We start from the raw sequence: 67,434 nt of genomic DNA, 5'->3' as shown, positions 1-67,434 counted from the left end.
TGTCTTCTATTAGGACCACCTGGTTGGTCCAAATGAAGCGACTCACCTGCTCTTCTTGCACTTCAGATGCTTCTTTCCACAGCAAGAAATCTTCTGCTAGGGCCACCGCTTGGAGGGAGGTCTCTGGGTTGTCTTCCCTAACCCAGTCTTGCATCTCTGGTGGCAGAATTGCCAGGAACTGTTCCAGGATCACCAGCTCTACAATCCGCTCCTTCGTGTGACTCTCGGGCTTCATCCATTGATGTCCGAGATCCTGGAGGTGTCCAAATGCTTCTCGAGGCCCCGCTGTCTCCTCGTAGCGAAACTGCCTGAATCGCTGGCACGGTCCCTCCAACCTGATCTTGTCGTTCCCCAGGACTTCCTCTCCAGCTTTCAGAGGACAATCCAAGCTTTGGATGGCATGAGGTTTCCTACTAAAGTCTGTCAGGACTTCAGATGCAACTATTCCGCTATACTCTGGGTTGGCACGAGACATGGCTTCTAACAGTGTGGTAGAAGAGTTATGGTCAGCCCACTCTTTGGATCCAGGCCACGGAGTTTGGCTTTCTTTGGAATGAGATCCTTTCTGGATATTATGCCATGGAACCTCTGAACCCAACTCCTCTAATGACTCTCCTTCAATCTGTAGGGGATCCACATTGGATGGAATTTTTCCAACCCAGTCCTCATGGAGAACATTTCTTCCGCCTTCCTCCATTTTCTCCCCTGGAGCTTGCTCGGAGCTTGTGGGTGCCTGCATTTTTATTCCTGGCGAGAAAATTGGTCCTGGAAACAGGATAATGGGAGAGGAATTAAGGACAAAATTCAAGGAGGGTCATATCAACGTAGCCATGCCTCTTTATTTTCTAATCACTTGTAGAATGTGATGGCCTTCCCATACTTGTTGGGATTGCAGCTACATGGGGCTGCCCTTGAAGACTTCCTGGAAGCTTCAGCTGGCCCAGAACGCAATGCTATAGACGGTAATGGATAGTATGCCCATGAAACACCTCTGTTTCCTGAATTGCACCAATTGCTAATTTGCTTCTGGGTACAATTCAAGGTGATGATCATTACTTACAAAGCCCTCATGGCTTAAGTCCTGCTTAATTGAGAGATTGCCTGTTTCCCACAGTGTCTGTCCGGCCAATTTGATTTGGCAGGCTTTGCGCTCTGTGAATTCCTTTGATGTCTTTCAAAAGGTTGTCGAGTCTATTTTTGAAAACCTCCAATGATGGAGTTCCTAGAACGTCTGGAGGAGGCCAGCTGTTACATTGATTACCATATTTTTCAGAATATAAGACGAACCTTCCCCCCTCCCAAAAGATGGTGAAAATTCAGGTGCGTCTTATACACTGAATGTAGCCCCACCCACCCACTGTCCCCCACCCTTTGGCCTCTGCCTCCCAGCAATTTAACTCCTTGCAGCAAACGGGGAAAATGGGGCTTGCAGGGGCTGCAATAGGCTATAGCAATCCCTGCAGCGTGAAACAGCTGATGTGGAGGCACACTTACACTGAAAGTGAAACTTGCTGTTGGCGCCACTAGGCAATATGCTGGGAGGCAGAGGCAGCTTTTTTTTTTCTTGTGCTAATCAGGCTGTTTGCTGCAAGAAGGTAAGTCAATAACTATAAACGCCTATAGGATGTTCAAATTATTAGACTTGTTTTTTAAAGACTGCTTTATTATTGTTCTAGACAGCTTAACAAAATGAAGAAGCTTTTAAAAATTGAATGCTTGATCTGAAGAGGCCCAGTGCTATTGTATCTTCTTTTAAAAAGCACAGAATAACTATACTTCCAGAAAGCACATCAATTTTAACATCATCTGTACAAATGTAACACTACAAACAGTGTATATTGTCTGTACTGTTTGCTGTTTGTTGCAACAAGGCAAATTGCTGGGAGGCAGAAGCAGATTTTTTTCCCCTTGATTTCCTCCCCAAAAGCTAGGTGTGTCTTATACTTCGGAGTATCTTATACTCCGAAAAATACGGTAATTGTTCTCACTGACAGGAAGTTTCCTGTCAGTGACAAATTCATTGTGTGTCCAATCATACTTGGCCAATAAAGAATTCTATTCTATTCTCCTTTATTCTAGGTTGGATCTGTCTTCGATAAGCTTTCATCTACCAGTGTCCATCAGGGCTGGAGAAATTCTGGCTTTCTAGGTGTTGCTGTACAACTTCAATAGTCCGAACCAGCACAGCCCATCGTAAAAGCTTGTGGGAGCAACACAAGGAGACAGGGGAGGGAATGGTCAGATAAGAGACAGCATAGATAAAGAGATAAGAGCTGTGGTAGCGCAGTGGCTAGAGTGCAGTACTGCAGGCTACTTCTACTGATTGCCGTCTGGCTGCAATTTGGCAGTTCGAATCTCACCAGGCTCAAGGTTGACTCAGCCTTCCATCCTTCCTAGGTGTGTAAAATGAGGACCCACATTGTTGGGAGGCAATAGGCTGACTCCTGTAAACTGCTTAGAGAGGGCTGGAAAGCACTGTGAAGCGGTATATAAGTGTTATTGCTATTGCTATAGGCTGCAGCTGGTGAGTGGACAGGGCAAGAGGCTCAGAAGAGACCCTCCCAAATTTCTTTACAATGAGGGGAAGAGGCTGAGGGGAAGAACGGTATTTTCAGACTTGCAGGATTCTGTCAATATAGCCTTACTATAACATGGAATTAGCTCATCTGGTCATGATTCAGTTTACCCAGTGAGGCCATGGACCCATGGAGAGAAATATTGAAAGTTATATAGGTAGTCCTCAACTACCTGTACATCTAAGAAAATATATGCTATATACACCTAAGAAAGAGAGGAGCAGCAGCTGCCTTTTGCATCTCTGCTGCGGAGAGGGGGGCAGCAACCTCTTGGAAAAATTATCTCATGATGTAATATGAATAGTTGACCTTTGATTTCTAAAAGTCAACTTGCAGAGAAAAAAAACAGAACAAAGCAAAGATAAGAAAACAGCAGTTCCTCTACTTTTATCGCAGGTAGCCTGAAAGCAACACAACCAGCTTGGTCAGTTTCTCACAGGGTAAGATTAGTAACTTGACCTGCCTGTCTCTGCTTGTTCCAAAACTTTGATTTGAGTGTAGAAAAAGGTACTAATCCAGCCTTCTGCACTGCAGAACTGGATGCCTGAATAGAATAGAATATAATAAAGAACAGAATAAAGAATAGAATAGAATAGAATAGAATAGAAATAGAACAGAACAGAACAGAACGCTTTATTGGCCAAGTGTGATTGGACACACAAGGAATTTGTCTTTGGTGTATATGCTCTCAGTGTATATAAAGAAAAATAAAATAGAATACATTCATCAAGAATCATAAGATACAACACTTAGTGATAGTCATGGGTTACTAATAAGCAATCAAATTATACTAGGAAACAAATAAAACAATATAAATTTTAATGATACAAGCAACACGGTTATAGTCATAAGTGGAAAGAGATAGGTACTAGGAAAGAGATAGGTACTAGGAAGGAAGGGAGTAATAATAGTAAATACAGTCTTAGTAGGTAATATGACAGCGTTGTGGGAATTATTTGTTTAGCAGAGTGATAGCATTCGGGGAAAAAACTGTCGTTGTGTCTAGTTGTTTTGGTGTGCAGTGCCCTATAGCAGTGTTTTTCAACCTTGGCAACTTGAAGATGTCTGGACTTCAACTCCCAGAATTCCCCAGCCAGCGAATGCTGGCTGGGGAATTCTGGGAGTTGAAGTCCAGACATCTTCAAGTTGCCAAGGTTGAAAAACACTGCCCTATAGCATCGTTATGAGGGTAGAAGTTAAAACAATTTATGTCCAGGATGTGAGGGATCTGTAGTTATTTTCACCTCTTTTTGACTCACATGTTCAGTGCAGTATACACGTCTTCGATGGAAGGCAGGTTAGTAGCAAGGAAGAAAGCAGAGGAAGAAAGTGCGTCTTTCCTTGAATATTAGCTAAAAGAAAGAAGGGGAAGGAGCTACGGTGGTTTTCAATTTCTTTTTATCTTTGCCCTAAAACAAAACTTCTGCCCGTTAAGCTGCAGAACAACAAGATTCTGGTTTCATTTCCCACATCTCCAAAGTCTACTTACAGGTTTGCAACTCTGTAAAATCCCAGCATCTAAAATACCGTGCATGCAAATTAAACAAATGAATTTTTGGTGATTATTCCCCCCCCCATTGTTATCAAAAGATTAACACACATTTGCATGCACCGTGATGGCATTGCATATATTATTGTGTGGCAAGCGCTAATATATATTTACCCTAGGCATAATAACATACCTGGGTGGGAGATTTGATTGGTAATTGAATGGGGGAAAATGCTACTGCCTTGAATTGGACTGGATAATAGGGAAGGGGGAAAAGCCTACAGGGAAAAGTAAGGTCAAACTGTTGTAAATTATTGCCAAGAAAACAACATGGACGGTTCACTTGGTCACCTGCAACTGAACTGGACTGGACAGTGTTTGGACTCTTTATCCTTCCAAAGACCAGCTCTTTTTAAAAATATATTCTTTTGTTCATATTCTTAACAAGCTTGCAAGTTTAGAGATTGAAATGGCACAAAGTGACCCAGTGGGGTTCAGGATCGACCAGGGCAGGGAATCTGAACCCGCATTTCCCAAGGAGTAAATCTCCCTGACTCTAATACTATGCCACCTGCAGTAGTGCAGCCAACTACTTCCTCGCTTAAAAAGAAAAAAAAAAGAAAGAAAGTCCATTGAGTTCAGCGAGGCTTACCAAACAAGGTATATAGTAGGATCGCGGGACGCTTACCTGGAAATAAGTCCAAGAGAACTCCAGGCAGGCTGCCTTCTCAAGAGCCCAAAGGCCGCGCGATCCCGGGGAATTGCTTCGCCCCCGCAGGGCTGGCGTCGTTGCAGAGATGCGGGGGAGCCCGGGCTCGCGTCCAAAGAAAATAAACAGCCGTCTCACGTTCCCAACAATCCCCCGTTGGAAAGGGAGGGTCAAGGGGGAGCGTTCTGCTTGCTCTCGGCGCGTCCCTTTCGCTCTAGACGCGCCGCTGGGAAGAGAGAGAGATGTTAGGTTGCCTGGAGGACGGGCTGAGCAGTTCTGGCCGTGGGAAAGGGGTGGCTTCGGGAGATAGGCGCCTCTGTCTGGCCTTTCGCCAGCTCTATCCCGGCCTGCTGCAAGCCGCCTCTTCCTTGCCCTGCTTTCCGGGCCCGTCCCACTTTCCCTCGCTCACCTGTGCGGCGGCAGAAAACCTTTCCCGCGGCGTTTTGCACGGCCGCGCCACCATTTCACTTTCACTAGGGCGGTGTGCACGGGGAAGGCAGCGCTCGCGTGTTGTGCTCTCCACCTGTGGTCTTGTGCTCTCTCTCTCTCTCTCTCACACACACACACACACACACTCTTACACACAGAATCACTCTCACACACACCCTCCCTCTTTCTCTCTCCCGCCCTCCTCCCACCTCTCTCACACACAATCTCTTACACACACACAGAATCTCACACACACCCCTTGTTCTCTCTCCCTCCCTCTCACACACACTCACACACCCTCGTTCTCCCTCCCTCCCTCTCACACTCACACACACTCCCTCATTCTCTCTCACACACACAAACACAATCTCTCTTCTATACACACACAGAATATCTCACACCCTCCCTCGTTCTCTCTCTCTCTCTCACACACACACACACACACACCTTCCCTCCCTCCCTCATTCTCTTTCCCAAGCTCCCACCTGTGATGTTTTGGCATTCTATTCCCTTGACCTGAAGGGCAAGCCCCTTCCCTTGTTTTTCCATTTGACAAGGACCACAAAGTTCATAACCTTTCCGGAATGCAGATTTCATCTGTGTGAATCCCCTCCCTGTTTACATCTCTCCACCACCCTCTATTTAGTTCCCCTTTTCCCTTGTTTGCTTTTAGCAGTGAGTGAGCAGTTTCACCTAACCCACAAGGTCCTGCTTTCTTCATCCCAATTTGCATCGAAATAAACAGTTTCTTTATTATCTATGCTACTTTGAAAGCTCTTGTAATCAAACTGTCGGATGGCATGTTTCTATCAGGTAGCTTTTCTTTGTAAGGCCACAGACATTCCCTGCTCTTCTAACTTTACTCTTTCTTGTCCCAAAGGTGCTTTTTCAGAGGCAACTGGACTTTCTTGGGGTTTTTTTTTGAAGTCATTTTGATTCTCCTCCAAGAAGCTTCTTCAGCTCTGACTGGACAGTGGGGAATGGAAGGGTTTATATTCTAATGAAATCCTTCCATTCCCCACTGTCCTGTCAGAGCTGAAGAAGCTTCTTGGATGAGACGCAAAACGTCTTCCCCCTCCCAACCCCCCCCCCCAAGAAAGTCCAGTTGCCTTTGAAAAAGCACCTTTGGGACAACCATGACCTGGATGATTGAGAATCTCCAGAGACTTTTATTCTTTCTTCTTATTCTAAGCCACATTATTTTCTAAGTACATGTTCTTAAAAATGTTAAATTAGGTCTAATGCAAAACCAGCATTTTATTTTCCACATTCCTATTCCTATGCTACAAAACCTATGCATTGAATGTGTCGATTTCCATCTATCAGTTGCCGCCCATCGGTTACCATCCATCAGTCCTGGCACAGTGGTTAGAATGCAGTACCGCAGGGTACTTCTGCTGACTGCCGGCTGCCAGCAGTTCGAGTCTCACCAGGCTCAAGGTTGACTCAGCCTTCCATCCTTCCAGGTGGGTAAAATGAGGACCCAGATTGTTTGAGGGAGGAATATGCTGACTCTGTAAACCGCTTAGAGAGGGCTGTAAAGCACTGTTGAAGTGGTATGTAAGTCTAAGTGCTATTGCTATCAATTACCCTCATTGCAAAAGTCCACATTGCTTGCACACTCTACCCTGATATCCTAAGTTTTTTGGGGAAAACACGAGATGCGTAGGAAAGCCAACACCAGCAGCATAAATAACTGGGCGCAAACAACTGTGCATATAACAATAATATACACCTGCATAAGATACCGCTGCGTCATAGAAGGTGCAAAGGACATTCCCCAAATTTTAAGGCAAAGATGGGGATGTTATACAATAATACAATAATACAATAGTAGAGTTGGAAGGGACCTTGGAGGTCTTCTAGTCCAACCCCCTGCCTAGGCAGGAAACCCTACACCGTTTCAGACAGATGGCTATCCAACATCTTCTTAACGACTTCCAGTGTTGGGGCATTCACAACTTCTGGAGGCAAGCTGTTCCACTGATTAATTGTTCTGTCAGGAAATTTCTCCTCAGTTCTAAGTTGCTTCTCTCCTTGATTAGTTTCCACCCATTGCTTCTTGTTCTACCCTCAGGTGCCTTTGAAAATAGTTTGACTCTCTCTTCTTTGTGGCAACCCCTGAGATATTGGAAGACTGCTATCATGTCTTCCCTAGTCCTTCTTTCTATTAAACTAGACATACCCAGTTCCTGCAACCGTTCTTCATATGTTTTAGTCTCCAGTCCCCTAATCATCTTTGTTGCTCTTCTCTGCACTCTTTCTAGAGTCTCCACATCTTTTCTACATCGTGGTGACCAAAACTGAATGCAGTATTCCAAGTGTGGCCTTACCAAGGCATTATAAAGCGGCATCAACACTTCACATGATCTTGATTCTATCCCTCTGTTGATGCAGCCTAGGACTCCGTTGGCTTTTTTGGCAGCTGCTGCACACTGCTGGCTCATATTTAAATGCTTGTCCACTAGGACTCCAAGATCACTTTCACAGTTACTACTACTGAGCAAGGTACCACCTATACTGTACCTGTGCATTCCATTTTTATGGAATGTTGATTCAGCAGTCCCAGATTTGCGAGCCTATCCGTCTCTGGTTATCATACACACCTTCCTAACGGTGCTTTAAGGAAGTTTACACTCTTCTCCTCCAAGCCCCTCTCAAGCTTTCCCACTTGCTGGGCTTTCATCCCCATCCCTGCAAAATCAATCGCTCAGATCACCACGCCTTTCATCGCCCCCCCCCCGCCCCCTCGAATTCCTGATTTCCCCCGTGGGCGCTCTATCCTCCGCTTCCTCCCCATCCTTGTCTCTCCCCTTGCTGAAATGGTTAAAGAAGCGGATCCGCCATTCCTAGAGAGGAGGGAACAGGAAATGCCAGCCAGGGCCCCGTTAGAAGGGGAGGGGGCGCGGACTCTTCCTGTCCCGCCCCCTTTCCATTCTCCCAGCGGACAGCTCAGTCCGCGACGGGCGGCGATTGCAGGTGGACGAGCCTTTGTTGCTCGTCTGCCCGCCCGCCCGGCGAAGGACGGTCAGCCCGGGAGAACCGAGAGGAAGACCAACCGGGCGGGCGGACGAGAGAACGAAGTCCGCGGCGGGAGCGGGGAAGGTCAGCGTCTTTGGGCCGGCTTTGCAAAGCGGAGAGAGGCGAGGCAGGGCTCCGGGGGAGAGTGGGGGGGACGGACTCCGGGGACGCGCGTCCATGTTGTTTTCGGGTTGCCTCTTCCCAGTTTTTCTCCCCGGGGAGCTCCAGGTCTTGCTCTGCCTCTGGAGGAAAAAGCGGGGTCCACCCAAAAAGGGGTGCTGCAGGGGAGGCGGGATCGGGCAGGCGAGAGTCAACCCTCCCCTCCCTCCTTTGCCTTCCCGGGGGAGGGGGGCTTCAAGGAGTCGTCCTTATTGTTTCCTAAGCGCTGGACAGAGGTTTTCCACGAGCTTGGATTTACTGGTGGTCTCCCATCCAGGCCTGGGCTAATCGAGTTTTGCTTGACAGATGATCAGCCAGGATTGAGGGGTCTTTCTTGCTCTCTGAGCTTGCTTGTTTTCTTGCAGGCGTTTCATGACCCAAACTAGGTAACATCATCAGTGCTAGTAAGGAATTGAGTTTGCTGTCAGTTTATATTCTGGTGGGTTGCCCTTTCAGTGTTGGTGGGTTTGGTGGTCTTATAGATTCTTTAGTTGGGTTGTTTGGCACCCTGACAAATCAGTCATCAATAGACTGATAGTAGAATAGAATATAGTTCTTTAGTGGCCAAGTGTGATTGGACACATAAGGAATTTGTCTTTGGTGCATAGGCTCTCAGTGTACATAAAAGAAAAGATACATTAGTCAAGAATCATACGATACAACACTTAATGATAGTCATAGGGTACAAATAAGCAATCAAATCATACTAGGAAACAATCAATATAGATAGTAAGGATCTACAAGCAACAAAGTTACAGTCATGCAGTCATAAGTGGGAGGAGATGGGTGATAGGAACGATGAGGAGACTAATTGTAATAGTAATGCAGCCTTAGTGAATAGTTTGACAGTGGTGAGGGAATTACTTGTTTAGCAGAGTGATGGCGTTCACGAGTCCTACTTGGAAAGGGAGCGGCTAATAAATCCAAAAAAAAAAAAAAAAAAAAAAAAGGAAAAAAAATTGCAGGGGGATGCAGTACCCCGCCCTGCATGGCCCGTTTTTGGTCCCAGGATGCTTCAGGGAGACCTGCTAGGCCCAAAATAGGGTGTGCATGCGTGGGGGGAGAGTGGGAGAAGCGCATACACATGCGTAAGGGGGGGCGGGGGACATTGCATTATGAGTGTGGGCATGCGAGCGTGTGGTGTCGCGCATGTGCACGCCATTTCAGCATGTGATGACAAAAAGGTTAGCCATCACTGATCTATATGATCTGATCTCTGATCTCTATATAATCTGATCACTGATCTCCCCAACACTGGAAGTCTTTAAGAAGATGTTGGATAGCCATTTGTCTGAAACGGTATAGGGTTTCCTGCCTAGGCAGGGGATTGGACTAGAAGACCTCCAAGGTCCCTTCTAACTCTACTATTGTATTGCATTGTACATACTATGCAAAAGAGACAAGCAACTAGCCCAAAATAGAACAAAAAAGATCCAAACACCTCTCCACCCGCAAGCAGCACCCAGATCAGCGTTAGATTAACTCCAAGATTAACATCAGACCAACAATCAAGTAAACAATATCCCTGTCAAGAAGCTGCCAAAGAGCCATCAGTAAACTGCCCAACCAAAGAATCTCTAAGACCACCAATAGGGAAAGCCACCAGAACTTAAACTGACAGCAAACCGCACTCCCTACTAGCACTGATGATGTTACCTAGCTTGGGTTATGAAACGTCTGCAAGAAAACAAGCAAGCTCCGAGAGCAACAAAGATCCTTGAGCTACATATATTCTCCTTGATTGGCAGCCATGGTTGGCTCAGTGTCACATCAGGATACCTGGCCACCTGTTAAAAGGATTGGAAAGCGGAGGGGGGGCGGGGAAGAATGTTGATCAATAATGGCTGCATGTGGGTCATAAATTGAGGACTGTGGCTTATTCAATCTTGCATGGGAGCGACATTTGCAACCCTGATCCTGGGAAATGTTTGCAGGGGGAATGTATCAATTCAGATACTGCATTGTATGCAAGCAGAGGATTTGCTTGGCCTGGGAAATGGGAACTGCTGCTCTACCATAACACTATCAGGATAATAGAATAACAGTTTGAAGGGACCTTGGAGATCTTCTAGTCTAACCCCCTGCTCAAGCAGGAAACCCTATGCCATTTCAGACAAATGGTTGTCCAATCTCTTCTTAAAAACCTCCAGTGTTGGAGTATTCACAAAGCCGTTCCATTGCTTTGTTTTCACTGTTACAAAATTTATCCTTAGTTCTAGGTTGGTTCTTTCCTTGATTAGTTTCCATCCATTGTTTCTTGTCCTGTCCTCAGGTGCTTTGGAGAATAACTTGACTCCCTCTTCTTTGTGGCAGCCCCTGAGATATTGGAACACTGCTATCATGTTGCTCCTAGTTTATCTTTTCATTAAACTAGAGTGTAGGGTAGTTTAAACTAGACTCAGTGGCTAGTAACCGTGATATTTGCAAACAATTTGCTACGTTAATTTCTAAAGAAAACAAGAATGAAAATGTTGTTCTGCTTAGCCAATTCCCTTTGAAGTATCTGGTTGGCCAACAGGAATGCTGGTCTGGATTGGCCTTTGATCTGAAGTCATCTTGGACTCCCCCCCCCCCCCCCCCGTTCTTCCATACTATGTTTAGAATAGAATAGAATTCTTTATTAGCCAAGTGTGATTGGACACATAAGGAATTTGTCCCCAGTGCATAAGGTCCGATGTACATACAAGAAACAAGTGATTAGTCATGATCATAATCATCATAAAATACATCCATCAGAAATCATAATGTACAAGACAGTGATAGTCATAGGATACTAAGTAAGCAATCAACATAAAGCATACTAGGAAAATAAATGAAAAAAATATAAATCGTAAGATAACAAGCAACAAAGCTATAGTCATAAGAGGATAAGGAAATAGGTAATAGGAAAGATGGAGAAGTTTAATAGTAACACAGCCCTCCTAGGTGGTTTGACGGTGTTGTAGGAGTTCTTTAGCCGAGTCATGGCAAGGCGGGGGGGAACTGTTCTTGTGTCTAGTTGTTTTGGCGTGCAATCCCCTACAGCGTCACCTTGAGGGAAAAAGTTGAAAACAGTTTATATCCAGGATGCGAGGGGTCTCTAGGCATTTTCACATATTTATTCCAGATTCCCAGTCATTGCAAGTTGCTTGTCAATCAATCCTTGCAGCCTCTGCAGCATGTAATGTCCAAGAATGCATGTCTGCTTAGAAACAGCTTCTAAATATTGTCTGATTTCTTATTCCTTTTTTATTTTTTTATCTGGGAAAATGGAATTGCAATTTCTCTTCTACATGAATTCAAGATGTCTTAAGGTCACAGTGACAAGACTTAGTCTAACGTAAAAGCGGAATTCTGCGTCATAGGATAGTCTGTATTCTGAATATAGAAACCACAAACAATATCCCTAAGTTTCTTGGGGATAAAAACTATATAACAGACAGGAAGTAGCAGGAGAAGCTAGGCAAAATCGCATCAGATAATAATAATAATAATAATAATAATAATAATAATAATAATAATAATAATAATAATAATAATAATAATAAATATTTATTTCTTAGCCGCACCCTCTCCCGAAGGACTCGGGGCGGCGTACAGTAGAACATATGAAATAAATATATAGACAAGACATACATACATATTACCAAAACATATAACAAGACAAGACAAGATACCTGTACAATTAGCACAGGAACACCCCAGGGCTGTGTGCTCTCTCCACTTCTCTCTCTATACCAATGACTGCCTCTCAAACGATCCATCTGTTAAACTACTGAAGTTTGCAGATGGTACAAGAGTGATTGGTGAATGAAACTGCATACAGATGGGAAACTGAACACACTCAAAACCATAGAAATGGTGGTAGACTTTAGGAGAAACCCTCCCATACTACCACCTCTTACAATACTATACAACACAGTATCAACAGTAGAGACCTTCAAATTTCTAGGTTCTATCATATCTCAAGACCTAAAATGGACACCTGACATCAAAAACATCATCAAAAAAGCACAACAAAGAATGTTCTTCCCGCGCCAACTCAGGAAGCTCAAACTGCCCAAGGAGCTGCTGATTCAATTCTATTGAGGAATTATAGACTCTGTCATCTGCACCTCTATAACTGTCTGTCTGGTTCTGCATCCCAACAAAACAGACACAGACTTTAGAGAATAATTAGAACTGCAGAAAAAACAATTACTACCTGTACACTGCACAAGTCAAAAAGAGGGCTATGAAAATATTTACACACCCCTCACATCCTGGACATAAATTGTTTCAACTCCTACCCTCAAAACGACGCTATAGAGCACTGCACACCAAGACAACTAGACACAAGAACAGTTTTTTCCCCAAACGCCATCACTCTGCTAAACAAATAATTCCCTCAACACTATCAAACTATTCACTAAGGCTGCATTGCTATTACTATTAGTCCTCTCATCCCAACTTCCCCCACCTGTGACTGCAGGACTGTAACTTTGTTGTTTGTATCCTTATGATTTATATTGATATTGCTTCCTGCTTGCTTATTTATACCCTATGACTATCATTAAGTGTTGTACCTTATGATTCTTGACAAATGTATCTTTTCTTTTATGTACACTGAGAGCTTATGCACCAAAGACAAAATCCTTGTGTGTCCAATCACACTTGGCCAATAAAGAATTCTATTCTATTCTATCTGCCTGTCTGTATGCACTACTATATAAAGATACTAGCAGCAGACTATTATGAAAAGGCTGCATCAGCAGAGGGATAGAATCAAGATCACGTGAAGTGTTAATACCACTTTATGATGCCTTGGTAAGGCCACACTTGGAATACTGCATTCAGTTCTGGTTGTCACGATGTAAAAAAGATGTGGAGACTTTAGAAAGAGTGCAGTGAAGAGCAACAAAGATGATTAGGGGACTGGAGACTAAAACATACGAAGAACGGTTGCAGGAACTGGGTATGTCTAGTTTAATGAAAAGAAGGACTAGGGGAGACATGATAGCATTGTTCCAATATCTCAGAGGCTGCCACAAAGAAGAGGGAGTCAAACTGTTCTCCAAGGCACCTGAGGGTAGAACAAGAAGCAATGGGTGGAAAGAAGCAACTTAGAACTGAGGAGAAACTTCCTGACAGTTAGAACAATTAATCAGTGGAACAGCTTGCCTCCAGAAGTTGTGAATGCCCCAACACTGGAAATCTTTAAGAAGATGTTGGATAGCCATCTGTCTGAAACGGTATAGGGTTTCCTGCCTAGGCAGGGGGTTGGACTAGAAGACCTCCAAGGTTCCTTCCAATTCTACTATTGCATTATTGTATTATTGTAAAATGAATATGTTGTCTTTTCTACATTAGAAATATATGATACTATTTAAATGGAAATCACTCTATTTAATAGATAGCAATAAATGGATAACAAAATCCCAATTAATGGATTAATGGGTAGCAATTAATGGATTAATGGATAGCATTTAATGTAATGATGGCAAATGGTGAACATGTGTCCCCAGGGCACTGAAACTAAATAAAAATGCTAACATCAGCCTACTACGATAATGAATATGTTGTCTTTTCTATATTAAAAATATGCAGTATTATTTAAATAGAAATAACTGCATTTAATAGATAGCAATAAATGGATAGCAAACTCCAATTAATGGATGGCTAAATAGATGCCATTTGATTAATGTCTGACACTTGCTGACTGACTCATATTTATGACAGTTGCTGTGTCCCGGGGTCACATGATCCCCTTTTGTGACCTTCAGACAAGCAAAGTCAATGGGGAAGCCAGATTTGCTTAACAACTCAGTTATTAACTTAGGGATTCACTTAACAACGGTGGCAAGAAAGATCGAAAAACCGGGCAAAGTTCACTTAACCAATGTCTCATTTAGCAGCGTAAAATTTGGGCTCAATTGTGAACGTAAGCCAAGGACTCCCTGTATAGGAAGGGGAAAGCGTGCATCAAATATGCAAGATAGCGAGCATAGCATCTGAGCCCTGCCCCCTTTTTATTCTGCATCCAATGGCAATGCTCGCACAAAAGGAGGCAGGGCTTGTGTCTCAATGCGCTCCTGCCGTTCTGACTCCCGCCTCCTCTCTCAATGTCACAGCAATAGAGAATTCCTGCAGGGACCAACTGGGAAATGTAGGAAAAGGCAACGCTGTACGGTTGGAAGGGCAGCTCAAGTGTTCCTAGGGCGGTGAAGAAAAGCAGAAGGTAAGTTGCTGAATGCTGATGATCTTTAGAAACTTAAGTTAATGTTTACATATAAGGGTAGCCTGTCAGCCAAAGGTCTTCTGTGTTGCAATCGTGGCAATACTTCAAACCAGTGTTTCTCAACCTTGGTGAGCTTAAGGTGTGGACTTCAACTCCCAGAATTCCCCCGCCAGGAGTTGAAGTCCACACATCTTAAAAGTCGCCAAGGTTGAGAAGCACTGGTTTAAAGTATTGCCATGATTGCAACACATATATTGTTTAAACCCTGGTTTAAACGGGCCATTTTTTTTGGGGGGGAAAGGGTCATGCAGAGGCTTTGGGAGGGCTGTAGAGTGCTCCTGGGGGCTGGGGGGGGGGGAAACTGGCCCGTTTTTTTTGCTCTTTTTTGCCCTCCCCAGCCCCCAGGAGCACTCTGGAAGCCTCCCAAACCCTCTGCACGTCCATTTTTGCAAAGGCAGGTTGCAAAGGTTTTCGGGAGGCCAAAAATGCTGTATTCAATGTACAAGACGCACCCAGATTTTCACCCTCTTTTTTGAGGGAAAAAGGTGCGTCTTATATACTGAAAAATACGGCAATAGCATTAGTGCATCTTAGGCATTACTTCTTTCTTAAGGAAGGATGAAATGCCTTCAAATTTGATTTTGGAATGGAAAAGCAGAAGCACTAGAAATACAGCTAGTCCTCAACTTACAACTGTTCACTTAATGACTGCTCAAAGTCACAACAGCCCAGAAAACAGTGACTTATGACCATTTTTCACACTTGTGACCATTGCAACACCCCCCCCCCCATGGTCACGTGATTTACATTCAAATGCTTGACAACTGGTTCATATTTATGACGGTTTGTAGTGTCCCTGGGTCATGTGATCGCCTTTTGCGACCTCCTGACAAGCAAACTCAGTGGGGAAGCCAGATTCGCTTAACAACCATGTTACTAATTTAACAACTATAGAGATTCATTTAACAAATGTGGCAAGATATGGACAAAACTAACTTAGCAAACATAAATTCTGGGCTCAGTTTTGGTCGTATGTCGAGGACTACCTGTAAAAGCAGAAATTTTTTGGGGGGGGGAATGATCTGAAAAATATTAAGGAGAGAAATTTGCTTCTGGTTCCTGCCATGTGATCATGATGAAGCTCCTGATTCCGCCTACCAGGGCTGGGCAGAAATTGATACATGCCTCTTCATGGTATTCTTATTTGTTTTTCCCCTAGGCATCGGGTAGTGGAGAAAGAGAGAGTCGCTTCTGCTAAGACGGACGGAGTTTTCTCTCTGATTCGGTAAAGATCCAACTCCCCATGGAGGCCATCCCGGAAGAGGATGAAAATGCAAGCTTGCTGGGTAAGAGAATTTGGGGGCAGCTGGACCAAGACACTTCGCTCAGTGGTGGGTTCCGTCCAGTATGCCCCGGTACGGGCGTACCGGTGGCAGCTGGGAGCAACGGTGTTTTGATGGGCCTTCCCGCATTCCTTACCTGTTTTTAAGTCAACCAGGCCATTTGTGCACACGCTTACAGCACCTGCGTGACCTCCGCCGAGCAGCTGGAGCGTCGCAGGGTGGTGGATGTGCTTGCTTGCTCAGCCCGTCACAGTGTACTGGTTGTACACATGCCCAAGGTGGATGCCCAGTCCCGTCACAGTGTACTGGTTGCGACGGGATCCGGAACCCACCACTGACTTTGCTTCCAGAAACAAATAATAAGAGGGAATAAGAGCAGCAGTGTTTGTTAGCTGGAGATAATGGCACAACTTCAACAGCAGAAAGAAACTTTAAGCCTGCAAAAGATATTCGTAGAAATTCAGAAATTACCAAACACATTTCAGAGGATGGAGAAGAAGTTGGAAGACTTAGAGCATCTAACAATAAAATATGATGAAGAAGTTGGAGATGTTTATCAAGTGGAAAAAGTGGTGGTTAGAATCCTAAAAACCAAAGAGGAAGATGACCATAAAGAAATTAAATCTGCTGATATTTATGGTGATTGGTTTGTGTCTGGTGATGGAAAGAGTGGAATACTGAAAGAGGAATTAAATGGGCAGGAACTCTACCCCAGATGGCAAGACATAGAAGAAGAAAAAAATAAAAGAATTTATGGATTTAAAGAGAGAAATCTTATTAGCAATAGTTTTGATAGCACCACCGACAATCCAAGATAAGCTAATTAAGGAAACAGAAGAAGGGCATCGAAATTACAAGAGGGAATTTCTTGCTCTTTCCATGTCCAGGCCACTTCTGGCCTGGGAACAATATCTTACTTCAATACAGCTAGTCTTTCACTTACGAAAGTTCATTTAGTGGCTGTCCGAAATTACAATGGCACTGAAAAAAGTGGCAGCCCCATGGTCATGTGATCACAATGCAGACACCCGGCAATTGATTCATATTTATGACGGTTGTGGCGTCCCGGAGTCATGTGATCCCCTTTTGCGACCTTCTGATCAAATTTGCAGATGAATGGTTTGTTTTTTGCCCATTTTTGTCGTCCCCCCCTCCCCCCCCCCAAGCTTCCAGGAGCATTCTACAAGTCTAAAGGCTATGCATGCCTTTTGGCAAAAAAACAGGGCCATTTTTTGCTCGTTTTTGCCCTCCCCCCAGCCTACAGGAGCACTTTGCAGGCCTCTCAAACTCTCTGCATGCCCTGTTTTTCACATAAAACGGGGTGTGCAGAGGGTTTGGGAGGTCTGCAGGGTGCAAAAACGTTTTTTAAAAATTACCTCTTCGAGATCTTGGTGCATCTTATACTCCGAAAAATACAGTAACATGCCCAACATATTCTAACTTGTGCTTTTTTATGGTTTTGATGATTGGCTTCCTGCCATAGCTGCCTTCCTTTGCCTACTGGCAGGGCCGATCCTGCCATTCAGAGACAGCCAGTCTTTGCCTTGCTTCCTGGTGTAAGTTCAGAGCAAAGCAAGGCACGGAAAGGAATATTCGCAACTAGATTATTGAGGCTGTGTTGGTGTGCACGGGTGTATTAAAAAAAGTTAAAAGTAGTTGTGACTCCACAACTGAATCCCTGTCCCTTTCTTATACACGGGTTTTTAAAAAAAGGTAGGTAGGGCTATGACCTTGACAGATTTTAGTATTACTTTTTAACTTCCCTGCGGATGCTTGTGGTGGTCAGGAAAATAAGCCCACTGTAGAAAGGATGTAAGCTGTGGGAAGCTCCCAGGATGTATTCAAGCAACGAATATACAGTTATTAGCCTCAATATATTATCACAATTGAGCCACAAATTTCTGTTGTTAAATAGGACAGTTTTTAAGTGAGTTTCGCCCCATTTTACGACTTTTCTTGCCACAGTAGTTACGTGAATCACTAGGGTTGTTAAGTGAATCTGACTTCCCCATTGCGTTTGCGTGTCAGAAGGTCGCACAAGAGGATCACATGACCTGGGACACTTCAACCGTCCTAAACATGAGCCAGTTGCCAAGCATCTGAATTTTGATGACGTGACCACAGGGAATGCTGCAATGGTCATAAGTGTGAAAACGGTAATAGGTCACTGTTTTCAGTGCCGTAGCTTTGAATGGTCACTAAAAGAATGGTTGCAAGTCAAGGACTTACCTGTACCCCGGTGAGTCACCAACCCTTTCAAGGGTGTTATTGGGCATGCTTGCGGGAGAATTCTGGGAGTTGAAATCCTCCTATCTGAAAGTTGCTAAGATTGAGAATTGCTTAGCTCAGGGATGTCCAAACTTGGCAACTTTAAGACTTGTGGGAATTCTGGGAGTTGAAGTCCACAAGTCTTAAAGTTGCCAAGTTTGGACACCCCTGGCTTAGCTAATGCTTGCTGGGTCAGCTGCTTCGCATAACACCCTGGATCCTTCACTGACTTGGTGAAGTTTGGGAAATAGCCACTGAGCTGTAGTGGCCCACCAGTGGCCAGTGGAGCTGGCAGCAGATTCGGACAGTGAGGACGTTGGGGAGGAACATGGGCCAGTCCGGGAGTCTGGGGAAGGTTCAGACGAGTGCTCTGCATCAGAGGCAGAGCCGTATGCCAGTTATCAGCTGCCTTCAGAGGCAGACATCAGTGAGGCAGACGAACAGCTGGAGCCTGTTCCCAGTGTGCACATACGCAGAGTTGCCAGATGAAGGGAACAGCTAAGGAACAAGGGTTGACTTGGGAGTAAGGCCACAGGTGGACCATGAATGGCCCCTCCCAGAGGAAATAAAAAAGAGGAGCGAAAGGGGAGGGGAGTTTGCACTCTCCAAGACTCCTTGACAAGTTTTACAGATACTGGCCTTTCAGCTCTCCAAGCCAGGTAAGGTCTGCAACGGTGGTGGGTTGCCAATTTTTTTTACTACTGGTTCGGGTGCGCATGTGCAGAAGCGTCCGGGCCATTGGGCGGAGCTTCCCACTGCCGCTACTACTGGTTCGCCCGATCCGGGACGAACCGGGAGCAATCCACCTCTAGTCTGCGACAGTAAATACTCCCTTGAAAGATTTTGCTGGATGTGAAGGAGCAGAATTCACAATAAATTAATAAAAGGGGGTTTGGTCGGGACAAGGAGTTTGCTTCATGCTCTCGGGAACATCAGCAGACAAGCCAACGGCATGTGGTACCTTTCATATTACTGTAATCCATTGGCTGCTTTTTTTTAAAATTCCTACAGGTAACGGGGAAGTGACAGAGCCCAAAGTGGCAACCTGTTGGATGGTGAGGCCGGACTATATGGAATTCAACCGGGATTTGCTGGAGGAAAACATGTACGAGTTTCCTGGGATATCTATGGTCGAGGAGGGGAGCCATTCAGAAGCTGCGGTTGAAGCGGCTTCCTTTTGTGCAAAAGGCCCCGGCTGTACCAGCACCCTCCCAGACTCCTTTAACGACCAGAAATCCACGGTTAGAGAGAAACCCTACAAGTGCTCCTTCTGCGGGGAAAGTTTCAAGCAGCGTTCCTACCTGGTCAAGCACGAGAGGACCCACACAGGGGAAAAACCCTACAAGTGCTCGGTGTGTGGGAAAAGCTTCAGCCAGAGTTCCCACATCATTACGCACGAGAGGACTCACACGGGAGAGAAACCCTACCAGTGCTCGGACTGCGGCAAGAGCTTCAACCGCAAAGCCAACCTCCTGGCGCACGAGAGGACCCACACGGGGGAGAAACCCTATGCCTGTTCAGATTGCGGCAAGTGCTTCAGCCAAAGCTCGTGGCTGATGGCTCATAAAATCATCCACACCGGGGAGAAGCCGTTTAAGTGTTTGATCTGCGGGAAGCGCTTCAATAACCGCTCGAGTCTCATTAAACACAAGCGGTCACACTCGGAAGAGAAACCCTACATTTGCTCGGACTGCGGGAAGTCCTTCAAGGAGAGCTCTAAGCTTATTAAACACCAAAGGATTCACACGGGCGAGAAGCCGTACCGTTGCCCGTTGTGCGGCAAAGGTTTCTGCTTCAAGTCCAGCCTGAGCCAACACGAGCGGACGCACACGGGGGAGAAGCCCTACACCTGCTGCGTGTGCGGGAAAACCTTCCGGCAGAAGTCGCATCTCATCAGGCACGAGAAGATGCACATGGGAGACAAGTCCTACTCCTGTTGAGGCTGCCGAAGAACCATCGGCTGGGGCTCCAGATAGCCACAGGATACACGTTCTCCCTGCAGGGAGAGGTACAGTTGAAATTCAGCCAGCCCCTGTGGTCTCAGAAGTAAAAAAGCAAAAAAAAAAAAAGGCAAATGAGGAATTGGAAGGACAGTGATCTGGGACTTGAGAAACAAATTCATTTAAGCCTGCTTTGTAAATCATTTTTTGCAATTTTCTTTTTTGTAATAAAAGAAAACCAAAGTAGATCTCCCAACTTAGTCTGTCCGTCCTTGTTTCAAGCTTCTCAAGCTGAGTTGCACTTTGAGGTAAGATGGGCAGCCTATAAAATTTATATATAAATAAATTATAGAGTCGACCTCCTTAGAATTTATTCTGTTCTGTTCTATTCTATTATTCTACTCTACTCTACTCTACTCTACTCTACTCTACTCTACTCTACTCTACTCTACTCTACTCTAATCTACTAGAATAGAATAGAATAGAATAGAGTAGAAGGTACTCTAAGGTAAGATGGGCAGCCTATAAATTTTATATATAAATTTTAGAGTTGACCTCATAGAATAGCATATATAATATAATATAATATAGAATAAGGAATATAATATAGAATATAATATAATATAGAATAAGGAATATAATATAGAATATAATAAAATATAGAATATAATATAGAATATAATAAAATATAGAATATAATATAGAATATAATAGAATAGACTATAGAATAGACTATAGAATATAATATAGAATATAATATAATATAGAATATAATATAATATAGAATAAGGAATATAATATAGAATAGAATATAGAATAGAATAAAATATAGAATAGAATATAGAATAGAATAGAATATAGAATACAATATAGAATACAATATAGAATACAATATAGAATACAATATAGAATACAATATAGAATAGAATAGAATTCTTTATTGGCCAAGTATGATTGGACACACAAGGAATTTGTCTTTGGTGCATATGCTCTCAGTGTACATAAGGAGAATAAAGTACATTTATCAAGAATAAAAAGATACAACAGTGATAGTCAAGATTACTAATAAGCTATCAAATCGTACTAGGAAACAATATAAATCTTAAGGATACAAGCAACAAAGTTACAGTCATGCAGTCATAAGTGGGAGGAGATGGGCGATAGGAATGATGAGAAGACTAATAGTAATAGTAATGCAGCCTTAGCGAATAGTTTTACAGGGTTGAGGGAATTATTTGTTTAGCATTGTTCCAGTGTGCAGTGCTCTATAATGTCATTTTGAGGGTAGGAGTTGAAACAATTTATGTCCTGATGCGAGGGGTCTGTAAATATTTTCACAGCCCTCTTTTTGACTCATGCAGTGTACAGGTCCTCAATGGAAGGCAGGTTGGTAGCAACTTTTTTCTGCAGTTCTGATTCTCCTCTGAAGTCTCTGTCTGTCTTGTTGGGTTGCAGAACCAAACCAGACAGTTATAGGGGTGCAGATGACAGACAGTCCTGATTAGCTGCTTCCTCCTTCCAAGGAGGCCTCTTGCAGAAATTGGGGGGGGGGGGGAAAGAAGCTGACCCAATGAAGAGAAAAGGAAAACAGGTAAAGGGGAACTGGTGTCCTAAATAACAACCACACTGCAGTGTGTTTTGTGACAGTGGGACTGGCATTGGAGGCAGTTCTTATATCAACTCTTATCACATTGAAGGTGATTCAAATTAGTCATTAAAACACGAGTAATTGTACTATAAAGCCCCCTGCTGTAACTCAAGAAAGGCTGCAGGGAGGATCAAAAATATTTTCCAATAGAATCATATATAATTCTTGCACTATTAACATACACAATCCCAGTTTAGAATACTCCCGTAGTAATAAATACGAGTTTTGGTAAAAGTTTTAATAAAGGTATTTGGGGTGAAATGGAATCGAAACTTTCAACATTTCTTTCATGCTACGATAAATTATTTTTCTATTATTGTTCAGCTTTGCAGCACATAGGGAAGGAGTCAATTTATTTAATGCATTTGCAGCATTTTACAGAAAAGGAGCTACTAATCTTGGCAACCAAGAATGGAGTAAGATACTAGTAATAAAATGTCTTATGTCAAGTCATTCCAAGAAGATTGTTTTTAAGTTTGAAGTTACAGGTAGTCCTCAACTTACAACCATAATTGAGCCCAAAATTTCTTTTTCTAAGTGTAACATTTGTGAAGTGAATTTGCCCCATTTTTAGACCATTCTTGCCACAGTTGTTAACTGAATCACTGCAATTGGTAAATTAGTAACATGGTTGTTAAGTGAAACTGGTTTCCCTATTGTCTCTGCTTGGCAGAAGGTCGCAAAAGGTCACATGGCCCCTGGACCCTTGAACCGTCATAAATGTGAGTCAATTGCCAAGCACCTGAATTTTGATCATGTGACCATGGGGATGCTGTAACAGTCATAAGTGTGAAAAATGGTCATAGGTCACATAACACAACTGCCAAGTAACCTTATTCTTCCATCCTCCATTTCAAGAAGTCTGATCATCAGTTCCTCCTTCAGCTTTGCAGGCTGCAAGATGGGAATGGGAAACTTACTCCAAATACAGGTAGTCCTCGACTTACAACAGTTCATTAAGTGATTGTTCAAAGTTACAACGGCACTGAAAAAAGTGACTTATATGATCATTTCCCACATGAGAGTTGGTAGCATTGCCATGGTCACATGATCAAAATTCAGATTCTTAGCAACTGACTCATATTTAAGATGGTTTCAGTGTTCCGGGATCATGTGATCACCTTGTCAACTTGTAAAGCATTTCCATGACTACTATCAAGTTGACATAGAAAAAGGTAGGAAAGGGAGGAGAATTCCATGCATACCTTTGGCCAGAGTCAGGTATCATATTCCTATAGCTGGCGTGTGAAATGCGCATGTTCATAGCCTGCCACAGCACCTTGTTGGTGGATGTGATTTATGACACAGACAGAAGGGAGGGGATACAGGGGTAAAGTTCAAACGCAATTAAGCGGGAATCAGTTTCGGCTCCACAGAAGAACATGCCAAAACGTTGATCCTAACAAATGAATGGATTTCTTTTGAACTTTGTCTCAAGGCTCGTAAATTAATTAGGCCATCTTTTGGAAACTTCACACACCTTTTGTGACCTGACAAGCAAAGTCAATGGGGGAGTAAGATTCATGTACCAAATGAGTTGCTAACTTAACAACTACAGTGATTCACTTAACTGTAGCAAGAAAGTTTTAAAATGGGGGGAGGGGGGCAATCTAATAAATCAATTTTAATGTTTTAAGGCAGGGGTGTCAAACTCCAGTGTGTGGGTTGCCTTGGAAACAGTGAAGGATCAGTCCGCAGTGAAAACGGAGGCAGAGGACTACAGGATGCTGTCATGGCCGAAAAGAGGGCCCTGAGGGCACGCGGGCCCCACTCAAGAAGAGGGAGTCAAACTATTTTCCAAGGCACTTGAGGGAAGAACAAGAAGCAATGGGTGGAAACTAATCAAGGAGAGAAGCAACTTAGAACTGAGGAGAAATTTCCTGACAGTTAGAGCAATGAATCAGTGGAACAGAAAATGCCTCCAGAAGTTGTGAATGCCCCAACACTGGAAGTCTTTAAGAAGATGTTGGATAGCTATTTGTCTCAAACGGTATAGGGTTTCCTGCCTAGGCAGGGGGTTGGACTAGAAGACCTTCAAGGTCCCTTCCAACTCTACTATTGTAATGTATTGTATTATCTCCATGTGCTTCAGAGCAGCCCAGAGGAATGCTGGGCTGAACGGTGCTTAGTCTAATTTGCGAGGACTGTTCGCATGTTCATTGCTGGACCTTAAAGAAGCAGTCGCTGACCTTCAATAAGCTGAGGGAAAATTTCTAGCAAATGCTGTGCTTATCAGGGGAAAATAAATACGTGATTAAATCACATAAGTCTTTATTGTTCAAATAAAGGTAGTCAACTTACAAACAGTTCATTTAGTGACCGTCCAAAGTTACAATGGCACTGAAAAAAAAAGACTTAATGACCATTTTTCACACTTACGATCAAAATTCAGAGGCTTGGCAACGGACTCATATTTATGACGGTTGCCGTTTCCTGAAGTCACGTGACCACCTTTTGCGACCTTCTGACAAGCAAAGTCACCGGGGAATTAGGAGTCACTTAACCACGTTACTAACTTAACTGCAGCAATTTGCTTAACAGATGTGGCAGGAAAGGTGGTAAAACGAGGCAGAACTCACAAGTGTCCCACTTAGCAACAGAGATTATGGACTCCATTGTGGTTGTAAGCCGAGGACTACCTGTAGAGTAGCAGTGCCTTTCTCAGATAACAGTTTTGGGTCCAAGTCTTGGGAATGTAAGTAGAAAAGACGGACAGGAGGCTGCTGCAGTTTAGTCTTTGCTGCTGAGCCTGGTGATTTTCCTGCAGAGGTTTCTGTCAGGCCTGCCTCCGTTCATAACCCAAGGAAGAAAACCCCCAACTCCATCGAGATAGAGAAGAGGTACTTTAGCCAAGTTCGAAACGAAAGCAGCGAAAGCAAGGCAAGATCTGATTCAAACCGTGCAGAAGTTCTCCGGAGTGTCTCTCTTTCCAGCAATCCCTTCTCTTTTGCTTCTATTCCATTCTGCCCTTCCTTGTTGTTCTTTGCTATTGCTATTCCTCTAGTCAGTTTCACTTGGTCTAGTTGTTCTGAGTTAGGCTTCCCCCCCAAAAGGCACGAGGCAGAGTCCTGATCCAGACAAAACCCCTTTTATTAAACGAATGTGAATTCCTCTCATTCACATTCAGCCAAGGCCTGGCAAACAAATCTTTCAAAGGAATATTTATGACTACAGACCTCATCTAGCTTGGAAAGCTGCCATGTAAATATTTTCCAAATGGGGTGCGGTGCAAGGAAAAACTGGGCACAGAGTCTCTGAGATTCACGGACAGATCTTCCCAATCCTGAAATGACCGACCGACCGAATTGTTTCCTGCAAAACCTCTTTCGCTCCTCTTTTATTTCCTACGGGAGGGGCCAATCACCTTCCACCTGTGACTTTACTCACAAGTCTATCCTGATTTCTGAGTTGTTTTTCTCTTCTGGCAGCTTCTGCGCATGCACACACTGGGAACAGGCTCCAGCTGTTCCTCTGCCTCACTGCTGTCTAGCTCCATAGGCACCTGATTACTGCCAGACGGCCTGGGCCCCATCTCTGCCTTTGATACAGAACCCTCATCTGAGCCTTCCCCAGTCTCCAGGACTGGCCCCTGCTTCTCCCCAACCTCCTCACTGTCTGACTTTGCTGGCAGGCCCAAATACTAGTGTAGAAATTTAGCACCCACCTCTCTCCTAGAATAAAATATTATAGGAGATATTAAAAAGGCAGAATATTATATCTCCCTGGATGAGAAAAGGAGAAACATGCTCTTGGGAAGAGCTTGGGAAGAGTTTATTAATAGCCCCAGAAAGACTGGCCCATCCTATCTACAAGACAAAACCTCTTCAGCTTCAGGGTGATAGGATTAGCTCGCACTCCAGATCCAAACCAGGACAAAGCCATTAAGCCATAACAGGAATTGCCCAACACCCTTTCATTACATCATCACCCAGCAAGATTCAACCAAGCCTGGGACAAAGTCTACAAAGTTAGCTAAGACCTCCGTATAGCCCCCTGGGAGTCTGACAGCCATTTCTTGCAAGAGAGGGGATAAATATATCTCACTCTCCACTCCATGTGTTTAGCTGCACCAGGACCATGTGCTTAATGGTTCCGCTCCATTAAAACCATCCTTCCAAGCAGCCTCCCATGTTTCCAGTGTCTTTCTCCCCACTCGGAATAGGACACAGATGGACATTTCTTCCTACACCATAATATCGCTTCGGCCTTCCGCGCAACACTTTGTGGGATAATTGTCCCTGAGAAGAGGACGAATCACAATGGAGAGTTGATAAGCATTGCATACAGATGACAGAAATCAAGACATATCGGATGACTGCCGTGAATACAATAAAAGGGAGACTAAAGACATTGGCAGCTTAAAAGATCACAGACTGGAAGTTTCCCCCAACCCTTTTCCCTCCCCCAGAGTCCAGCCCTGAGAGTTCAATCAACCCCCAGTATGATGTTGGGTGAAGCTCATCTTTAGGTATTTCGCCCATCTGGAGTCCTAGAGCGGTTCGCCTTGAAAAGGATGTAAACAACTCCACACGGCAGGGCAAGAATTATTGAGAGCAAACCTCCCTTTCGGTTCACATGGGACTTCACCTCAACTAGCTCACTTCCCCAACCCAAATGCCATGCCCCCCCCCTCTTACTATGGCAGCTGATAGCAAGCGTGCGTCAAAATCAAACCCCATGCTGGAGATTTGGCTGATAGTTTCATTCCACATAACATAGCTATAGTATTATTTTTTAAATCTTTTTAACTCCCCCCTTACTAATATTATGATTATCATTGTTCGGTTGCTTTACATACACTGAGAGCTTCTGCACAAATTCCTCAAGTGTTTAACCAACAAAGTATTCAATTCAATTCACTATCTAATAAAACGAAATTCAATGGTGAAAAGAGTAAGGTTCTACATTTAGGCAACAAAAACGAAATGTACAGGTACAGTATAGGTGGTACCTTGCTCAATAGTAGTAACTGTGAGAGGGATCTTGGAGTTCTAGTGGACAACCATTTAAATACGAGACAGCGGTGTGCAGCAGCTGCCAAAAAAGCCAACACAGTTCTAGGCTGCATCAACAGAGGGATAGAATCAAGATCACGTGAAGTGTTAATACCACTTTATAATGCCTTGGTAAGGCCACACTTGGAATACTGCATTCAGTTCTGGTCGCCACGATGTAAAAAAGATGTGGAGACTCTAGAAAGAGTGCAGAGAAGAGCAACAAAGATGATTAGGGGACTGGAGACTAAAACATATGAAGAACAGTTGCAGGAACTGGGTATGTCTAGTTTAATAGAAAGAAGGACTAGGGGAGACATGATAACAGTGTTCCAATATCTCAAAGAAGAGGGAGTCAAACTATTCTCCAAGGCACCTGAGGGTAGAACAAGAAGCAATGGGTGGAAGCTATTCAAGGAGAGAAGTGACCTAGAACTAAGGAGAAATTTCCTGATAGTGAGAACAATTAATCAGTGGAACAGCTTGCCTCCAGAAATTGTGAATGCCTCAACAGTCTTTAAGATGTTGGATAGCAATTTGTCTGAAATGGTATAGGGTTTCCTGCCTAGGCAGGGGGTTGGACTAGAAGACCTCCAAGGTCCCTTCCAACTCTGCTATTGTATTGTATTGTATTGTATTGTATAATTCAATTCAATTCTCCAAACTAGGTAACATCTTCGTTATTGCTGCCACCTAGTGACCAAGAATAGAATTGCAGTGTCCCAATATCTCAGGGGTTGCCACAAAGACAGGTTACTCTCCAAAGTACCTGAGGTCAGGACAAGAAGTAATGGGTGGAAACTAGAGAAATTTCTTGACAGTGAGAAGACTTAACCAGTGGAAGGGCTTGCCTCCAGAAGTTGTGGGTGACCCATCACTAGATGTTCGTAAGAAGAGATTGGACAACCATTTGTCTGGAATGGTATAGGGCCATGATGGCGAACCTGTAGCATGTAGAGCCAATTTGGTGGCATGCCAGCTGTCAGCTCGTGTTTTTGCACTCTTCGGGAGGGCTGGGGGAGGCTGTTTTTGCCCTCCCCAGGCATCAGGAAAGGCTCCGGAAGCTGGGGAGGGTGAAAAACGGCCCCAATAGCCAACCCGAAGTTTGGGAACGAACTTCTAGTTGGCCCATTTTTTGCCCTCTCCAGCCTCCGGAGACTTTTCTGAAGCCTGGGGAGGGCAAAAAACAGCCCCAACAGGCCAACAGAAAGTTTGGAAGCCTCCAGAGCATGGGGAGGGGTCACACACACACATGTGCAGTTTTTTTGGGGGGAAATTGAGTGGGCATGCACGTACGATAGCACGCAGTGTTGGGAAGTCGCAAGAAAAAGGTTTGCCATCACTGGTATAGGATCTTCCTGCCTGAGCAGAGTTGGACTAGAAGACCCCCAAGGTACTTTCCAATTTTGTTGTTCTGCATTGCCCATTTGGAGAAAAACTGGAAATTAATCTTGGTATAATTCAAGGGAAAGACGGGGTCAACTCAAATCTTGCCACGCCTAATTTTCTGGGGTGTTGTGGACTGCCAAGCAGGGAGGCAGAAGAGGTTAGGGCTTGTTTTAATGTTTGGTGCTCTGTTTTCAGTGCACATATCACATTAACACGTGAAGTGTTAATACCACTTTATAATGCCTTGGTAAGGCCACACTTGGAATACTGCATTCAGTTCTGGTCGCCATGATGTAGAAAAGATGTGGAGACTCTAGATAGAGTGCAGAGAAGAGCAACAAAGATGATTAGGGGACTGGAGACTAAAACATATGAAGAACGGTTGCAGGAACTGGGTATGTTTAGCTTAAGAGAAAGGACTAGGGGAGACATGATAGCAGTGTTCCAATATCTCAGGGGTTGCCACAAAGAAGAGGGAGTCAAACTATTCTCCAAGGCACCTGAGGGTAGAACAAGAAACAATGGGTGGAAACTAATCAAGGAGAGAAGCAACTTAGAACTGAGGAGAAATTTCCTGACAGTTAGAACAATTAATCAGCGGAACAGCTTGCCTCCAGAAGTTGTGAATGCCCTAACACTGGAAGTCTTTAAGAAGATGTTGGATAGCCATTTGCCTGAAACGGTATAGGGTTTCCTGCCTAGGCAGGGGGTTGGACGAGAAGACCTCCAGGGTCCCTTCCAACTCTGCTATTGTATTGTATTATTGTATATAAAGGTCTGTAGTCCAGTTTTAAACTAAGTTCGGTTTCTGATTTTTAGGAAACCATGCCTTCCAAATCCAGTAATTATGACCAAACTTATAGGAAGATTGCCCTGGAATCCAATTGTTACAGGCAGCCTTCCTCCATGTGTCCCTAAGGGCTTTCTTATAGATAGTAAAACAGTGAATTAGAAATCTCTTTTTGTTTCCTAATCAATGACAGCCGAGACACTATCTTTTTCCACCAGTAATTCTAGAAGCATCTTTTCTTCTTGCTCATTTCTCAAACTCCGCAACTGTTGGACTTCAACTCCCAAAAACACAGTGGCTGGGGAATTCTGGGAGTTGGAAGTCCATACAGCTGAAAGTTGCCAAGTTGAAAAACACCGGCTCCGAATGTTGTGTGAACTAGTCAAGTTTGGCTTCTCAAGATATGCTGATATACAGGTAGTCCTGAATATACAAGTTTTTAGTGATTGTCTGAAGTTACGGCACTGAATAATGTGACATATCCATTTTTCACACTTACGACTGTTGCAGCATTCCCCAGGATCACATGATCAAAACTAAAGACGCTTGGCAACTGACTCATATTTATGACGGTTGCAATGTCCCGGGATCATCTTTTGCATCTTCCGAACAAGCAAAGTCAATGGGGAAGTCAGATTCACTTAACCATGTTACTAACTCAAGTTAAGAATTCACTTAACAACCGTGGCAGGAAAGGTGACAAGAAGGGGCAAAACTCACTTTAAGAACTGTTTTGTTTAGCAACAGAAATTTGGGGCTTAATCACAATATGTTGAAGAACAGTAAAAGACTATCTGTACATTAAAAAAAAAACCTGCAAAAATATATACCGCGTTACCCCCGAAAATAAGACAGGGTCTAATTTGGACCCCCAAAATAAGTGCTTGGCCTTTTTTTCAGTGAGGTCTTATTATTTTTCAGCTGCAGGAGGCAGTGAGGGTGGTCACCTCATGGCTGCTGCTGTGTTGTGATGCTGGCCCTGCTGCTCTTTTTGTGGCAGCCATTGGTGTGACAGGAGGGGCATAGTGGCTAGGGTTGTGGGAACAGCCATTAGGTAAGGGCATGTGGAGTGCATGAGGCATGTTCCCCCTCCATTTCCAGCCTCGCCTCCTCACCTCCTGTTGTTTGTGCATCACGCAAGCAGAGGAAATGGCGGGGACCGGCTGCGCATGTGTTTAAATTTTTTTTGGGGGGGGGGGGGCTTATTTTAGCACATGCGCTCAGAAGCCCAATTAGGCTTATTATCCAGGGAGGTCTTATTTTCAGGGAAGTTGGTGACTAGGTTAATTTAAGGGTAGTCCAACTTTGCCCATTGCATTAAACCAGTCACCATACTTTGTTAAAGAGACTTTTTTAAAATAGAGGCTAATGGAGAAATCATAATGAAATGATGGTTTTAGGGTTTTTAAAATATCTGTGTCCAAGGGAGGCTGTGTGGTGCAGTTTGAAATTTTAAAATGGTACACACTCCTGAAAACCTCAGGGCTCCAAAAAGTCACCAAAGCTGCAAGAACGGAGTATTTGAAATTTGCACGTTGCTTTTCCCCAAGTCTTTTACTTAGATGACAAGATGACAACTGGTTGGAGATACCATTTATTGTATCATGGGAAAAATATCCATACAAGACAGACATTCTATGCATGCTTAATCTGTGGGTGTGTAGGGAAATCTTTCAAAAAATTACATCTCATTAAACATAAAATCCAGCCATACAGGTGAGAAACCATATATGTTTTCAACCTGCGAAAAAAGTTCTAGTCAAAGATCTCATCTTATTAACCATGAAAGGAGTGGGGGAGAAAATCCATTTGCTTGTTCAGTCTGGAGTAAGAAAACTGAGTCGTAAAACATCCCTCATCAGTCACGAAATAATGCATACAGGAGGAAAACCATATCAATGCTCCGTGTGCTTTTCTCAGAGGGCTGGCCTTTATTTCACAGGAAGATCCCTCACAGAGGACTAACACCATATTTGTGGTCCATGTGCACAAAATGTTTCAGTAACCAAGCATGCATGCTTAGACACGAGCAAATTCATCTGGGAAAGGTACCTTTGTCCCACCTGTGGCAAGTAGTTTACCTTGTCCTCCAGTCTTCTCTAGCACAGAAGAATTCATACCACGGAAATGCCCTATAAACCAATGCTCTATTTACAGAAAAGGCTTCGGTCATAAAAACTTCTGAGGCATAAGGGAAACCATACAGGAGAAAAACCATATGCGTGCTCGGTCCGTGGGAAGGGATTTAGCTGGAAAGGTCACCTGGCTATCCACAGGAGAGGCCACAAGGGAGAAAAATTACACACATGCTCAATGTGTGGGAAATGCTTAAACCAAAGATTCAATCTTCTTAGTCCCAAAACATCTCACATCCAAGGGAAAACTTACAGGAGAGACACCCTATAAATGCTCCGTGTGTGGAAAATGGAGGAGTGAGAGAACTAACTTGATTTCACAGGAAAGCATATCCACACACAAGAAAAATATATTAACCATGCGTGTTCTGTGGGAAAAGCTTCAAGCAAAGGTTCAACCTCACTAACCATGAATGAGACCAGGCTGGAAAAACTCCGCATATATGCTCAGTCTCTGGGAGAAGCTGCAGCGATAAAGCCAACCTTCTCTGACATGTGAGAAACCCACATGGGGACGATGCCATATTCGGGCTCTGTCTGCAGGAAAAGGTTTGCCAATGAATCCCCCCACGAAAGAATTCACGCTGGAGAAAAACGCTACACCTGTTCAGTCTGTGGGAAGAACTTCAAGCACAGAACAAGTTACACCGAAAAATCCACACCCAGGAAAAGCTGTACATGTGCTCTGTCTGCGTAGGAAGTTCAGCCTTAAAAAACTTTTGGAAGAATCCATTTAGGAAGAGATTTTGTCTCTGACAGCTTTTTTTTGCAAATGTCACATGTATTTCACGTGGCAACCTGTCTTAGTGCATAATTAGTAAGCACTCTGTAGGTTTCATCAATATTATTCCGCAGTTCACATTTGTCCATTTGCAGTGAGTCAGCTAACAGTTCTGTCATGAGTTTTGGTAGATCCTCATCTTTTGCCTCTGCTGTTTTGAAATCTTAAATAAAAAGAGGATCTTTCCAATTCTAAATGGACTATTGCCTCCTCCAGTTCTCTGGTGACTGCTGTCAGTCCTTCTTCCATTGCAATTTCTTTTCATTTTGTTCTGTCCTTGCTTCAACCAGTTTTATTTTCTGCTCATTTTTGGCTATTGTTTCCTGTATCTTCCCCATTCTATCATCCAGCTTCTTTATATCTTCTTTCACATCCCCGAGATCACCTTTTATTTCCTCGTGGTTGTTGGTTATTGATTCTTGCGTTTTTATCATAAATTCCTGGATCATGTTGAATGAGGCTTGTAGGTTTTGTAGGGTTGGTGCAGATCCTGGTTTTTCCCTGGTCATGTATATTCATACAGGTATTGCGGGAAAAGGTTCAAGCCAAAATCGAGCTTTATATCCCAAGAAAGAAGCCGCGTGGGGGAGAAATCACACATGCTCCCTCTGGGAGAAACGTTTTGGGCAAAGATAAAACCTCATGAATCACGAGCAAATCCACATGGTAGAAAACCCAGAGGTGTCTCGCTTGTGGGAAACGTTTCTGGACCAAACCATACCTGAGGAGACATAAAAAAAAATCCATGTGAGATGAAAGGGTCTCTATCTATATATATATTTGTCTACCCTCCACGAACAACTGAAAGGAATGACACAAGGAGGCAAATGTCAAAAGCAGAATCAGGTTGCAAATTGCACACTATTCCAATGTGCGTTGTGACTTTGTATGCCTTACAATAGTGCTTTTCAATCTTGACTGCTTTAAGGATCTTGGAGTCCTAGTGGGCAACCATTTAAATATGAGCCAGCAGTGTGCAGCAGCTGCCAAAAAAGCCAACACAGTTCTAGGCTGCATCAACAGAGGGATAGAATCAAGATCACTTGAAGTGTTAATACCACTTTATAATGCCTTGGGAAGGCCACACTTGGAATACTGCATTCAGTTCTGGTCGCCACGATGTAGAAAAGATGTGGAGACTCTGGAGAGAGTGCAGAGAAGAGCAACAAAGAGGATTAGGGGGCTGGAGACTAAAACATATGAAGAACGGTTGCAGGAACTGGGTATGTTTAGCTTAAGAGAAAGAAGGACTAGGGGAGACATGATAGCAGTGTTCCAATATCTCAGGGGTTGCCCCAAAGAAGAGGGAGTCAAACTATCCCACCCCCCCCAAGAGGCTATTGGACTTTCACTGTTTAACTGTTCTAACTGTTCTCCTCAGTTCTAGCTTGCTTCTCTCCTTGATTAGTTTCCACCCATTGCTTCTTACCCTCAGATGCTTTGGAGAATAGTTTGACTCCCTCTTCTTTGTGGTAACCCCTGAGATATTGGAAGACTGCTGTCATGTCTCCCCTAGTCCTTCTTTCTCTTAAACTAAACATACCCAGTTCCTGCAACTGTTCTTCATATGTTTTAGTCTCCAGTGCCCTAATTTGGGATGCTTGGGAACTGACTCACATTGGTGATGGTTGCAGTGCCCCGTAGTCACGTGAACTACTTTTGCGACCTTTCGGCAAGCAAAGTCAGTGGGGGAAACCAGCTCCGCTTAACAACCGTGTTACTAATTTAAGAACTGCAGTGGTTCACTTAACAAAGGTGGTGAGAAAAGTTGTAAGATGGGGCAAAACATACTTAACAAATTTCTCACTTGACAATAAAACATCTTGGGCTCAATTGGGGTCATACGTTGAGGGCTACCTGTATTATGTGAAGAAGCGCTTCCGTTTCTCTTGCAATGTTCAAGTCTTGTAATCAATCACCTTCCCTGGGATTTCAGTCACGTACAGCTCTCACTTGCCTTCTGTCCGAACTTTTTAGAGTCTCAAGTCTTCTCACTTCTCTATTTCTACACCCTTAAAGACAAAACAAAAATGAAAAAAAAAACACAATTTGGATTTCAAAGTTATTTAGAGTATATACCACAAAGCAGGGCAAGATAAATATTGGTAGTCCTCAACTTACAAGAGTTCATTTAGTGACCATTCACAGTTACAAGGGCACCGAAAAAAACTTACTTATGACCGTTTTTTCACACTTACGACCACTGAAACATCTCCACGGTCACCTCATCAAAATTGAGGTGCTTGACAAAATGACTCATGTTTATGACGGCGTCCCAAGATCATGTAATCCACCTTTTGTGATCTTCTGACTGACAAGACAATGGGGAAGCCAGATGCACTTAACCATGTTACTAACTTAACTCTACCTGTTGTCATAAAATGAGGCAAACTCACTTAACCAACATCTCACTTAGCAACAGAAATTTTGGGCTCAACTGTGGTCATACGTCAAGGACTACCTGTTATGGAAACTAGTTTTCTCCTGAACCAATTTAAATTATAGTTCAGGGGTCCCCAACCTGTGGACTGACTACCAGGCCATGGCCTATTTGCAACTGGGCCGTGTGAGCGGTGGGCCAGTGCGCATGCCGCTAGACTCAAGGAAGCACTGGGTGCCAGTGCTCGCAGCCCTACTCACACGAGCAGTGGGCACTCGCAGCCCCACTTGTGCAAGTAGCGGGGTGCATCGTTTGCTCAGACAAATAAATCTGGATGGGCATGCACCAGAGGTGGCATTCAGCTGGTTCGGACTGGTTCTGGTGTACCGGTAGTGGAAATTTTGAGTAGTTCGGAGAACCAGCAAATATCATCTCTGGCTAGCCCTGCCCACGCCCGCCCTGTCACTTCTCATCTCGCCTCACTGGCATAGCACACGCTGTGCGGCTCCTTGCTTGCGTTGACCAGTCTTTGTGGCTTGGTTGCCTTCCTACGCGGTGCCTGCAGACCAACTGAGAAGCCCTGATCTGCCTGCCTGGGTAAGTGCTGTGGCCCAGCAGGATCCGGTTGAGCTGCTGATGGACTCGGATAGCGAGGAACTGTTGGTAGTATATTCCTAGTGTTGGGCAGGCAATATCTCTCTCTCTACCATGACAAATGGTCGTTGTTGCTTTAAATGGTGGAGTGTACTTATCAGCTGTAATTAACTTTACAATAAGAGGGAGTCAGGAGAGCTCTCTCTCTCTCTGCTTGTCCTATGATTGATGACTTGATGACTGGAACGTGAACTGCGACTGTAAGCAATTGTTTGTTCTTTGAATTGTGTTTGAACTAATATCTACTATCTACTATCACTGCTTGTGAAGCAACTTTAGTAGTAAAGCTACTTAATTTTACTAGCAGTGTCTGTGACTCTATTCGTGTGTTTTCTACTAGCAATGTTTTTCTCTCCGGCTGCATATTCCGTTGCACTACTCTGTCTCCCAACGGAGATATCCTCTAACAGGAACCATATGAGTCTGCCCTGGACAATGTGGAGGACCCTGTGTAAGGTTCAGACTCAGAGCAGGGACGAGAGAGGCTGGTTGGCCACCAGGAGGCGCCTGAGGCATGGAGCAGTGGGGAGGATCAAAGGCAGTTTGTCCCTGATTGAGAAGGGCTGAGAAACAGCAACTCCGTAGGCAGACTCACAGAACATGATTAAGCACAGGTGGTTGTGGATTTCTCCTTTTCTCATCCAGAGAGATTATGGATGAGGTGTTGGGAGGGGACATTTGCAGGAAACAACCGTTCGAATTAGTAGTTAAGAAAATCTATCTGTGTATTCTAGCCGTGTCTGTTCATTTGGACTATCTGCATTGCTTCATTTGAATTATCTGGGTTGCTCTATTGAATGTGAGTTGTCTGGGCCCTCAGCCAAAGGATTCGTTATCTCAGTAATTAAACAGTGGCAAACAGCCAAGCCTGTGTTCTGGTTTATTCCCAGGTGGGGTGTCTGTGTGTGTCAGAACAGTAAGTAAGCCTGCGAGTTGCGGCCTAGCTAGCTTCTCCTGTCCCTGCCTTCCTTCCGTACTCCCTTCCACACAGCCCCCGCCATGCTTGATTGCCTTCTTTGCGGGGAAGGGAAGCAGCTGAGCTGCCGCTGCCTTTCATTGGGGTGCATGGAGCGAGAGGGAGCTCCTCCAGCCCCCTCTTTTCTTTTCCCTTTTCTCTTCTTCTCTTTGTGGGCAGAAGAGTTTTCCCCACTCACCACTGCCCAGAGATGCCCTCGCTTTCCCCAAATTCCCCAAGCATTTCTTTGCCTACCCGATGTGCAGCTCCGTCATGTTTCTCGCCATCGTGCGCAGGGAAAGCAAAGTTTGTGTGGGGCTAAAAAAAAAGTTCAATCAATCAATTCCAACTTCTCGCAAAAGAAAAAGATCTCGCGAAGTTGGAATTGATTGAATTTTTTTAAAGCCCCACAAAAACTTGTTTCCCTGCACATGATGGCGAGAAACACAACAGAGCTGGACATCAGGTAGGCAAAGAAATGCTTGGGAGAAGTGAGGGTGGTGGTAGGTGGGGAAAGCTCCATGGAGTGGGTCTGCAATGGTGAAACGAAACGGAGTGGCCGGCGCGAGATAGAGAGGAACAAAACAACCCCATCACGCCGTGCCCCCTCCTGCCGCCAAGCACGCCCAGCTGTGCATGGACTTTCCTTCGCCTGCACCATTTCCCATGTTGTCTGGGAGGCAGGCCGCTCGTTCGTGCCGCTTCCCAGAAGTTCCTGCACTTCCCGCTTCCTGTGCTGTCTGGGAAGTAGGAGCCGCTTCCCATGCTTACCGGAGCTTCTTGTTTGCCTCTGAATGCCGGCTGAATGCTCGCCTCCCAGCCCGATGGCTTCTTCTCCTTGTAGCACTGAGCGACTTGGCTTTTGAAATCCAGCACAGCATCTCCGGCTGCCGAACTACGGCACTCTTGAAATCCACTCTCAATCCTGCTCACATTGCTTTAACTTCTCTGTGCAAAAGGTGTGAGCTTTAGATGAGAAATGCTCTTTCCTTTTTTCCTAAGAAAAACCTCTTTACTTTTCGCTACTGCCTCAATTTTAAAACATTTCCATTCCTTTGCTATGTAAATCCTTTTTTCTTTTGTAATCTCAAATTTTTCACAATACTTATAACCTAATGGTTTTTTTAAAACTTCCAGTCCCTCATAATTTCTCCTTAAGGTTGATGTAGTGCTGCAATGTCCAGCAGTCAGGGAGATTATTTTCAATTTGCGAGTTATTGTTTCTTTCAATATGTGCTGCTTTCTCCAAGTGGTTGTGCTTGTGATTCTTTTGGATTTTCCAAGGACAATTCTATATCTGTTTCCAATCTTGTTTTCTTTTGGGAAAGAATGGCCAAACTCTTGTTGCCTTTTCATCCTGTTAGGCTACTGCAAAAAAAATTAAAACAATGTTGTAGTTTGGGCAGCTGGAAGTCCTCTTTTCTGATGAGAGCAACTTTTGCCAAAAGCACCAAAAACTGGTTCAATGACCGTGGGATTACTGTGCTTGATTGGCCTCTCCATTCGTCCTCCATACTCCGGGTCCTTGGTTTCCAAATGAGATGCAAAAGTTGCTCTCATCAGAAAAGAGGTCTTTGGACCACTGTGCTTCATTAAGACCAGGGTCATCGCAGCAGTCTACCAGGAGATTTTGGAGCACTTCATGCTTCCTTCCACAGACGAGCTTTATGGGGATGCTGACTTCATTTTCCAGCTGCCCACACTGCCAAAAGCACCAAAACCTGGTTCAATGACTGTGGGATTACTGTGCTTGATTGCCCAGAAAACTTGCCTAACCTGAACCCCATAGAGAATCTATGGGGCATTGCCAAGAGAAAGATGAGAGGCATGAGACCAAACAATGCAGAAGAGCTGAAGGCCGCTATTGAAGCATCCTGGTCTTCCATAACACCTCAGCAGTGCCACAGGCTGATAGCTTCCATGCCACGCCGCACTGAGGCAGTAATTGCTGCAAAAGGGGCCCAAACCAAGTACTGAGTACATATGCATGCCTATACTTTTCAGAAGTCCGATATTGTTCTATGTACAATCCTTGTTTTATTGATTGCATCTAATATTCTAATTTTCTGAGATGGTGGATTTGGGGTTTTCATGAGCTGTACGCCATAATCATCACAATTATAACAAATCACAGCTTGAACTATCTTGCTTTGCATGTAATGAGTCTTATCTCATATATTAGTTTCACCTTTTAAGTTGCATTACTGATGGCGGTCGCCTCCTGAAGCTCCGAAACGCCAAGGAGCTCGGCGATGGGGGAAAGAGGCTGTATCTGGCCCTCGTTCCATCTGAGGGCCGGGAGTCAGACAGCATGACCACCCTGGCCCATTTTGGACCCATTTGGGTCCGCCAGGGTGGGTCGGGAGGTTGGAGGGAAGGCTCAAGAGAAGATGGTGTGTGGAGGGGGGAGAGAATCCGGAAGCGGAAATGGCGGCGCTGCGGCAGCAGCGTTGGAGAGCGTTGGAGAGAGTGAGAGGAAAGAGGACTGTGGAGGTTGCGAATGTGAGGCTGCGAATGTGAGGCTGTGAAGCTGAGAGGCCTCGGGAGAGAGGCTATAGCTGCGGTGACGCCGGGAAGGGAAGAGAATTGTTGTCGCTTGTAAGGGCCCGCCTTGATGACGGGTTTATAGACCCCGAGAGGTGGAAGAAACGGAAGCTTAGGGGTTTTTTAAATAAATGTTTTTTATCCTTTTTAGGGGGTTCCAGGGAGGGTTTTAGGGTGGGGGGGGGAATCTGTCCAGGAGGGGGGCCAGTGCCAGGCGAACAGGTGAGTCTAGGAGGGAAGTGAGTGTGGTGGAGGGGGGGAGGGGAAAGAACATTCCAATAGAGGGTTGTCTTATTACATCGGTCGCGGGGAGGAGGGGATGCGAGGACAGGAGAAGACCACAACGTCGGTTGGGAGACCGTGGTTGTTGGTTACACCCGGTCGTTTGTACCAACCCCCGCAATCTAGGTGGTCAGGAACTACAGAGCCAGGGCCTGAGGCTGATGCTCTGCAATGCAAGGTCCGTGACCAACAAGGCCCCCCTCATTAATGAGTTGATCTCAGAGGAGGAGCTGGACCTTGCAGGGATAACGGAGACCTGGTTGGGCCACGAGGGTGGTTTACCCCTCGTGGAAATTTGCCCACCGGGTTTCCGTGCATTCCATCAGCCTCGGGCTCTGGGTAAGGGTGGTGGGGTGGCGATAGTTATACGGGAATGTCTAGAGCCGAGGGAGTTCACTGTACCTCAGATACCCGGATGTGAGTCCCTTGGTGTGAAATGGGGCCCAGGGAGGCAGTGGGGTTTGCTGATTGTATACTTGGCTCCTCGCTATGCGTCAGCAGCCCTGCCCGAGCTCCTCGAGCTGATCTCAGAGACGGCAGTTGAGACCCCCAAGCTTGTGGTTATGGGGGATTTCAACTTGCCGTCGACGGGGGAAGCATCCGAGGTAGCTCGGGAGTTCATGGCTTCCATGACAGCCATGGACCTGACCCAATTAATTCAGGACCCCACACACGAAGGTGGCCACATTCTGGACCTTGTTTTCATATCTGAACAGTGGACGAGTGATCTGGGAAGAGGGGATGTAACCATTACCCCCCTGTCATGGTCAGATCACTCATGTCTCCGGCTGGACTTCCCTGGCGCTACCCCCCACCGCGAGGAGGCGGAACCAAACTGTCCAAGTTGGTACCGCCCCAGGCGCCTGATGGAACCGGATAGGTTCCAGACGGAGCTTGGGCCATTCCCTGTAGCCCTGACCCGCTCTCGCTCCGAGAACCTAGTGGCCGCCTGGAATAGGGCGGCCGCTGGGGCCCTGGACCAAGTTGCGCCTTTGCGGCCTCTCCTGCGGCGACAACCCACCCGGGCTCCTTGGTTTACCGAGGACCTGAGGGTGATGAAGCGCCATAGGAGACGCCTAGAGGGCAGGTGGAGGTCCACACGCTCCGAATCTGACCGAACACAGGTAAGAGCCTATTCACGGACTTACCTTGTGGCATTAAGAGTGGCCAAACGCAGACATTGCGCCACTCTTATTGCGTCCGCCGATAACCGCCCTGCCGCCCTGTTTCGGGTGACCCGCTCTCTCTTATCACAGAGGACGCGGGAAGCCCCTTTACAGGGCAGAGCAGAGGAGTTTGGGGAATATCTGCAGGACAAAATCGCTCAGATCTGGAGCGGATGGGCCCCCTTCAGTGGACCAGATGAGCCGCCAACAGTGAGTCTTGTGAGACCATTCCGGGAGGAGTTTGATTCTGTTGCCCCCGAGGATTTGGATAGGTTGCGTGGACGGCTGCGACCGACCACATGTTTAATGGACCCGTGTCCCTCCTGGTTGGTACTGGCATCCTGGGAAGTGACACGAGGCTGGCTACTGGGCTTGGTGAACGCCTCTTTGAGCGAGGGGTCCTTACCTGCCGCCTTGAAAGAGGCGGTGGTGAGGCCCTTACTCAAGAGGCCTTCCCTTGACCCGATGGAGCTAGCTAATTATCGTCCAGTCTCCAACCTTCCCTTTTTGATGAAGGTTGTAGAGAATGTGGTGGCACAGCAGTTTCCACGACACCTTGAGGAATCCGAATATCTAGACCCACGCCAGTCCGGCTTCCGGCCCGGACACAGCACGGAGACGGCCTTGGTCGCGTTGGTCGATGATCTCTGGAGGGCCAGAGATAGGGGTTGTTCCTCTATCCTGGTCCTATTAGATCTCTCGGCGGCTTTTGATACCATCGACCATGGTATCCTACTGCGCCGGCTGGGCGGGATGGGAGTTGGAGGCACCGTTCTGCGATGGTTCGGCTCCTACCTCTCTGACCAGATGCAATGTTTGTTGGCAGGGGGGCAGAGGTCGACCCTGAGGTCACTCACTTGTGGGGTGCCTCAGGGGTCGGTCCTCTCGCCCCTTCTGTTCAATGCATATGTGAAGCCGCTGGGGGAGGTCATCCGTGGTTTTGGGGTGGAGTATCATCTGTACGCTGATGATACGCAGCTGTACATTTCCACCCCAGACCACCCCAACGAGGCTGTCGAGGTGATGACCCGGTGTTTGGAAGCCGTCGGGGTCTGGATGGGGGACAACAGACTCAAGCTCAACCCCTCCAAGACTGAGTGGCTGTGGCTACCGGCACCCTGATTCAGTCAGTTGATTCCATCACTGACCATAGGGGGCGAGCAATTGCCCCCTGTGGAACGGGCGCGCAATTTGGGCGTCCTCCTAGATGCCCGGCTGTCAATGGATGACCATGTGGCAGCCGTGGCAAGGGGGGCGTTCCACCAGGTTTGCCTGGTGCACCAATTGCGCCCCCTACTGGACCGGGATGCCCTATGCACGGTCACTCATGCACTGGTGACGTCTCGGCTGGACTACTGCAACGCCCTCTACATGGGGCTTCCCTTGGGACGCGCCCGAAGACTGCAGCTAGTCCAGAACGCAGCCGCGCGGGCTATCATGGGGAGTACTAGGTACTCCCACGTAACACCGCTCCTGCGCGAGCTGCACTGGCTGCCTGTGGTCTTTCGGGTGCGTTTCAAGGTGTTAATTACCATCTTTAAAGCGCTCCATGGCTCAGGACCTAGGTACTTGCGGGATCGCATCCTACCACACACTTCCTTGCGACCGATTCGCTCTCACAGGGAAGGACTCCTCCGGGTGCCGTCCACTAAGCAATGCCAACGGGCGGCGCCTAGGAGTAGAGCCTTCTCTGTGATGGGCCCAACCCTCTGGAATGACCTCCCCCCTGATATCAGAACCACCACCGACTTCCGCTCCTTTCGACAAAAACTGAAGACTCACCTGTTCCGTTTAGCCGGCCTGGCCAATTTATAGTTTTATTCTACCTCCTGGCAGATATTTTAATTGGGTATTTTTAGGGTTACTTAAATATTGCTTTTAACTACTTTGCTTCAGATATGTACAGTTTCTTATTGCCTCCTCTTTTGTGTTTGTATTTTCTATTTATTGATGTGTTTTTTATTTGACTGTACACCGCCCCGAGTCCCTTTGGGGAGAGGGGGCGGTATAAAAATCTAAATAAAAGTAAAAGTAAAGTAAATAAATGAACTTTTGCACGATATTCTAATTTTTCGAGTTTCACCTGTAGAATAGAATAGAATTCTTTTTTATTGGCCAAGTGTGATTGGATACACAAGGAATTTGTCTTTGGTCCATATGCTCTCAGTGTACATAAAGAAAAATAAAATAGAATACATTTATAAAGAATCATAAGATACAGCACTTAGTGATAGTCCCAGGTTACTAATAAGCCATCAAATTATATTAGGAAACAAATAAAATGATATAGATTGTAAAGATGTAAGCAACATGGTTATAGTCATAAGTGGGAAGAGATAGGTACTAGGAAGGAAGAGAAGAATAGTAATACAGTAGGTAATATTACAGTGTTGTGGGAATTAGTTGTTTAGCAGAGTGATGGCATTCAGGAAAAAAATATAGGTAGGTCTTGACTTACATCCACAACTGAGCCCAAAATTTCTGTTGCTAAATGAGACAAATTGTTAAGTGAGTTTTGCCCCACTTTACAATCTTGCTTCCCTTAGTTGTTAAGTGAACCACTGCAGTTGTCAAGTTAGCTTCCTTATTGACTTTGCTTGTCACAAAGATCGTATCACCCCATGATACTGCAATTGTCATAAAGGGGGAGCCAGTTGCCAAGCCTACAAATTTTGCTCAGTTGACCACAGGGATGCTGCAATAGTGTCACTTTTTTTCAGTGCCATTATAGCTGAACGGTCACTAAACAAATTGTTCTAAGTCAAGGACTACCTGTACTCTGAATTCCTGAAAGCACAGTTAGTATTGGGAAATGCAATAACTGCAGTCCTGGTAGATCAGAAAAATGTCAGATTGAAGTCAACTACCTTATTTAAAATGAAGCCAATTTAAATGTCATTTAGTTCCTGCTTTTGGGGGGATTTTTTTTTATTCATTTCCTGCTGTTGATTTCCTGGTTTCTCTGTAGTTGGCCATGAAGGCCAATTACAAACAATACATTATAAATCAACAGGACAGGCTGCAACACTCAATTCATGGAAGGCACTGAATATAGGTAGCCCTTCAACTTACAATAAGTTCATTTAGCGACCGTTCAAAGTTGCAAAGGTACTGAAAAAAGTGACATGACCGTTTTTTTCACACAATCATTGCGGTATCCGTATGGTCACATGATCAAAATTCAGCCGCTTGGCAACTGACTCATATTTATGACCTTGCAGGGTCATGTGATCTTTTGCGATCTTCTGACAAGCAAAGTCAATGGGGAAGCCAGATTCACTTAACAACAGCGTTACTATCTTAACAACCGCAGTGGTTTACTTAACAAATGTGGCAAGAACGGTCGTAAAATGGGGCAAAATTCACCTAACGTCACTCTTAGCAACATAAATACTGGGCTCAACTGTGGTCATAAGTCAGGGCTATCTGTGGTAGGAATTTGAGGAGACCCTAATGAACCAACCTATAGCTAAATCAGAGGAGTAACTTCAGCATTCTTTTCAGTACAAAGTAGGGTTCAACACCCCTACACATGGGACTAGTTTACTTTCCCAGCCAGCATTCTAGATAGAACCTGGACTTCTGGGAGGTGAAGTCCACACACTAGATGGTTTTTTTTTTGCCATTTTTTTTGACCTAGCTACTTGCGGGATTGCATCCTCCCACACACATCCCTGCGGCCAATTCGCTCTCACAGGGAGGGACTTCTGGTGCCGTCCACTAGGCAATGCCAACGGGCGGCGCCAAGGAGCAGGGCCTTCTCTGTGATGGGCCCAACCCTCTGGAATGACCTCCCCCCCGACATTAGAACCACCACCGACTTCCGCTCCTTCCGTCAAAAATTGAAGACTCACCTGTTCCGATTGGCTGGCCTGGCACAATCATAACTGTTACCTCCTGGCAGACATATTTCTTAACTGGTATTTTAGGGGAATTGTTTTTTAAATTTAATTTTATGGGATATTTTTAGGGGTTTTTAAAATTATATTTATATACTTTACTCAGTCGTACAGTTCTTTTTAACCTTCTTTTTAACCTCCTCCATATCTATCTACCTATTTAACAATTTTAACTGTTCAATTATTTAGTTATTTATATGATGTATTTCTTGTATGGACTGTACACCGCCCCGAGTCCCTTTCAGGAGAGGGGGCGGTCTATAAGCGCTCAGTAAATAAATAAATAAATAAATAAATAAATAATAATGAGTTATGTGCCATAAAGTCGTTTTAGACTCCTAGCTATCACCTAAGCTGCATTTTCTCCAGAATGATTAAATGCGCTCAGCGGTTCTGCAAAATAATCTATTACCCTTGCTGCTGCTTCTCTTTTTAACAGAATCTAACAGAATAATAACAAGAGTGGGAAGGGACTTTAGAGGTCTTCTAATCCCCTGCCCAAGCAGGAGACCCTATACCAGTGACAACTAATCTTTTTTTCCTTGGATGCCGAAAGTGCATGTGCGACAGTGCACACGTGTGTGCCCACACCCGTAATGCGACCCCCTTCCTCCGTGCATGTGCGCGCGACCCCCTCACGCCCTGTTTTGGGCCTGGCGAGCCTCCCTGAAGCCTTCTGGAACCCAAAATGAGGCATGGGCTCCCCCTGCCCATGGCCGCGCATCTCCCATATGTGCGACAGGCAGGAGGTGGCACACATGTGCGGTGGACCCGAGCTGGGCGGTGGCTCGTGAGCCCACAGAGGGCTGTGTGTGCCACCTGTGGCACGCATAGCATAGGTTCGGCATCATGGCTCTAGTTTATACTGTTAAGTAAGCACGCTCCCCGTTAGGAGAGCGAGTGTGCAGAGAAGCGTAATGAGAGTGGTATGGAAGAACATGCACAAATCCGCATACAGGGACACCGAATAGTATAAAATATAGTAGTTTACTATGTGGAAATATAGAGGTATTCAGAGTCCAATTTACAGTCCAAGTCATACACAGTTCAGTCAGTCAGTTATCAATGTTCTCAGTTAAGGAATGATCCTTCGAACACAGTCCAGTCTCATATAATCAGTTTAGCACACAAAGCAGCTAACAGTAGCAAAAACACAGTACCTCACAATACACCGATCAGCCTCTAACAGAGAACTAACAGTCATTCTGGCTCCCTCTGATGGCTGCTTGAGGTAACAGCAACCAATCACATCACAGCAGTTCTTAAAGCTACAGTACTACCATCCTGGTTTATATATTGCTAACCCAACTGTTAGCTTACATTCCTAACATATACCATTCCAGATAAGTGGCAGTCCAAGTCTCTTCTTAAAAGCCCAGTGATGGAGTACCAACAACCTCTGAACGCAAATGGTTCCCATTTCTCAGATCAGAGCCCAAAGTAGGACAAGGAAGGACTCTTAAGAAGAAAATATTTGAAACAACCCCCCCCCCCCATCAGCTTCCAACAACACCCCAAAAGCCTTAAGGGTAGCTTGAGAAGGGGGTCGTAAAAGTTCCTTCCGCTACTTGCAAATTGAGATAGGGGTTAGGGTTGGGAATTAAAATCCACTTCAACGGATCAATCCCAACGTGGAGGTGCAACTCAGCTGGAATTTTCTCTATTTAGTGTTTGTAAATTGTAATGTTACTCTATTTGCATTTTGCATTCCTATTTTACTGCAATGTAAACCACCCAGCATCGCTTTTGATGGCTGACGTAGGAATTTAATGACTAAAAATAAAAATAAATTGCCTATACTGAGTAAACAGGGAGTGGATTTGACCGCTAAAACTTGCTCCCCCCCCCCGTGGCATTTCCTCCAGAATGATTAAATGTGCTCATTAGTACTCCCATTTTCCATTCTGCTGGTTCTTTCCTCATTCCTTTCACCTTTCCCAAATCAGAGCCGAAAGTAAGACAATGAGGGACTTTTAAAGAAAATATTTGAAACTTTCCCCCCACTCCAGCGCTATTAACCAGGCTTCCAACAACCCCCAAAAAGCCTTTTAAAGATGAATTCGGCGTTTGTAAAAGTTCCTTACAGTATTTGTAAAATGGAGATGACGGGGTTGGGAATAGCGCCTTAAAACTCACTTGCAACGGATTAACCCCAATGCGGCAGTTGCACCTCAGCTGGAGTTTTCGCTACTGTTTGCAATTCTTGCCCTCTGTATAATTTGCATTTTACAATTCCCAGTTTATTGCCTCGAAAGCCGACCCCGAGCCGCTTTCGATGGCGAGATGGGTGGCGTAGTAAGGAATGCAATTAAAAAAACCCCACTAAAAATAAATCAATTTCCTATACTGAGTAAACAGGGAGTTGGGAGGATCTATAACCTTGCTTTTCTTTTCTGGCATTTTCTCCAGAATGATGCACGTTTAATACTTATAACGTTAGCTCTCTCTATATTTGTATTTCATATTGATAAAGAGAGAATATTTGTAGCTCAGGGTTGATGCGGAGTTTGCTTTCCTTTCATGACCCAAACTAGGTTAACATCACCAATGCTAGTAGTCCTACTATTAGGACTACCATCACGCTTACCAGCACTGATGATATTACCCAGTTTGGGTCATGAAATATCTGCAAGAAAACAAGCGCAGAGAGACCACCAAAGACTTTCATATTTCATATCCCCTTTTATTGCACCGTAACCCGCCCAGAGTCGCTTTCCGATGGAGAGATGGGTGGCGTGGAAATTTAAGAACTAAAATAGCACTAGCAACAGCACTTAGATACCATTTGACAGCCCTCTCTAAGCAGTTTTTACAGAGTCACCATACTGTATCGCCCCCAACAATCTGGGTCCTCATTTTACCGACCTTGGAAAAGATGGCAGGCTGAGTCAACCTTGAGTTGGTGAGAACTCGCAAAACAAATACATTTACTACCCTGAGTAAGCAGGGAGTGGCGATGACCTCGAAGCTTGATTTTCTTTTTCCGTGCAACGACCCACCTTATTTGCCCCGTTTATACGGTTTTGCAAGCGTAACAGCCGAATCCGAAAACGAAAGGGGCGGAAAGAAAAGTTTAAAAACTTTTCAAGCCGGGGAAGACGGTCATGGCTGCTGCGGCCGGGAGTCCCCTCCAGGACCTCTGCGATGAAGTCACTTGTCCCATCTGCCTAGAGTGTTTCAAGGACCCGGTGACCATAACCATCTGCGGGCACAATTTCTGCCGCGCCTGCTTGAGCTGCTACGGCCAAGGACCCGAGAACAGCGGCACCTCCTGCCCCCAGTGCAGAAAAACCTTCGACCACGGGCAAAACATCATCCCCAACCGGCTGCTGGCCAACGTGGTGGAGATCGCGGAGAAGTTCCGACAGGCGGAACAAAGCCCGGGCAAAGCCGACTTGTGTGAAAAGTTCCAACCGGCGGGAAAAAACCTGGGCAAAACCAACTTGTGTGAAAAGTACCACCGACCCGTGAAAGTCACCTGCCAGCAGCAAACCTTCCTCCACTGTGCCATCTGCGGCCCCTCCAAGCCGACCAAGAGCAACCATGGGAGCCCAACCGTGCAAAAGACCAACGATAGAACTATGGTGAGCAATAAAAAAAATCCTTACTCGTTTGGATCCGCGTTGCTTTTCCCTCCTTTCCAAAACCCTCTGGGAAGGGTGGGAGGAAAGAATTGGGGGAAGGTCGTCAATGCGCATGCTCAGTAACAATGACGAGCAGTCAATTCCCAATTGAGTGATCCGAAGCCGACTGGCTGCAGCTGTTGGCTGGCGAGCCGTTTAAAACGCGATTTAAACGGTGATTTATTTTGCAGCTGTTTGCTTTTTTTTTTAAATCGTAATTAGAAGGTGGTTAGAGGATGCCTTAGGGCTGCGGGACAGAATTGCTTTACCTAAAAAAAAAAGTTGCAAATTGCAATCAATGGCATTTCCTTCCCGGCATCAACTGACACTTGTTGGGCTAAAAGACACGTGTGTTTGTCACTATTCGGATTATTTCCCCAGTAATCCCGTTGTGCGTGCAAGTGAATTTTCTTGGAGAAAATACTCCGCGTTGGTGCTTTCCAAAGAAGGAAAAGCACTGCTGGGAAATAGATAAGAAACGACCAAGTTTATTAAAAGCATCATCCCCGCCCCCCCATCGTGGAGAGAGAAGAGGAGTCTTTTTAAATGGGCATAACAGCACAAAGATCAATGGAGCAGATTGAAGAAGCAAAGGGAAGTTTTTCTTTCTCTGCCACACACGATTTAAAGCGGAGCAGGGTTGAACCCGGAGTACTCACTTTATGGTTAGAAAAGGCAAGATGGCAGCGCCAATGCAAAAGATTTGGAATTAAACCCACAGTTCTGCCTTTATATCACTTGTGATGCTGGTTATTTTCCTGCAAGTCTGATCTAAGAAATCTTGCCATCTTACAAGCAATATTTGGATTTTGAATCTGCTGAATGGAGAATGAAATGAAATGGATCTGATCTACCAAAATAATTGATAAAAAGAGGATTTAATGGTTGGAATTCTTAAAAGACAATGTGTGCTGCTAACTCGGCTGAGCCCAAAAGATGGGAGCTCAGCCAATAAGCTAGTTTCTTTTTAAAATATATTGGAAAAAGAAAGAGTAAAGAAAAGTAACAAGCAAGTGTATAAAGAAATGGCTCCGGGCCTTTACCACAGTTTTGAGTACTGCACTGTACATATATATTTTACCCCCTCTTTCTCAAGTTACCATGTGATTTCCTTCTTTCCATAGTGTACCATTTCCTAATAATCAAACCAATAAATCACACCAATAAGCTGACTTCCAAAGATAAATTATATCTTGGTTGTCATTTTCTCCCTAGGAATACATTGACAGGAATGCATTGGTGGAGATGCTTAAGGAAGGAAAACAAAATGTGTTGGCACAACAGTCAGACAGAAAGAAGAAAAGCAAGGATTTGCTGGTAAGTGTTCCAATATCTCAGGGGTTGCCACAAAGAAGAGGGAGTCAAAGTATTCTCCAAAGCACCTTGAGGGCAGGACAAGAAGCAATGGGTGGAAACTAATCAAGGAGAGAAGCAACTTAGAACTGAGGAGAAACTTCCTGAGAGTTAGAACAATTAATCAGTGGAACAGAAAATGCCTCCAGAAGTTGTGAATGCCCCAACACTGGAAGTCTTTAAGAAGATGTTGGATAGCCATTGGTCTGAAACGGTATAAGGTTTCCTGCCTGAGCAGAGGGTTGGACTAGAAGATCTCCAAGATTCCTTCCAACTCTGTTATCCTATCCTATCCTACCCTACCCTACCCTACCCTACCCTACCCTATCCTATCCTACCCTACCCTATTCCAGGCATGTCCAAAGTCCGGCCCGCGGGCCATTTGCGGCCCGGGGGGCGGTTTAATACGGCCCTCTAACAGCCCTCCCTGCTCTGTGTAAATGCGGCCCTCCCACGGCCCTCCCTTCTGATTGAGGGCGGCAAGCAGAAGACTGTCACAGGAGGGAGGGCGGTGAGAGGGCCGCATCGGAAGCTGGCTGGGGAATTCTGGGGGTTGAAGTTCACAGGACTTAAAGTCGCCAAGGTTGAGAAACTCTGTCCTACAGCAAAGGTACCTGTCATCCACAAGCCAGCCTAAAAACAGGCAAGGCGACTTGCTTGTAAACTGGTCAGGCCACATTCGTACCAAAGAAAAGGGGGAAACTTCTGTCTCCCTTGGGGGGGGGGGGAGAGAAAGGGCGCCTTTTGAGGAAACGAGAGACCAAGCCTCACGGGTATCGCCGAAGAACGCGCGCCGTAGCCTTCGCAACACAGGCTGCGAAATGGGCAAACTACCAGGCGGCGCAGGCGCAGTATGTAAAGCACGGGGCCAAGGGATACTTGTAGCTTCTCCGCCGGGCTCGGAGAGGTCTGGCAGGCGAAAAGCAAGGAACCTTCCCCCAAGGTGGGTTGGTTTTTTGTTTTTTTTAAGGAAGGAAGGAGGAAATATTCAGCCACGCATTAACTTCTCTGCTTGAAGAGACCAAAGAAAAAAGAGGAGATAGCCCTTTAAAGCTCACATGAGCCGCTATAAACAAATATTGGAAGGTTTTTAAAGGGTATCAATAAGCATACGTGTGTGCGCGCTCGCATATTTGCCGCGTCTAAACTTTGGGGAAGTTTATTAACATCTTAGCGATGTAGAGAATGAAAGAGAGGTGCGGGTGAGAAGGAATCGACAACAACAAAACTCACATATTTTGCTTCCGCTTTTAACAAAATAATGATTCATTGGGAAAATGGGGCAGTTTCACCCTTCACATTAGTGCAGGTAAGTTTTTTTAAAATTTATTTAAAATACATTGTGAAAACTCAGCTGTCAGTTGATCTTAATGTTATGAAATGAAAAGTATGCCATTTGCAATTAACTTGGCATAAAATAATTCATTTGCATTTAATTGTAATTGTTCAAAGAATGTTCGGAAAAATGTTCGGCCCTCCAGCATGTTCACTTCATCCAATCTGGCCCTCTTTGAAAAAAGTTTGGACACCCCTGCCCTATTCTATTCTGTCGTCCTTTCCAAGTGAAGGGAAAAAATAGAGTTAAAGCCACATTGTGTTTAGAGATAGCGACTAGTAAATATTATCATTGTTATTATTATTATTATGCAATTGTATCACAGCGGCCAGTTGTTGTTGTTGACAGGTAAACATGACAGGTAAAGGTTAAGCTCCTCGGAGGGTATTATTATTATTATTATTATTATTATTATTATTATTATTATTATTATTATTATTATTATTATTGCATCAACAGAATTGTATCACAGCAGCCAGTTGTTTCGCCGGATTTGACATTAATTACTAGTCGGGCCCCACCCAGGGGCCTAGGACGTCGTAACGTATTTTCGTAATATGTGTGCGGATCCAAGCAGTGCGGCCTTTTGCATTTGACTGATGGTGATTTTGTCAATTTTTAACTGTTTTAAATGTAATTCCAGTGCTTTTGGAATAGCACCCAGTGTGCCGATTACCACTGGAATTACCACTGCTGGTTTGTGCCATAATCGTTGAATTTCGATTTTTAAGTCCTGGTATTTTGCGTTTTTTTCATATTCCTATTCCTTCTCGGCAACGCTGCGATGTCTATGATTGTAACCTTATTTTTCTCAACCAGTGTGATGTCTGGTGTATTATGCGCCAGTATTTTATCCGTTTGTATGCGAAAATCCCACAAGATCTTGACCATCTGACCCTCGACGACTTTTTCAGGCTTATGTTCCCACCAGTTTGTTGCTGTTTTAATGTTATAATTTTTGCACAAATTCCAGTGGATCATTTGTGCCACTGAATTGTGCCGCATTTTATAGTCAGTCTGCGTGATTTTTTTACAGCAGCTGAGTATGTGGTCAACAGCTTCATCAGCTTCTTTGCAAAGTCTGCATTTGGCATCATCAGAGGATTTTTCGATTTTGGCCTTAATGGCATTTGTGCGGATAGCTTGTTCTTGCGCAGCCAGGATTGGTGACTGTTTCTTTCTTTAATGTACCTGCTGTTAACCATAACCAAGTTTTTTCACTGTCCACTTTATCTTTTATTTTTTCCAGAAATTGGACATGCAATGCTTTGTTCTGCCAACTCTCCATTCTTAATTTTATCACATCTTTTCTGTATTCTTGTTTCGTCTGTTGGGCCTTCAATAGATTTTTGTTCTTTACTTCGATTAATAGATGTTCTTGACTTTCTTTTAAATAATCAGCCAGTGTATGTTTTTCTTCTTCAACTATTTGCTTTACTTGTAATAATCCTCTGCCACCTGATTTTCGGGGCAGGTATAGTCTATCAGTGTCACTGCGTGGATGTAAACTGTAGTGCATTGTCATTAGTTTCCTGGTTTTTCGGTCCAAAATGTCCAAATCAGCTTGTGTCCAGTTAACTATACCAGCTGTGTATCTTATAACTGGTATTGCCCAGGTGCTTATGGCCTTGATTGTATTTCCACCATTCAATTTAGATTTCAAAATTTTCCTAACTCTGTTGGTGTACTCTCCCCTGACAATAGTTTTTACTTCTCCATGCTTGATGTTATCCAACTGCAGAATGCCTAAGTATTTGTAGGTTTCATTTTCGTTGCATTTAATTAGTTGACCATTGGGCATTTCAATTCCCTCATATGTAGTGATTTTGCCCCTTTTTATGGATACAGTGGCACATTTTTCCATGCAAACTGCATTGAAATATCAGTCCTGAATACTCGGACTGTGTTTGCCAATGATTGGATTTCTATTTCTGACTTTCCATTACTACTACTACTACTACTACTACTACTACTACTATTATTATTATTATTATTATTATTATTATTATTATTATTATTATTATTTGGTTAATCTTTGGTGAGATTCACAGCCTTTGGGGCTGGTTGGTAGCCTAACAGCTTGAGTCTTAACCAAGGACCTAGGAACCGTTAAGGTAATGTCAGAGGATATAAGTTGTTCCAAGTAGGGTATTTTTTTGTAGAGTCAGAATTATTATTATTATTATTATTATTATTATTATTATTATTATTATTATTATTATTATTATTATTATTATTATTATTATTATTATACGATTGTATCACAGCGGCCAGTTGTTTCGCTGGATTTGGCATTGATTACTAGTCGGGCCCCACCCAGGGGCCTAGGACGTCGTAACGTATTTTCGTAATATACGTGCAGATCCAAGCAGTGCAGCTTTTTGCATTTGACTGATGGTGATTTTGTTATTATTATTATTATTTTTGCTCAATTTTGCCCCCACAGCTACCAGGAGCACTCTATAAGCCTCCTATGGGCTATGCAGGCATTTTTTTTTACCAAAAACGGGCCTGTTTTCACAAAAAATGGGACGCTTTTTGCTCATTTCGGTGCCCCCCCCTCAAGAGCACTCTGTAAGCCCCCTAAATGCTATTCATGCCTTTTGGGGGGGGGGGGGAACGGGCCTGATTTTGCGAAAAACAGGACGTTTTTGGGAGGTCTGCAGAGTGCAAAAACTTTTTTAAAAAATGTGCCTCTTCAAAACCTTGGTGTGTCTTATACTCCGGTGCGTCTTATACTCTGAAAAATATGGTATATGCCGAAAATGTATTCGTTTTACCAGTAGTGGGATTCAAAATTTTTAACTACTGGTTCTGTGGATGTGGCTTGGTGGGTGTGGCATGGGTTGGTGGGTGTGGCTTGGGTGTAGCAGGGGAAGGATACTGTAAAATCTCCATTTCTTCCCCATCAGCTGGGACTTGAGAGGCTGAGAATAGATGGGGCCAGTTTGAGGTGGTAATTACCGGTTCTCTGAACTGCTCAAAATTTCCGCTACTGGTTCTCCAGAACCTCTGGATTTAAACAGTTGTTGTTGTTATTATTATTATTATTATTATTATTATTATTATTTCATAATTTAAAGGGAGAAGAGTTAAAATCAGGACAAGTGATTTATTGCTTTTGCTATCTCTGAATCCCCAATTTTAGCTCTGCCCGCTCCATACTTGCAGCCCTTTTTTGATGATTTATCTATTATTTGTTTATCTATTTCTTCAGAGACAAATAAAAGCGGAGCGAGAAAAGGCGACATCTCTGTTCAAAGATCACCACCACTTCCTGGAAGAACAAGAAAAACAATTCCTGGCCCAGATGTTAGAAGTAGAGGAGGAGATTACCGGAAAAAGAGATTCCTTCATGGATTTCTTTTCCCAGGAACTTTCACTCTATGAAACCATCATTCAGAAGATACAAACTTCTCAGCAGACCAACAACGATCTCTTTAAGGTAGAGTTCTTTGGTGTCTTTGCTTGTTGCCATTTCAAGGAAAGGTTAAGGTTGCTTTCTTTCTACATTACTGTGCAGGTAGGCCTTGACATACAGCCATAACGGAGCAGTGGCTGGTTCTGGATCCCGTTGCAACGGGTACGCTGCAACAGGGCCGGGAGTCTTACCACGTGCATGCGCGCAACACACGCTCAGCGTGCGCTTGCGTACTTACCGCCGGCGACGCTCCAGCTGCTTGGAGGAGTGTCATGCAGGCGCTGTATGCGCCATGCGCAGACGCGAAAGCCCGGATCAGCTCAAAACAGGTAAGGAGGGCGAGTGGGTGGGCAGGTGGGCCCTCCGGAGCACCGTACCGGAACGGTACCTGGTGCTCCCAGCAGGCACTGGTACACCCGTAACAGGGCATACTGGTCATATCCCACCACTGTAACAGAGCCTGCACATTACGTTCATAAGTCATAACTGCTGTAAAATAGACTCAATCTGAGTTTATGACCTTTTTTCTGGCGGTTGCTTAGCAAATCACCATGGTTGTTAAGTAAATCCACATCATGAGTTGAATCAATGATTGGCTGCGGTCTTGGTTGTGCCAAAATCTGGAAGTTAAATATCGGTTTCGGCAAAATTGCAGCACAGGTAGTCCTCGGCTTAACGATCACAGTTAAGGCCAAAATTGATATTGCTAAGTGAGACATTTGTTAAGTGAGCTTTGCCCCATTTTACGACTTTTCTGGCCACAGTTGTTAAGTGAATCACTGCAGTTATTAAATTAGTAACACAGTTGTTAAGTGAATCTGGTTTCCCTATTGACTTTGCTTGTTAGAAGGTCATAAAAGGAGATCACATGACCTTGGAACACAGATTACCTGAGGGAGCGTCTCTTGCCAGTCACATCTACCCCGATCCCTCAGAGTGGGGAGGCAAGGAATATTCAGGGTCCCATCCCCGAGGGAGATATACCTGGTGGCAGTGACGTGCGGTGAGGTTTACAGCTGGTGAGGCAGCAATTTTTTTAGACTTGTGGACTTCAACTCCCAGAATTCCATAGTCAGGCATGCTCAGTTGCGACCTGCCGCCCTCCGCCCTGGGATTCGGCCACAGCACCGCCTGCCAGAGCTGCACGGAGTCCGGGGCGCGCTTGTCGGGCGAGGGCAGCACAGGTGGGGAGTGGACGGAGTGGAGGAAGCCTCCCCCCCGCTTCCCGCGCCCGAAAGAACAAAGGGAACCTCTGCCGCCTTCTGGGCAACCTGGCCGGCCTCTCTCGCGGCGGCTCTCTGGTGCCGAGCTTGGGAGTCCCTGGAGGAGCTGGTGAGGGCTGCAAGCACCGCAGGCTGGACTGGAGCCTCGAGTCTAGGGCAGCGAGTCATTCGATAGGAAACTTGCCTCTTGGAAGGAATGACTCGGCTTGGCTCCTGCTTTGTCTCTCCTGCCTCTTCGCTTCTCCGTTCAGTCGTTGGGCGGCAGATCGAAAGCGGGAGCCAAGCTGGGTCATTCCTCCCAAAAGGCAAGTTTCCCATCGAATGACTCGCTGCCCTGATGATGAGAGGTTAGGCTGTGCCTCACTTGCCTCACCTGACTGCACGTCACTGCCTGGTGGTACCCAGAAGAAGGGCCTTCTCTGTGGTGGCTCCCTCTCTCTGGAACAGCATTGGCCCAAAGATTAGAATGGCCCCCACTCTAGCACTCTTCTGAAAGGCGCTGAAGACCTGGTTCTGCCAGAGGGTAGGGGAGTCAGAGCAAGATAGAGCTCATTAATTGGCTCATGTGAGGTGCTGTTGCTGGGGCAAGGGAGGGGTGAGAGGTGGTGGGGGGGTGATTTTGTTATATTGTACTATATTAATTTGTTTCTTTTTGTTAGTTTTTTTATTGTTTTAAATGTGGTTTTATATTCTGTAAGCCACCTTGAGTTGCCATGGGCGAATAGGCTGCAAAATAAATTCAATAAATAAATAAAATAAATCATAAGTATGAACCAGTTGCCAAACATATGAATTTTGATCGCATGATCATGGGGATTGCTACAAAGCCGTAAGTGTGAAAAAGGATCATAAGTAGCATTTTTTTCCCAGTGACATTGTAACTTTGAACAGTCACTAAATGAAGTGTTGTGAGTCGAGATTCTACCTGGGGCCTCCAGTTTGTCATTTTTTTCCCCAAAGTGATTTTGCTGAATGCATTATATCCTTGTTTACTGCCCAGAGTTCTTTCATGAATGAATGAATATGCGAATGAGCGAATGAATGAATGAAGAGTTGACTTGACATAAAATTCAGTACCAGCAAAAGCTATGACAGAATTCTTTCAACTCCTACTCATGGCATTACTTATTTTCTTTCTCTTCTCCCTCCAGGAAATCTTAAAAAGCTTGCAGAGGTAAGTAGATCCCGTCTTTCCATTCCCCGTTTATTATTATTTATTTTATTTATTAATTATTATTTATTTTACTTCATTATTTATTATTACAGATAGTCCTCGACTTATGACCTCCATTGGGCCCAAAATTTCTGTTGTTAAGTGAAACATTTGTTAAGTGAATTTTGCCCCATCTTACGACCTTTCTTGCCACAGTTTTTAAGTGAATCTCTACAGTTGTTGTTAGTCACACGACTGTTAAGTGAATCTGTTTTTCCCCTTGGACTTTGCTGGTCAGAAGGTTGCAAAATGTGATCACCTGACATTGACACACTGCAACCGTCATAAATATGAGTCAGTTGCCAAGCATCCGAATTTTGATCCTGTGATTAAGGGGGATTCTGCAACAGTCGTTAGTGTGAAAAACAGCCATAAATCACTTTTTTTCAATGCCGTTGTATCGTTGAATGGTCACTAAATGAAGGGTTATAAGTTGAGGACTATCTGTAGTGAAAGGAATGTCAGTGCACTTCCATTGGTCCTCCACATTCATTCTAAGCAAGGAGACACTTAGTGGCATATTTTGTGGGGCATCAAACTGGTTTCATTGCAACAACGGAGCAGAGCAAAACCAGCAGTGTCTATTCATGATTGTTAGGAAAGCTCCCCGTTGGGAGAGCGAGTGCGTTCAGAGAAGCGTTGTGAGAGTTGTGTTGGAGAACACACAAACCAGCATACAGAGACACTGCAGTTTAAATAGGTTTTTTACTTTCGTGGAAATAGATGTATCAGAGTCCATCAAACAGTCCAAGTCATACATGGATAAGACAAGTCAGTCATCAATGTCTTTCAGTTAAGGCATAATCCAAATAATACAGTCCATAATCATACAAACAGTCCGGTACACAAACTTACAATAGCCCATGCTGATCACTACACCATACTTCTAACAGCCAGCTTCCAAAACCCTCAAAGCAGATCAGAATCTAACAATGATTCTGGCTCCATCTTATGGCCGATTGAGGAAACAGCAGCCAATCATATTTACAGCAGGATTTAAAGAAACAGGTACAGAATTGTTATATGATGTATAGATTGCCAACCCAACCGTTAGATTATGTTCCTAACAATGATGATGGGCACATGTGGCCCCTGAAAACCTTGGATGTTGCTAAAACTCTGTAGAGATTCTCAGTCATCCAGGTCATGGTTGTCCCAAAGTTACTTTTTCAGAAGGCAACTGGACTTTTTTTGGGGTGGTGGTGGTGGTTTGAAGACCTTTTGCTTCTCATCCAAGGAGCTTCTTCAGCTCTGGCAGGATAGTGGAGAATGGAAGGATTTATATTCCTTGCAGACAAGCTGGTCATTTGCATCTTTTTAGAGGGTCATTGAAGCACTTGGAGGTTTATCTCTGTCCTCAGGCTCACCTGAGTAGTGCAAATGATTCCTGCAGTCTGCTATTTTGTTCTCTGGAAACCCTTTCCTACTCCAACATCATTCAAAGGGTGTCAAATTGTATAGCTAAAACCCTGTAGAGATTCTCAGTCATCCAGGTGATGGTTGTCCCAAAGGTGCTTTTTCAGGAGGCAACTGGACTTTCTTGTTTTTCCTTTTGAAGATGTTTCGCTTCTCATCCAAGAAGTTTGACCAGCTCTGACTCCGGCAACTGGATGAGAAGCGAAACCTCTTCAAAAGGAAAAACATGAAAGCAATTAAATCAACATTCATTTTTGTCCTAACTTCATGGTTACAGTTGTCCGAGTCAGAAACTGAATATGGCCCTTGGCTTGGGAAAAGCCAGACACCGCAAATATACCTGTCTCAGGGTAATGTTGCAGGATCCAATCTGGGTGTAAGTCATTGGGGCCAAAGGTTTGGTCTTCTGAGCTTTTGGACTCTTGCTGGAGCCCATCATTAGGGAATGTGTCTCTCACCAGAATGTATACGTGTCTAGAGAGATGTTCCCAGCACATGCTCCAGCACAAGTTCCAAAGCTTGGAAGACCCTGTGACCGATCCAGATTGCATCCTGCAAAGTTGCACACCCTTCATCTGGAAAAAAAAAAGTGGGTGAGATGATGCTATTGTACTCCAAGTTGCAATAGATAACCATTAGTATGGCATCATAGGCAAGAATAGCAATAGCACTTAGACCTATATATCACTTCATAGTGCTTTTGCAGCCCTCTCTAAGCGGTTTACAGAGTTAGCATATTGTCCCCAACAATCTGGGTCCTCATTTTACCCACCTGGGAAGGATGGAAGGCTGAGTCACCCTTGAAGAAGCTTTGTTGATGATAATCGTTATTTAAATTGTCTTCTGCATTTAAGAAGAGAGGAAGAAATTGGAATTTGTTTACTTCCGGAAAATGTTGTGCTGCTCACAAATCTTCTCCCCAAAACATCTTCTGCTCTTTGTCTTTTGCTATACTGCTGGTGCCTTAAGATTCTGTCGTTTCTTTCCAACCTATGCAAGGGAATGTTTGATGGGGCAGACCGAAGGCTAACATTGCTTCATTTCTCTAGTGAAGAAAAGATTACAAACCGTCCATCTTTCCAACCTGCCCTGAAATGGAGAATTTGGGACTTCTGTGAGATCAATCACATCTTGAAAGAAATCACGAAACACTTTAAAGGTAATAAACGAAGATTTTGTGACAACTTCCCCAACCTCCCAGTTGATGAATTGCAAGATTTTAGTTGAGGGCAGCAGTGAATTTGCTAAGACATTCTGAGAGTTCAAACAGATTTAAAAATATGGTCTGCTTATATGTGGCTGAACCTCACCAAGACTCCATGGAAAACTGATTTCAGCATTAAAAAACCCAATTGAATGATAAGAGGCACACAAATAAATATCTGTAAAATTAACTGAGTAGTGTGCTTCGTGTTATTGTTGTAATATCAATGTTGAACATGATAGAGCAATGCTTACTTCTTTTCCTGTTGTCTTTTCAGATACTTGGCTATCTGGCCTTCAGCTGCAGAAAGGTAAACCTGGGGCAGGGGACTTGATGAAAAAGATGTAACTAATAGTGAATTATAATAACCAACAACATTGGGGGAATAACAGAGTTGGAAGGGGACCTTGAAGGGAAGGCTCATCTCTGGCATCCTACATGATGACATTGTTAGGCCAGGCTGACTGACCCTGGGCCTCCTTGTTTTTGTCGAGGCCTTCAGAGGAACAGTAGTATTAAAGGAAAGCTCATCCTTCAAAATAACTCTTTGAAGATTACCTTCTTTCCCAGCTCATCTGCCCTTTCTTTTTTTTTTTGTATTGCAGAATTTTTATTGGTTTTAAAATATATAGGGAAGGGTAAAAGGTTGTACAAAATTTTTTTTGCAGCTTCCACACTGGTGGCGAGAATCCCCCCAAGAAACTCACAAATTTAACAATCTTAAAACTAAAATATAAAAGAAAGCATCAGAACAAATTTAACCAATATTATCAAACATGTGCTCTACTATTTTTTCTCTTGTTACTTTTGTAGTATCAACAATTAAAATTATTCCAAATACATTCATTTTTGTGATCTAAGCCTTTTCGATATTGCTTCTTCTTCTTCCCTGCCATCATCTGCCCTTTCCATATGCTCCAATGTGAAGGGGAGATACCCCATCCCCTCACTGAAACAAGGCCAAATATCGTGTTTCCCTGAAAACAAGACGCAACTGGAAAATAAGCCCTGGTGTGATTTTTCAGGATGCTTGTAATATTTCTGCCCCAGCTTTGGCGCCACAATTGTTAAGTGAATCACTGCAGTTGTTAAGTTAGTAACCGGTTGTTAAGTGAATCCAGCTTCTCCCTTTGTTCGTCAGAAGGTCACAAAAGGGGATCACATGAAGGCATTTCAAGGGTCTAACCCAGTGGTGGGATTCAAATTTTTTTTTACTACCGGTTCTGTGAGCGTGGTAAGGACTACTGCAATGCCCTCTACATGGGGCTTCCCTTGGGACGCATCCGGAGACTGCAGCTAGTTCAGAATGCAGCCGCACGGGTTATTATGGGAAGTACTCGTTACTCCCACGTAACACCTCTCCTGCGCGAGCTGCACTGGCTACCTGTGGCCTTTCGGGTGCGTTTCAAGGTATTGATTACCATCTTTAAAGCGCTCCATGGCATAGGACCTAGGTATCTGCAGGATCGCATCCTACCACACACGTCCCTGCGACCTATCCGCTCACACAGAGAGGGGCTCCTCCTGGTGCTGTCTGCTAGGCAATGCCAGCGGGCGACACCTAGGAGTAGATCCTTCTCTGTGATGGGCCCAACCCTCTGGAATGACCTCCCCCCAGACATTCGAACTACCACCGACCTCCGTTCCTTCCGGCAAAAGTTAAAGACTCACCTATTTCAATCAGCTGGCCTGGCACTTTCTTAGTTTTACCTCCCGGGGATTTATTCATTTTAATTGGGTTTGGGGTTTTAATAAGCTTTTAATGTACTATATTTATTATTCTATATACAGTCTTGCAACCTCCTCCACCTACGTATTTAATTATTTAACTGTTTTATGTATGTATTTTATAACGCATTTTAGTGACTGTACACCGCCCCGAGTCCCTTTCGGGAGAGGGGGCGGTCTATAAATATGAATAATAAATAAATAAATAAATAAATAAATAAGCGTGGCTTGGAGGGCGTGGCTTGGTGGGCATGTCAGGGGAAGGATACTGTAAAATCCCCATTTCCTCACGATCATCTGGGACTCGGAAGGCAGAGAATAGATGAGGGCAGGGCCAGTCAGAGGTGGTATTTACCGGTTTGCCGATCTACTCAAAATTTCCACTAGCGGTTCTCCAGAACTGGTCAGAACCTGCTGAATACCACCTCTGGTCTAACCTGCTCTGTCAGGGGAAGATATTTCACCCTGAACTAAATGAAGCTTAGACCGCGGCTTTTCCAAACAGGCGTATCTTCTATAAGCGAAAAATAAAATAAAATCCCGGAAACATGTTCTAATTAAAAACAAAACTTTAATACAAAAATAATAAAATAGAAAATAAAACAAATCTATCTAATTGTTACATTTTGGCAGAAACAGTTTGTCTCCCAGCTTCCTGGCAGACGGACAAAGATCAAAAGAGAAAGAAGTCTCTGGAATGTGTGATGTATATAAACATGTTAAGCATGCGCAATAAATCATTGTCAGATAAGGCTTATGACCTGCGCAGTAACTCTTTCAGTTCAGCTAGCAAACAAATTAACACAGTGACATGCTCCACGGCTGCATGTGTGCCCCCACCAAGACCACAGGGCCATGTTTTTATATTTTTCTGAGGGCCAGGAAATGTGGGACCACTTCTCCAGGGGGAGAATACAGGTAGTTCTCGACTTACAACAATTTGCTTAGTGACTGTTCGAAGTTACAACGGCGCTGAAAAAAAAAGGACGTTACATTTTTTTGTACTTATGACCGTTGCAGGGTCCCCAGAGTCAAATGATTTACGTTCAGAGGCTTGGCAACTGGTTCGTATTTATGATGATTGCAGTGTTTCAGTGTCATGTGATCCTCTTCTGACAATGGGGAAACCAGATTTACTAAGTTAAATTTAACAATTGCCGTGATTTACTTAATACATATGGCAAGAAAAGTCGTAAAATGGGATAAAACTGATTTAACAAATTTCTCACTTAGCACAACATCAATTTTGGGCTCCATTGTGGTCGCAAGTTGAGGACTATCTGTAGTCTCTTCCTGGACCTCGCTAGTTGGCGTTCTTTTAGCCGATGGGGTTCAAAACAACCTGCCCACCTGGTCTTTTCTTGACCCAGGGGAGACAGGTTGACATAATGGGATGATGTTACTTCTGGTCTCGGATTTATGGCTTAGCTGGTTTTGAATGCTGTCTGTTGTTTTCTTTGTGATTTTGTATTTCATGCCAATGCATTGTATACTGTTAATCCTTGTCTTACTACCATTCATTTAACAATATTCTGAAGTTACAATGGTCTTAGAAAGAGAGCTTTATGGACTGTAAAGCACTTCCAACTATCGCAAATGTTGCAAAATGTTACACAACCCCCTCCCCCCCACACCGCCCCTGATGTTACGGGGTCAGTATATGTGCAGGGCATCAGAAGAAGACACAGCCGATCAGCTGGGACTCTGATCAACTGGGACTCCGGAGGCAGAGAATAGATGGGGGCAGGGCCAGCCAGAAGTGGTATTTGCCGGTTCGCCGAACTACTCAAAATTTCCGCTATCAGTTCGCCAGAACCGGTCAGAACTGGCTGAATACCACTTCTGCTTTTAACTGAGGAGTATTTGATTTGTGTGGTTTTGTTTTTAGGGTTGGGCATTTCTATTCCAGATTAAAGCTACTTTGCTTCACTTTCTTGATCTTCCTCTCTCCATGAACAGCAAACGTAACCCTGGATCCAGACACAGCTCATCCCCAACTTACCCTGTTCCTGGATGGCAAAACAGTGGAACTAGGCGAACGTTGCCAAGAATTGCCCAACAACCCTGCAAGATTTGACTTTCTGGCTGTGGTGTTGGGGCGTGAAGAGTTCAAGGGGGGACGGCATTTCTGGGAAGTCAACGTAGAGAGACAGAAAGAATGGGCAGTGGGGATTTCTCGGAAGAATGTGAAAAGGAAGGATTCGTTCTCCTTGAATACAGCAGAAGGGATCAGTATGCTGGGAAGATGGTGTGGTGATTACAGGTTCTCCCTCCCACCTAATCCTCTTCCTCACATCCCAGACAAGAAATTAAAAAAAATCCGGGTGTGTCTAAACTGTGCTGTGGGGAAGGTTTCATTTTTTGATGCCGAGACTGGAACTCTGCTCTATTCAACAACCTCCTTTCCAGGAGAGGTCGTCCTTCCCTTCTTTTGGCTGGGGTCATACGCCCAGCTCAGCCTCTGCGAATGAGCTCTTCCAGCAGGCCCCTGTAAGAATTTCCAGATGTTGGCACCTTCCTTTTTTGGCAGTTGGGTTTCCTCGATATTCTGGAAGAATGCATCACACAAATACACACAATAAAGCAATACAAAGCAGAGCTGAGGTGGTGCAGTGGTTAGAGTCAGCGGTGGGATTCAATTTTTTTTACTACCGGTTCTGTGGGTGTGGCTTGTTGGGCATGGCAGGGGAAGGACACTGTAAAATCCCCATTCCCTCCCCACTCCAGGAGAAGGTTACTGTAAAATCCCCATTCCCTCCCGATCAGCTGGGACTTGGGAGGCAGAGAATAGATGGGGGCGGGGCCAGTCAGAGGTGGTATTTACTGGTTCTCCAAACTACTCAAAATTTCCGCTAGCGGTTCTCCAAAACTGGTCAGAACCTGCTGAATAACCTCTGGTTAGAGTGCAGTACTACAGGCTACTTCTGCTGAGTGTTGGCTGCCTGCAATTTGGCAGTTCGAAACTCACCCGGCTCAAGATTGACTCAGCCTCCCATCCTTCCTAGGTGGTTAAAATGAGGACCCAGATTGTTGGGGGCAAACATGCTGATGCTGTAAAATGCTTAGAGAGGGCTGTAAAGTACTGTGAAACGGTATAGAAGTCTAAGTGCTATTGCTATTGCAGGTAGTCCTCCACATACGACCATCCGTTTAACAACAAACTAAAATTATGACTGCTGAAGAAAGTGATTTAGAACCTGTCTTCAGAGTTATCCCCATTGCACTACCTCTGCAGTCATGTGATTGTGATTTGGGCACTTGGAAACTGGCTCGCATTTACTGTATAATCATTGCTGCATTTGGTAGTCAGGTGATCACAATTTCCAACCTTCCTAGCTGACTTTTGACAAGCAAAGTCAATAGGGGAAATCAGGATCAACTTAACATGATTTGGTGAATGTCCCTGGCAAAAAAAGGTTTTAAAATTAGATGTGGTCACATGATGCCTTGTTTACTGGCCATGTCACTTAATGATGAATTTTCTGGCCCAGTTGTCATAAGCTGTGAACTATGTGTAATATAATTTATTTGTTTTAAGCATATTGTGTTACCTGTAGCCTACTGCCCAGCACTAATAACTGGACAGCTTCTCTGTTAACAAATCCAAATCACTTCTATACCTATACATTTTTTTTTAGCATTCTTAAGCCGTCTCCCTTAACTTCGTATAGTGCAGCATTTGATTAAATCTAGCAAATGCCATTTCAGGATAGCAAACCTAATCAAGATTTTTTTTAAAGAAGGTATTAACAATACAACCAAAATATCTTTATATTTAAAAAAAAACCCTATATAGTTGTGTAATAGAATTTGTAGCAGTCGAGGCGGGGCTGACGTCGTGACAGTACAACGTGCAATCTTGGAGCTCTAAGATCGCCATCAATATCTCTGTCGCTGGATGGTCCTTTTGGTCCGAAACCATCCCGTAGAGACGGTGATAGAGAAGAGCACATCCTGCTGATCCCAGTGACATCGCAAAGTCCCTGGTAGATCCAGGAGAAGCCCTTTTTTCCGGCAACAGAGAAGCAGCCATTAAAGCTGCTGAAAGTTGGGACAGCTTCAGAAATGGAAGACAAGCAGGAGAGAAAGTGTGTCTAATTGGTGAGATAATTTTTATTATTAGATGAGAGAACACCCCAAAGATTAAAAGTAAAGTTAGAATTGAAGACAGAAGAGGTCAAGCGACAAGATTAAGCCTGAGTCAAACTTAGTGTGTTATTTTTCTTTAATCCTTTTACTGCTGGAATTTCTACAAATGCTTCTTATTTTTTAAACTGGACTGATTTTATTTTTCTTTTTTTTAAAGACTTTCATTCTTTTTCTCTTTTCACCGCCCTATAGTATTTTTTAAAAAAAAATCTTTCCTGGAATATAAAGAGGGAAGTGAAAGTAGATGAAGTAACACTGCCACTTAGAGGCTTGGAAATATTGTTTTCTTCTCTTCGTTTGAGCATTTGATAATCTTGTGCAAAGTAAGAGACGGTGTTACATTTCAAGGACTCTGAGCTTGTTTATTGAAAATGATAGTGGGAAGAGCACAGATGTTTACACAGGTGCTTCTCTGGGTACTATCAGAGTGAAAGGCTTGGAGTTGAAAGAAAAAAGATTGCACTGAATTTGGAAAGAGAACAGTTAACTTTGTTTGGAAAAGAGCCTTGGATTTTACATAGTGGCAGTGTTTACTATCTGAAAGAAAAGATCAATACAGATGATGTTGCAGTAGGAAAAAGAAAAGGAAGTGACATTGCAGATGATTATGCAAGAAATTAAAAAAATACAAGTAAGAAGAGAGCACATTGAAAAGAGAACAGAGAATATTGAAGAAAGAACAAAAAAATAGATGAAAAAATTGAGAATATCCACCAAACGATGATGAAATATGGGACATTTCAAAAAATTGAAGAAAAAGATGAACAAAGAGATAAGAAAATTGGAGATATTGACAGCAGATTGAGTGCAGTTGAAAAAGACAAGAGTAGAATATTGGAATGGGAGATCGACAGACTAGAATTTTACCTCAGATTCCAGAATATAGAAGAAGAAAAGGGAGAAAATTTGGCAGAAGTAATGATAGAAATGCTGGCAGAAGCATTGATGATAACCAAAGGGAAGATGATGGAAGGAGCGGATGAGGGGTTTTGAGCCTTTACAAGATACTCAGTGAAATATAAGTTGCCAAGAGATGTCCATACAAGATTTACTAAAAAAACAATTAGAATACAAATACCACAAATGGCAAGAGATAAAAGATTGTACTACTATTGGATGGGTACAGGATGATGTAATGAAATGTTATAATAAAAATTAATTTGAATTTATTTAAAGTTAGAATATCTCACATAAAATGAAGTAATAATAGTTATAGTCAAATAAATGTTTAACAATGATAATAATTGTATACATATATATCAGATTGATAATACGAGATTCTATATAAATTGTAAGTAAAGACTATGGTGAGAATGTACAAAAGTTTTGTAACCAATCGACACACTGTACGGAACTGGAAGATGGTTTTATGTTTTATGTTTGTCTGTGCTTGTTTGTTTAGAAATAAAAAAAATGTTTTAAAAAATTTGTAGCAGTCAAACATGAATACATAACATAAATGATTAAATTATGGCAAAACAAAAGGAAAAATGGATGAATGAAATGCAATTGGTAGAGGGCAGAAAGGTGAAATACTTGAGACCAATCACTATGTTATTCAAGTGTTTTTCAAATGCGCAAAAAAGACCGAATTGCCAAATTACATCTATTGTTTTTTACTCAGGTTAATTAATAATTCCATGGCCCAAAAATGAAGGCAAAGCAAATCTGTTAGAAAGAAAGCCTATACTATACAAACTTCAATATAGTAATAATGACTCAACATCCATTAAATGCCCTCTCTCAATAATACAATACAATACAATAGCAGAGTTGGAAGGGACCTTGGAGGTCTTCTAGTCCAACCCCCTGCCTAGGCAGGGTACCCTATACTGTTTCAGACAAATGGTTATCCAACATCTTCTTAAAGACTTCCAGTGTTGGGGCATTCACAACTTCTGGAGGCAAGCTGTTCCACTGATTAATTGTTCTAACTGTCAGGAAGTTTCTCCTCAGTTCTAAGTTGCTTTTCTCCTTGATTAGTTTCCATTCATTGCTTCTTGTCCTGCCTTCTGGTGCTTCAGGAAATAAGTTGACCTCCTCCTCTTTGTGGCAACCCCTGAGATATTGGAACACTGCTATCATGTCTCCCCTAGTCCTTCTTTCCATTAAACTAGACATACCCGGTTCCTGCAACCGTTCTTCATATGTTTTAGTCTCCAGTCTCCTAATCATCTTTGTTGCTCTTCTCTGCACTCTTTCTAGAGTCTCCACATCGTTTCTACATCGTGGTGACCAAAACTGAATGCAGTATTACACGTGTGGCCTTACCAAGGCATTATAAACTATCCCTCTGTTGATGCAGCCTAGAACTGTGTTGGCTTTTTTGGCAGCTGCTGCACATGCTGTCTTATATTTAAATGGTTGTCCACTAGGACTCCAAGATCCCTTCCACAGTTACTACTGTTGAGCAAGGTACCACCTATACCAGCGATGGTGAACCTTTCAATCACAGACCAAGGCAGACTCATCCTTAAAGTTCCAATTTAATCATACATCTATCCCCACACCCCATAATCTATCACATGTTCCAATCATCATCTTCCACGCTGGCATCTACACCCCTCTGCTTCCGCTCAGGTGTCGAGGTGCGGAGACAAAATATGACCTTGGCTTCTATAAAAGAATGACAACAATACATTCCACAATCCTACTCCTTTCTATTCCCCCCTCCCAACTACTACACTAATGAAACAGCATAGGGAATTAATAGAAAGTGTGGCAGGCCAAAGATCCTAAAAAGAACATAACTACAGGCCTGACAAGCGGCCTCTCCTCAGAAGAAAAATGTTTCCTGAAAAGAGAATAACATAAAAGTTAACATAACAAAATTAACCACCTCTTCCTCCCCCAGGCCTATTGGGAAACTTCTCATGGAATTGCTTTACTAACTTCTCCACTTTTAGGTTCCAACTTTTCGGCCAAGTAGTTTCAGACCAAGGGTAACCCTTCCAATGCACTAAGTACTGTAAGCGACCCCTATTCAGCCTGGAGTCTACACTTTTTCCACCTCAGATTCTG

At 44.1% G+C, this 67,434-nt stretch overlaps 2 protein-coding genes and 1 long non-coding RNA gene across 6 annotated transcripts; 2 read left to right on the top strand and 1 right to left on the bottom strand.

Moving 5' to 3' along the window:
- Positions 1–8,134: 8,134 nt before the first annotated feature.
- LOC309384162 (uncharacterized protein) lies at positions 8,135–20,386 on the top strand. Of its 3 annotated transcripts, none has more exons than XM_081937368.1 (4): positions 8,135–8,308; positions 14,473–14,579; positions 15,799–15,925; positions 19,202–20,386. In XM_081937368.1, the coding sequence occupies exons 3-4, from the start codon at positions 15,883–15,885 to the stop codon at positions 20,128–20,130; spliced, it is 972 nt and encodes a 323-aa protein (XP_081793494.1). In that variant the 5' UTR covers positions 8,135–8,308; positions 14,473–14,579; positions 15,799–15,882; the 3' UTR covers positions 20,131–20,386. The 3 variants fall into 3 exon arrangements, with proteins under 3 accessions (XP_081793494.1, XP_081793495.1, XP_081793496.1); XM_081937369.1 differs by having other exon boundaries at positions 14,473–14,583; positions 15,810–15,925; XM_081937370.1 differs by lacking the exon at positions 14,473–14,579.
- A 10,152-nt stretch (positions 20,387–30,538) lies between these two features.
- On the bottom strand, positions 30,539–47,489 carry LOC309383177. Of its 2 annotated transcripts, none has more exons than XR_014173789.1 (3): positions 47,356–47,489; positions 33,725–33,879; positions 30,539–32,588 (listed from the first exon to the last, which is right to left on the bottom strand). It is a non-coding gene; the product is annotated as an uncharacterized lncRNA (long non-coding RNA). The 2 variants fall into 2 exon arrangements; XR_014173790.1 differs by lacking the exon at positions 47,356–47,489 and adding an exon at positions 47,226–47,319.
- Positions 46,752–65,790, top strand: LOC309383167 (E3 ubiquitin-protein ligase TRIM7-like). The gene is made up of 7 exons (XM_081935378.1): positions 46,752–47,331; positions 48,586–48,687; positions 53,277–53,504; positions 55,855–55,877; positions 58,382–58,491; positions 58,814–58,846; positions 62,224–65,790. The coding sequence occupies exons 1-7, from the start codon at positions 46,852–46,854 to the stop codon at positions 62,733–62,735; spliced, it is 1,488 nt and encodes a 495-aa protein (XP_081791504.1). The 5' UTR covers positions 46,752–46,851; the 3' UTR covers positions 62,736–65,790.
- Positions 65,791–67,434: the final 1,644 nt, after the last annotated feature.

This window comes from Natrix helvetica (assembly GCF_964273705.1).
Source record: "Natrix helvetica genome assembly, chromosome: 1".
In the NCBI taxonomy this organism is placed as follows: Eukaryota; Metazoa; Chordata; class Lepidosauria; order Squamata; family Natricidae; genus Natrix; species Natrix helvetica.
Note: the sequence above shows the minus strand (reverse complement) of the source record. Positions and strands in the feature narration are given on the sequence as shown.

Excerpts from the sequence above, each read along its gene's own strand:
- LOC309383167 (XM_081935378.1), top strand. The coding sequence starts at position 46,852 with ATGGCTGCTGCGGCCGGGAGTCCCCTCCAGGACCTCTGCGATGAAGTC. Across the intron at positions 53,505-55,854 it reads CCAACAACGATCTCTTTAAG|GAAATCTTAAAAAGCTTGCA; the intron begins GTAGAGTTCTTT and ends TTCTCCCTCCAG. Across the intron at positions 55,878-58,381 it reads ATCTTAAAAAGCTTGCAGAG|TGAAGAAAAGATTACAAACC; the intron begins GTAAGTAGATCC and ends TCATTTCTCTAG.
- LOC309384162 (XM_081937370.1), top strand. The coding sequence starts at position 15,883 with ATGGAGGCCATCCCGGAAGAGGATGAAAATGCAAGCTTGCTGG. Across the intron at positions 15,926-19,201 it reads TGAAAATGCAAGCTTGCTGG|GTAACGGGGAAGTGACAGAG; the intron begins GTAAGAGAATTT and ends AAATTCCTACAG.